The 72,089-nt window shown below is 41.7% G+C and overlaps 1 protein-coding gene and 2 pseudogenes across 7 annotated transcripts; 2 read left to right on the top strand and 1 right to left on the bottom strand.

Moving 5' to 3' along the window:
- Positions 1–29: 29 nt before the first annotated feature.
- Positions 30–5,116, bottom strand: LOC147637625 (uncharacterized; annotated as a pseudogene).
- Positions 5,117–33,225: 28,109 nt separating this feature from the next.
- Positions 33,226–71,072, top strand: LOC147637623 (uncharacterized). Of its 7 annotated transcripts, none has more exons than XM_086798930.1 (4): positions 33,226–33,753; positions 58,768–59,112; positions 59,226–59,351; positions 70,841–71,072. In XM_086798930.1, exons 3-4 carry the CDS (start codon positions 59,286–59,288, stop codon positions 70,964–70,966), a joined length of 192 nt encoding a protein of 63 aa, XP_086655056.1. In that variant the 5' UTR covers positions 33,226–33,753; positions 58,768–59,112; positions 59,226–59,285; the 3' UTR covers positions 70,967–71,072. The 7 variants fall into 7 exon arrangements, 6 of the variants coding, with proteins under 6 accessions (XP_086655056.1, XP_086655055.1, XP_086655054.1 ...); XR_015265992.1 differs by lacking the exon at positions 70,841–71,072 and adding an exon at positions 63,384–63,575 and having other exon boundaries at positions 33,232–33,417; positions 33,510–33,753; positions 58,768–59,351; XM_086798929.1 differs by having other exon boundaries at positions 33,242–33,753; positions 59,286–59,351.
- Positions 44,724–45,730, top strand: LOC147637624 (uncharacterized; annotated as a pseudogene).
- Positions 71,073–72,089: the final 1,017 nt, after the last annotated feature.

The following is a 72,089-nucleotide window of genomic DNA, read 5'->3' as shown; positions in this document are numbered from 1 at the left end:
CTCCAAACTCCGTGATGATAAATGCTAATTTAGCTTGGTCCTCGACTGCAATTGTGATCTGATTGTAACCCGAGTACCCATCTAAAAAGCTATATGCCTCCCTACCTGCCACTCTTTCAAGCACATGTTCAGAATATGGCAAGGGATAATGATCCCTTCTGGTGGCTGCATTAACCTTTTTGAGATCAACGCACACTCTGAGTTTCCCATTCTTCTTTGGTACGATGACTATCAGAGAAACCCATTCTGAGTGCTCAATAGGGTATATGAATCCACATTTTACAAGCTTTTCAATTTCCTCTTGTATAATCTTTGCGTACTTAGGATTCATTGGGTAGGGACGTTGCTGGACTGGTTTAGCAGTGCTAATCATTGGAATCGTGTGTTGCACCACCGAGGGTGGAACACCCTTCATATCATGATATGTCCAGGCAAATATGTCCTTGAATTCCTTAAGAAGCTTCGTAAGTGCAGCTTCTTCCGCCTTGGTGAGGTTTTGTGCAATAAAAACTGGTTTAGACTCCTCACCCGGATCTGCTAAGTCTATCTCCTTAACTACCGCAGGGCCATCGTAGACACCGCTACTCCCATTGGTAGGCGTTCGTTGGGCTTTTGTGTAGACCACTTTACGTTGCCCTGTGGTAAATGATTTGAAATTCTCGGGTGCGGGGTGTAAGTCTACTGGTTCTTGTTGTGCCAAGCTTTTTTCTTTCAATTCCGCTTCCTTTTGTTGCTGAGCCAACTCTTGGTTTTGCCGCCTTCTTGCAGTACGACTTAGTTTTGGCTTCTCATCAATTTCTAATTGGGCGATGTCATGAGGTTGCAGAATACACCACATGACACTTTGGAGGTATTGTCCCCAATTATCCGCTAACTTCCGATTAGCGTCAATAGCTCCTATATAACTAAGCCATTCTGCGGTGGATCTCTCCTTGTTTATTGCAGTTCGTACATTAGCTCGATAGCGTTGGCGCTTATGTCTCATTTTCTTCTTACCAAGTTTTTGATTTTTGTTTCTATCAGATTCGGACTCACTTGGTCGATCTTCACTTGTGTCCCCCTCACTTTCGGATGAACTGCAGGAGGTCACTGTCCTAGGCCTTGAGCACCTTGCTTCCACATTTGGGTGAATATTTGATTCATTTCCCCCATCAGGCTCAGGGTCAGTTTCTTCTTGAGATTCATACTCAGAGTTGCATTGGTCAGAGTCTTCGCTACTTTCAGTGTCGGTGGAGTTTGCCACTTTCTCGCCATCAGGAGTCAAGTGCATAACACCTATCATGTTTATTGGCACTAACGGTGGCATATCTTGCCCCTCAACTTGTGCCTCTATTTCCCCATGTGTCTATGGTTGCCGCTAGGTGTACCCAATCCACGTTATCCGACTCAGTCATACCCGGTAGGACATCCATATAAGGAGAATCTTTCCCATCATCAGTCTCTTTTTTGCATGTATAGCAATACCTTAATGGGGCAGAGTGAACAGTGGTATCCGATCGATTATCGATGATAACCTTACTTCTTAAAGGATGTGCACGACCATTCTCAAGATCAACTCGAATGACAGAGTCCTGGAATTGTAGGTAGACATGGTGTTTCGACCAATCATGCACCATTTGTGCTTCCCTCATGAAAGAACGTCCTAAGATCATTTGATATGACATAGGATGCTTGGAGAAATCCATTACAATGAAGGTATGTCGTACCTTGTATCCCAGAACCTTGATCTTAAGGTCCCTTAACATTCCAATAGGTTTAGCAATAGTTCCGTTTGCCATCTTAACCACTATATTTGTGACTTCGAGGTGAGGTCTCCCCATAGATTCCCAACAGTTTTTAGTCACAATGCTCACGCCAGCACCACCATCAAGGATTCCCTTTAGAGTTAATCCCTTGGTAGTAATGGGGAGGGTGGCATTAGATTCGTCCCCTTCAAAGTACTGTCCCAACTTGTTAACAGGTATTTCCACGACCGAGTTTTCATCTAGGTTGGGTTGTAGATCCCAATGCTCCCCTTCATCTTGAAGCGTGTCAGGTCTATCCATATTTGCAAATTGTGGTAGCCCCGCCTTTAGTTCTCCATTGAGAAATGCCCGAAGAGCTAAGAATAGCTCAGGATCTCCGTATAATTTAGATATGATCGTGGTTCTGATTTCAGAGGACATGAAATCCATTAGCTTAGACACATTCAACGGTACTTTTCGAGACATCGCCCCTTGACTAGGGACTGGTGAAGATGGAATCACTTCCTCTTCAATGGGGTCAGGCATTCCCTCACTAAACATTCTTTCAAGCAAAAAGGGTGTTTGCCCACTTCCTGATGTCCTATCCTCACTTTCTTCTCGAATGATACTAGGAATAGCTAACGGTTTATGGTTCCTGTGAGGCTGAACTTGCGTAGGAAACACTGTGTCTGGAATTTTGATTTTTCTCGGGTTTGGTTCCAATTCTCTTTGTGTTTCTTCCACCAAACCCCTTAAGTGTTGCACTTGTTCAATCTCCTCAACTGGGTTTGGGTAAGTTCCAATCTTTTTCTTGAGGGTTTTTGGCCCACGTGGCTTGTCTTGGGGAGTCTCAGTCAGTTTGGGTGGTCGAGAGGGCATTAACTGACTTGGTTGTGGGGCCGAGGAAGTTTCCTTCTGTTTCCCCTTATTTATGTACTCGCTTGATTCTCCTTCATTGAGCTCCCGAGTGGGTTCCTCCCTTAAGGTAGTGGCTTTGGTCCCCATGGTTTCTATTGAATCAGAATCATCTTCAGGATCATTCATATACACGGGGTCGTCTCCTATCCCTATGTTAGTCTTTGAACTAGGCTTGGAGCTCGTGGCATTAAGCGATCTCTTCCGCCGTGTTTTCGTTTTCTTTTCCTGAGCGATTGATGCAGTATCCCTCTCTTCGAGAATGTAGTTTTGATTTTGAAGCATTGACCGTGTAACTACATTCGCGGGTACAACAGGTATGGTTCCTCGTGCTGTTGGTGACCTCAACCAAATTCAATGGCGTAATCTTGGGTGCATTAGGATTATGTGGACATTGAGCAATCAAATGATCTATGCCACAACGATCACATGTAAGTACCGGCATTCCCGATGTGCTCCCTTGATTTGGTTGCATCTGAGTAGCGATCTTCTGTAGCCTATTAGGGCACTCCGCTACACGATGCGGTCCGCCACACTCGTAGCATTGAAGTGGTGGTCTCCTCACCAAAGTGTTAAGGTTTTGCCCTCTTGTGGCGAGAGCAGCCGCTTGATATACAGGCTTGACTTGCCCGAAATGATCCTCCATGTAGTACTGGGGAATCATTTCAAACGTATCAATCCCATATGGAGCAGTGGGGTCTATCTCCTCTTCATAATCCCCACATGCACTATGTGACTCACAACCCATCTGGTTTATTGGGGTAATCCTTGGATGTGGAGGTTGTGGTCCTAGCACTGGCGGTGGTAACGGCACAGACTGGACTACATTCGGATTCCTTGGAAGTATGTGCTGTGACGGTTGCTCGACAGGTTGTGCAGGCATCAGCGCGGGTACTTGAGGTGTGTTTGACCAGGCTAGTGGTGCCTGATTTGCCAACATTCGCTTAAGTACTAGGCAATCTTTAGATTGATGGCCATACTTACCACATGCATTGCAATTCCCATTGAATTTGACTCTGAATGTAGGACATTCACTCGTGCTATGTGGTCCTAAGCAAACCGAACACCATTGTTGCTCTCTTCTTGGGTACATATGGCTATACTGAGGAGCTCGATTACCCCTAAAGTATTCTTGGAGAGCCTTAGTAAGGTCGGTCACAAACATTTCAGATATCGGGCTCCTTGGCAATAGGTTTCACCGTCATTGGCTCAGATACTTGCGAACTAACGGATTTTGTCTCCGAAGACACCTTTTTACCTGCAATCATCAAGTTGTCTTCTAACTGGATTGCATTGGCAGTGACTACTTCCCACGTTGTAAGACCTCTAATGACTAGGCCATTGTAAATGTCCTCGTGGCGCAATCCTCGGATGAATCTATCGAGCAGTTGGTTATTATTGAAGCGCTCATCGGGAGTGCAGCGAGAATTTAGATGCTTCAATCGACTTATAAAGTCTCTCACTGACTCCCCTTCCTCGCGTTTAGCTTTTTGGAGTTGAGATGCTACTCCCCAAAGCACACCCTCACGTATGTATTCTTTCAAGAATAATCTCTTGAGAGTGGGGTAGTGAGTGTGCTCTTCAACCCTTAAGGTTCGATACCAATCTCCGGCCTTCCCACTCAAGGTTAAGCCTAAGGCTTTACACTTATGCAACTCATTGTGCTCTTCCAAGGAATCACACACATGTTCAAAGACTTCAATGTGCTTCCTAACATCCTCGTTACCACTGAAGTTTTGAGTGAGCTTAGCCACTTGTACTGCCTTGCTTCTAGGTTCTCTCTCAGGCATGCCCCACATGTTTTCCGTAATAGATCGTCCGATTGACTTAGCAAACACTGCGAGATCACCTAGGTGAGCAGGCATAGCTGGTGGAGGCACTTCTGGGATAGCCTGGCTGATAGGAGTTGGCGTTGGTCTGAGTATGTTGGCAAATGACGTAGGATATGATATGTGACTAGGCCTAGCTCCTATTGGATAAGGGTGGTGACTAGGTCTAGCTCCTATTGGATAAGGGTGGTGATAAGGCGGTCGTGGAGCATACGCCATTGGCATACTAAGAGGCGTAGGAGCTACATGAGCATGAGTAGAGATAGGTACATAGGGTCGATAGGCACTGGCACGCACTGTTGTAGGTACTGTTCCACTAGGTAGCGGCGTCGTACTAACTACAGTGGTAACAGGTGCGCTTTCTATCATGCTCATCATTGGGGTAGGCATTGTGGATTCCCTAATGGAAAGTTGAGCCAAGGTTGGAAAGCTAAAGTTACTGCTCGTGGGCTCAACCTGCATTGAGACTCCAGGCGAAACAACATATGAAGGGTCTATGGGACTCACCGAGGGAGTCTCCAATTGTGATAGGGTTGGTTGTTTGGCCTTGCCCGTATCCAAAAACCTCATAGGGCCAGTGGAAACTAGGTTCACTCCCCTATTTTGCCTCTCAATTTGGATAATTCTATGAATAACCTCACATATCATTTATTGTTGCTCCTCTAGATTAGTGGCGCTAGATGTAGATCGTAGGACTTCTAACCAACCTACATGGTATGTGTAGCCCGTGTATAGGTCAGTTAGAGTCTCTGTGTGTAGATCATATTCCCAATTTTCATTGAGAAATATCCCATCTAGACTTGGTGTGCCAAATGGTTCTCTTGAAGTGGACGCAATGTCACTTCTTATGGATTGGCTTCTAGGGACCTCTACTTTAGGAAGAGCATCGGAAGTTGGTAGCTCAGTAGGGCCCTCATTAAACGAAGTGGGTAGAATATCCGCATGGACACTCTTTGGGAGGGTAGGGTCTACATAAGATGTGAATGGTGAATCTACTATCCCTCCTTCTTCATTTACTTCGCTTGTCGCATGTTCAGAGCGTGTAGCTCTACTAAAGGTCTCTATTAGACGACTAAACATGCTAGATCCGGGTTGTGGGGCCCACACTGGCATGTTTTGGCTTGTCTCCTCAGGGTTCTTGGTAGGGTGTCCTTCCATGGCTTCTGAGTCAGAGGACGAGTCACTATCCACTATTCGTGGATCTTGGGTTGCACTCCCTTGGGTTCCAGCCGAAGGCCAAGATGCTAACGTGGAGGGATGGTGTGAGCCTGCGTAGACTGAAACGCTTTCTAGTGGCTCAGACTCTAGCACCCGACCAGAGCGTAGATGCATGTGAAGTGGGTACCCTACGTGCGTCGGTAACTACCCTTGAAACTCACACAAGTGGTTTCTTAGGTGTTTCGCATCCCGTTTTTACTTGTTTTTAGATTGTTTTTAACCCGTTTTTGACCCCCTTACTTATGGTCAAACCTGGACTAGGGCGTGTGATAGCTCGAAAAGAGCGTATCATTCAAAGGGTCCTAGTGTGCTTTACAGCACCGTGTTCGCCTATCCAGAGCTCTCGTGGTCCTCAAAACAGTCCGTTTCCCTATGGGGGAAGGGGCGAAAGCCTATTTGCTTGTGGAGGAAAGGGTGAGGGCTTTATCCCACATGCTCACTTTACTCCTTGGGGGGTGGGCTACATATAGGGCACAACTTCCCATAAGCTCTCACTTGAAAGAAAGCTATGGAGGCTCACTCTCCTATATATATATATCAAAAGACCGAGACCGAGGCCGGGGTTGGGATCAATTGGGGGTTTTTTCTTTTCAAAAATTTTTTCCAATTGAAAAATCTTTCCTCTTCACACGTTTGGTTTTTTTTTCATTAAAAAATAATTTTTTATTTTTTTTTTTTATTCTTTATTTTTTTAGAATTATTATTTTTTATTTTTTATTTTTTGAGATAAGTTTTCTAGGGTTTCTTTCTAGGTTTCAGCCTTGGCCGCGGCGTGGTCGCACACAGCACAGGTCTGCTGGGGATTCAGAAACCCCCCCTCGCACGCAGAAAACCAGATAACAGAACGCACGCCCACACGCGGGGCGAAAAAATAACAAAAGAAACAGAAATGCAGAAGACAACTTGCAGAAACAGATTGCAAAACACGGAAACACCTCAACAACAAACACACAGTCGCTTTCCTACAGTGTAAATTGAACTTCACGCAGCAGCCCGAGCTGCAAACTGGAGCTTGGTGCAGGGCAACTCCCCGGCAGCGGCGCCAAAAATGTGCGCTTTTGTCGCACAAGTCGTAGCTGGGGACTTGCCGAACACCGTATGCGAGCCACGAATGGCTACAAGCATACAACTAGGGAAGCAAGCTCAAACAGAATGCAAAAGGTGTGTCACTCACCGCTCAACCGCCGCCTTGAAGGATTCCCGCGTCGCAGCAGTGAAGAAGGAGCCGCCGTCGTCGCCGCTCTACCGCCTCTCCGCCGCCGTGCTGCTACACAGTGCTCGATCGCTCTCTCACTCTCTCTCTCTCTCTCTCTCTCACACACACAGGAGAAGGAAACCAAGGAGATAAGGCAAGAGCACTCTTGTATTCACAACACATGAGAATGAGGATTTTAGGGTTACATTTGACTCTTATAGGTGACTTGGCCGTTCACACTTGGGCGCCCATACATGGCCGGCCGACCCTAACACTTATCCTACTGATATTCAAGGTGCGCCTCTCATCGGCGATCACCCAATCCCTTCATCCTTAACATATGGTGCCAACAAGCCCGGCCCATGACTCAGAATATTTAAATTAATGACGTAAAACATAGTACGTCTCAATGTCCGTCATAGGTTAACAGATGTGTATGTGAAAGAATGGATGTGGATGTATGTGAAAGAATGGATGTGGATGTGTATGTGAAAGAATGGATGTGAATGTATGTGAAAGAATGGATGTGGATGTGTATGTGAAAGAATGTGATGTGATGTAAAGAGATGTGATGTGACATGAATATATGTGGATGTGAAGTGATAGATATGAATGTATGGATAGATGTGGGTAGTCGTACATATGAACGATTGGATGGATATGGATGAATGAGATGAGATGTGTATGAATAAGACATGATGTGGGTGTGATGTAATGTGGATGGGATGAATGAGATATGATGTGGATAGATGTGATATGATGTAATGTGGTTAGAATGTATGTAATGGGATGGTGATGAGAATGAATGTGATGGACATGAATGAATGTGATGTGATGGATGTGAATGGATGGAGGTGATGTGATGTGAAATGGATAGATGTGAGTGAATGAGATGTGATGTGAATCGGGATGTGAATGAATGAGATGTGATGTCATGTGAATCGGGATGTGAATGAATGATATGGGATGTGAATGGATGAGATGTGATGTGATGTGAATCGGGATGTGAATGAATGAGATGTGATGTAAATTTGGATAGCTGTGAATGGATGATATGTGATGTGAATGAATGTGATGTGAAACGAGATAGATGTGAATAAGTGAAATGTGATGTGAAATGGGATAGATGTGAATGAATGAGATGTGATGTGAATGGATGAGATGTGATGGGGTGTGAATCGGAATAGATGTGAATGAATGAGATGTGAGGTGAAATGGATGTGATGTGGATCGGGGTAGATGTGAATGGATGAGATGTTAGGTGAAATGGATGTGATGTGGATCGGGGTAGATATGAATGGATGAGATGTGAATGAATGTGATGAGATGAGATGTGGATATGGATGATATGTAATGTGAATGAATGTGATGTGAAACGAGATAGATGTGAATAAGTGAAATGTGATGTGAAATGAGATAGATGTGAATGAATGAGATGTGATGTGAATGGATGAGATGTGATGGGGTGTGAATCGGAATAGATGTGAATGAATGAGATGTGAGGTGAAATGGATGTGATGTGGATCGGGGTAGATATGAATGGATGAGATGTGAATGAATGTGATGTGATGAGATGTGGATATGGATATTGGTAGATGCAAGTGGATGAGATCTGATGAGGATAAATGAGGAAAGAAGTGATGAGATGGAAAATGTTGTGATTGGATGAGAATGGGAATATATATGAAATGGGTGTGGATTAAATAATGTGGATTGATGTGGAGGAAAAATGTGGAAAGACGAAAGTTCGTTATAGAAACTGTATTTATGACATGTTTTTAAATGACTGTTTTATGCCAAGAATGCTGGGGAAGCATTTTGACCGTCTTGTGAATGAGGTCATGGAGACCTAACTGATAAAGTTGCAAAAGCTGACGGAGCAAGGTCGGCCGAGGGCTTGACCAGTGGTAGCTTTCGGTACGGTGGATGAGGGACCAAGGAAGCAGCCTATGAGTGAAGCGCTAGGTGACTTGCAAAGGATCCTAGAGGGTGGTGACCATACCGTGCTCGGGCTCTGGGTCGCTGAAGATACCCACACGTGTGTCGGGGAAGATTTTGAAAAAAGGAGTAAGAGTTGTGATGTGATGTGAAACTAGATAGATGTGAAACTGGTCCAAATCTTCTCTAAATTCAGCCAAAGTGAACCTGGAAAATTCTAGAAACTACTTGGACTTGGTTAGAGGCCTCCCTCACCTATAAATAGACCCTTAGCCTTTTGTAAAAAAAATTGTGAACTATACCATGCCAGTATTATATTGAAATAATGATATTTTCTATTATTCTCTAAAAATCCTCTACAATTTAGAGAGAATGGAGTTTCTCTTTCTCCTCAACCTTCTTTGGAGTCTTCAACATACTAAACCAATTGATTGGTTGGGGGCCTCTCCTTAGACTAAAGAATCAAGCAAAATAAGAGGTAAAGTGTGATTTATAGTCTTTTTCTTAATCTCTAAATGTTTCTCACTTCTCAACCCCTCTCAAGCTTGAGAAGTATTCAATTGAATGGCTCTTTAATGCAATTAAAGCTCTCTAATGAATTTTAGTGATAAATCTTATAAAGTTTCCATTTATGCTTAAATTAAAATATTTTTTAAGCATATCTCTCTCTCCCCCAACGAATGGTCATTCCTATGACCTATTCTATATTCAATTAATGCTTCTAATGGAGAAATTCTCTATTCACAAATCAAACTCTAGGCTTGTGAAGCTAGAGGTTTAAGAAAATGGGTTTTATACTTATATTCTTGAAAAATATGGTAATATTATGAAATAAATCCATAAATTGGATTTAATGCTAAAAGATAGTTTTACTTTCATAATTATTTTACTATGTCTTATTCTTTTCATAATTATTAAAAATTGCCAGTCATAGTAGCGGAGCTATGGCAAAATGTTTAAGAAATTGATGCATAATTCATTCTTGAAAAATATGGTAATATTATGGGATAAATCCATAAATACTTATATTCTTGAAAAATATGGTAATATTATGGGATAAATCCATAAATTAGATTTAATGCTAAAAGATAATTATACTATCATAATTATTTTACTATGTCTTTTTCTTTTTATTAAAAACAAATGCCAGTAATAGCAGTGGAGCTATGGTAAAATTTTTAAGAAATTGATGCATAGTTCATTCTTATATGCATAACGTGAAAAGAGGACTTCCTATCATATTCTAGGATTGAATATCCTAGGTTAAAAGAATGGTTTTTGTCACATTCAATGGAAAACTAATTTTTAAGTTTGTGTAATTAAATAATTAAGAAATGAGAAAATTATGGTAATTATATTAAAATGGTAAAAGAGGAATTCCTATGACAATTGGAATTAATCATTTAGATGGGAAAAGAGAAATTCCTAGTATACTGAAATTATTGGATATTTTATTTAAATTCAAAGATGAATTTTAGATAAATTTATTTTATCTATGAGAAATAATTAAATGGTAAAAGTGGGATTCCTATGACATTTGGAATTCAATCATTTAGATGGTAAAAGAGAAATTCCTAGCATATTGGGATTATTGGATATTTTATTTAAATTCAAAGATAAATTTTAGATCAATTTATTTTATTTATGAGAAATATTTAAATGGTAAAAGAGGAATTCCTATGACAATTGGAATTCAATCATTTAGATGGGAAAAGAAAAATTCCTAGCATATTGAATTAATAGGTATTTTAATTTAGATGGATTTATTTTATGAGAAATATTTGATGATAAAAAAAAAATTCCCATGACATTGGAATGCAAATAATTAAATGCGAAAGAGGAATTCCCATGGTATTTGAGATCCATGAAATCAAATGGGAAGAAGATAAATTTTTAGTATAATTCAATTTATGATTATTCATTAAAAGTGGAAATATGGATAGAATTGATTTTTGTAAATTCCATGAATTCTTTTATTCAAAAGAGGAATATTGAATTATATATTGAATATAATTCAATATTCCTCAATTGAGGAATTGAGAAGGAATATAAAAATAGTCGTTGAGAAAACGAATCTTTATCTAAGCCAAGCAATTGGGAGAAATTTAGAAAAAGTCCCATTATCGGTATCAAAGTAGAAAAAGCTACTCAATGGGAATACGATGTGAGAAATTGAGAAGGAATATAAAAATAGTCGTTGAGAAAACGAATCTTTATCTAAGCCAAGCAATTGGCAGAAATTTAGAAAAAGTCTCATTATCGGTATCAAAGTAGAAAAAGCTACTCAATGGGAATACGATGTGAAATGGATATGATAAGATGTAAACGGGATGTGATAGGATGCGAATGCATGTGATAAGATATAAATGAGATGTGATAAGATGTAAATGGGATGTGATAAGATGTAAATGGGATATGATAGGATGTGGTGTAATGAAAATGAATAAGGATGAGATGTAAAGTAAATGATAAGAATGATGAGATGAGAATGAGAAGAGAGGATATATGAAAGGGTGAGATGGAAAGTAAATGGATGTGGATGTGTATGTGATGAAAATGGATGTGAATGTGTATGTGAAGAATGGTTGTAGATGTGTATGTGAAGAATGGATGTGGATGTGTATGTGAAAGAATGGATGTGGATGTATGTGAAAGAATGGATGTGGATGTGTATGTGATGAAAATGGATGTGAATGTTTATGCGAAGAATGGATAAGGATGTATATGTGAAAGAATGGATATGGATGTATGTGAAAGAATGGATGTGGATGTGTATGTGAAAGAATGGATGTGGATGTATGTGAAAGAATGGATGTGGATGTGGATGTGTATGTGAAAGAATGTGATGTGATGTGACATGAATATATGTGGATGTAAAGTGATAGATATGAATGCATGGATAGATGTGGATAGTCCTACATGTGAAGGATTGGATGGATGTGGATGAATAAGATGAGATGTGTATGAATGAGACATGATGTGGATGTGATGTAATGTGGATGGGATGAATGAGATATGATGTGGACAGATGTGATGTGATGTAATGTGGATAGAATGGATGTGATGTGGATAGAATGTATGTGATGGGATGGTGATGAGAATGAATGTGGATAGAATGTATGTGATGGGATGAATGAGATATGATGTGGACAGATGTGATGTGATGTAATGTGGATAGAATGGATGTGATGTGATGTGGATAGAATGTATGTGATGGGATGGTGATGAGAATGAATGTGATATAAATGAATGAATGTGATGTGATGGATGTGAATGGATGGAGGTGATGTGATGTGAAATGGATAGATGTGAGTGAATGAGATGTGATGTGAATAGGGATGTGAATGAATGAGATGTGATGTCATGTGAATCGGGATGTGAATAAATGATATGGGATGTTAATGGATGAGATATGATGTGATGTGAATCGGGATGTGAATGGATGAGATGTGATGTGAAATGGATGTGATGTAAATTGGCATAGATGTGAATGGATGATATGTGATGTGAAACGGGATAGATGTGAATGAGTGAGATATGATGTGAAAGGATGTGATGTGAAACAGGATAGATGTGAATGAATGAGATGTGACGTGAATGGATAAGATGTGATGAGATGTGAATCGGAATAGATGTGACTGAATGAGATGTGAGGTGAAATGGATGTGATGTGGATCGGGGAAGATATGAATGGATGAGATGTGAATGAATGTGATGTGATGAGATGTGGATATGGATAGGGTAGATGCGAGTGGATCAGATCTGATGAGGTGAGGAAAGAAGTGATTAGATGGAAAGAAATGATGAGATGGAAAGAAGTGATGAGATGGAAAATGATGTGATTAGATGAGAATGGGAATACATATGAAATGGATGTGGATTAAATAATGTGGAGGTCTGATGTGGATTGATGTGGACCAATGTGGAAAGACGAGAGTTCGTTATAGAAACTATATTTATGACCTGTTTTGAAATGACTGTTTTATGTCAAGAATGCTGGGGAAGCATTTTGACCGTCTTGTGAATGAGGTTGTGGAGACCTAACTGATAAAGTTGCAACAGCTGATGGAGAGTCAACGGAGGACCTCTCCCATAGCAAGATCAGCTGAGGTCTTGATCAGCCTCGGTTCAAATGGTAAGCTTCTGGTACGGTGGATGAGGGACCAAGGAAGCGACCTATGAGTGAAGCGCTAGGTGACCTGCGAAGGATCCTAGAGGGTGTTGTCCATACGGTGCTTGGGCTCTGGGTCCTTGAAGATACCCACACATGCATCGGGGAAGATATTGGAACAAGGAGTAAGAGATTTGATGTGATGTGATGTGAAACAGGATAGATGTGAAACTGGTCCAAATCTTGTCCAAATTCAGCCAAATTGAACCTGGAAAATTCTAGAAACTAGTTGGACTTGGTTAGAGGCCTACCTCACCTATAAATAGTCCCTTTGCCTTTTGTTAAAAAAAATGTGAACTATACCATGCTAGTATTATACTGAAATAATGATATTTTCTATTATCCTCTAAAAATCCTCTACAATTTGGAGAGAATGGAGTTTCTTTCTCTCCTCAACCTTCTTTGGAGTCTTCATCAACATACTAAACCAATTGATTGGTTGGGGGCCTCTCTTTAGACTAAAGAATCAAGCAAAATAAGAGGTAAATTGTGATTTACAGTCTTTTTCTTAATCTCTAAATGTTTCTCAATTCTCAACCCCTCTCAAGCTTGAGAAGTATTCAATTGAATGGCTCTTTAATGCAATTGAAGCTCTCTAATGAATTTTAGTGATAAATCTTATAAAGTTTCTATTTATGCTTAGATTAAAATGTTTTTTAAGCATATCTCTCTCTCCCCCAAAGAATGGCCATTCTTATGGCCTATTCTATATTCAATTAATGCTTCTCATGGAGAAGTTCTCTATTCACAAATTAAACTCTAGGCTTGTGAAGCTAGAGGTTTAAGAAAATGGATTTTATACTTATATGCTTGAAAAATATGGTAATATTATGGGATAAATCCATAAATTGGATTTAATGCTAAAAGATAGTTATACTATCATAATTATTTTACTATGTCTTATTCTTTTCATAAAAATTAAAAATTGCTAGTAATAGCAGAGGAGCTATGGCAAAATTTTTAAGAAATTGATGCATAATTCATTCTTATGCATAACGTGAAAAGAGGACTTCCTATCATATTCTAGGATTGAATATCCTAGGTTAAAAGAATGGTTTTTGTTACAATCATTGGAAAACTAATTTTTAAGTTTATGTGTAATCAAATAGTTAAGAAATGAGAAAATTATGGTAATTATATTTAAATGGTAAAAGAGGAATTCCTATGACAATTGGAATTCAATCATTTAGATGGGAAAAGAGAAATTCCTAGTATATTGGAATTATTGGATATTTTATTTAAATTCAAAGATGAATTTTAGATAAATTTATTTTATCTACGAGAAATAATTAAATGGTAAAAGTGAAATTCCTATGACATTTGGAATTCAATCATTTAGATGGAAAAAGAGAAATTCCTAGCAAATTGGGATTATTGGATATTTTATTTAAATTCAAAGGAATTTTAGATAAATTTATTTTATCCATGAGAAATATTTAAATGGTAAAAGAGGAATTCCTATGACAATTGGAATTCAATCATTTAAATTAGAAAAGAGAAATTCCTAGCAAATTGAAATAATGGGTGTTTTAGTTTAGATGGATTTATTTTATGAGAAATATTTGATGATAAAAAAGGAATTCCAATGACATTGGAATGCAAATAATTAAATGCAAAAAGAGGAATTCCCGTGGTATTTGAGATCCTTGAAATCAAATGGGAAGAAGAGGAATTTTTAGTATAATTCAATTTATGATTATTCATTAAAAGTGGAAAAATGGGTAGAATTGATTTTTGTAAATCCCATAAATTCTTTTATTCAAAAGAGGAATATTGAATATAATTCAATTGAGGAATTGAGAAGGAATATGAAAATAGTCATTGAGAAAAAGAATCTTTATCTAGGCCAAGCAATTGGCAACAATTTAGAAAAAGTCCCATTATCGGTATCAAAGTAGAAAAAGCTACTAAATGGGAATAGAATGTGGAATGGATGTGATAAGATGTAAACGGGATGCGATAGGATGTGAATGGATGTGATAAGATGTAAATGGGATACAATAGGATGTGATAAGATGTAAATGGGATACAATAGGATGTGATAAGATGTAAATGAGATGTGATAAGATGTAAATGGGATATGATAAGATGTGGTGTAATGAAAATGAATGTGGATGAGATGTGAAGTAATGTAGAGAGGAGATAAATTGAAGAATAAAAGAAAAACCCCCCAAAAGTGCCATTCCCAAGGAAGAATGGTAGTGGTACCATTCTCCCCTTCAATTAAGCTGATGGGAGGCCTTGAGAATGGCATTACTCCCATTCTTCCTTGAATGTAAGGGATAATGGCAGTGGTGTCATTCTGCCCTTCAAGGTGATGCAATGGGAGGCCTTGAGAATGGCAGTGGTGCCATTGTTCCTTGAATGTAAGGGAGAATGGCACCCCTACCATTCTCCCTTTCAAGGTGATGGGATGCCTTAAGATTGGAAGCACTTCCATTCTTCTTTGAACGTAAGGGAGAATGCTAAGGTTTTCATGCATGGTAGAGTGTGTGTTACCAGGCACGACTCAAGGTTATGATTGAAAGTCATGCTCCACCGTATGCAGGTCATAGAGGTATTGATGCCACGGTAAAGGCAGTTGAGGCTTTCTTTTATTGGCCGACCTTGAGAAGAGATTTTGATGCTTGTGTTAGGCAATGCATCGTATGTCAGAAGGTGAAGTTTGATTGTCAGAAGATACCAGGATTACTTCAGCCTTTACCTATTCAGATAGACCATTGGAGGGCATTGCCATGGATTTTATATTTGATCTTCCAAGGACACAAACGAGGAATGATGGCATTTGGACTATCATATGCAGGTTCAGTAAGCAGGCTCATTTCATTCCCGTGCGTAAGACAATCAAAGTTGATCACATGGTGAAGTTGTTCATGGTGGCGAACATCTTCAAGTATCATGGCATGCCTTCGTCTATCATTAGTGACCGTGATCCACGGATGACGAGTTTGTTTTGGAGAGGGTTGTTTGACAACATGGGTACAACTCTCAAGTTTTCATCATCGTTTCATCCATAGACAGATGGTCAGTCGGAAGAGGCTAATTCCACAGTGTTAGATCTTCTTAAGTGTTATGTGTCAGAGCACAAGCAACAATGGGAAAAGTATCTTCCTTTGGTGGAGTTTGCTTATAACAACACCGTCCATACCTTGACGAGCAAGGCGCCTGTTCGGAATATCCCCATCGACTCTACCTATAGCAATTTCAGATTCCTTTCCACGTGATTGGAGATGGTTACCATTATCTGTCTCTCAGCTCTTGTCCTATGAGTATCAAGCTCTTGTTTCCTTAAGCTCAATTCTCAGAGTTGTCATTCCACCTCACTTCGTTGGAGGTCCAATTCCATTTCCTCGATGGTGGGAAAGAATATTTGACCCGTCCTAACTGCACTTTTCATATCTTGTCTAATTTGAGGGGTGCCAGTATTTGACATCCTATAATTCAACGTCTAGAATGGCCCTTCTTGTCTTGGACCGAGTCCAACGCTAGTTGACGGACCCATGCCTGCAGATTGCGCTTCTTCATCATGACTGGTTTGGAGACCAAAAAATCCTCGGGCTATATCAATGATCCCTCTTGACTTGGTTGGAGAGTGTGTTTTGTCACCTTCCCCAAACCCAGTGTATCTCAGCCCTTCTTCCATAGATTCCTCACTACTGGTTTCTAGGCGGTGGTCAGGTTTCTCAAGACACTTAAATGTGTGTACTTGCGGACTGTCCCAATCCCACACTTCTTTGATAGGAAGTTCTTGGATGATTTGATGCACTATCGTGAGGCGTAAGATCGTCTCCGATGAGTTTTCCAGATCTTAAGTGCATGTATGTATGATTTGATAAGATAGTATCCAACCCAAATTGATTCAATTCCTAGTTCTATCGCTCTGTTCAGGAGGTGTGAATTAGCATAGAATATTTCACATCATGAAATAGCAAGACTTAGTTCACGTTATGAAAAAATGGTTCACGTCATGAAACTGTAGAAAAATTGGTTCACGTCGTGAAACACAAATTGTTTCACGCTGTGAACTACTTCAAAAATGGTTCACGTCGTGAAAGTCTACTGCACTTTCACGTGATCCAATTTTTCTTCTTAAGATTAAATTCCTTCTTTAGCCGACCTTCACAGCCTTAGTTTTGTCAATTCGTTGGTTTTGGTCTTCTTGTGAAACAGCAGGATTGAGTTCATGTCGTGAAACAAAAAGTGTTTCATGCCGTGAACCGCTTCAAAAGTGTTTCACATCGTGAACTACTTTGAAAATGGTTCACGTCGTGAAAGTCTACTGCACTTTCACGTGATCCAATTTTTGGTACGACTGAATCGTTGTCAGAGGTGTCAAAATAAGGGTTTCTATTTTTGGAATATAATCCCATGATTTTCAGCGCAGATCTCGGTGCTGATTTCATGAGCTACTCGCGGTGTGAAATTGCAAGAAAATGGTTCACGTCGTGAACAACTTCCTGCACTTTCATGACATGAAGTTTTCCGCGTCGGTAATTTGTAGTCTTGGGTGCATAATACTTATCCAATTGATGAAAATTAGATTGTGCCAATGCTAGGGAATGAAATGCAAGTTCCTGGCTCAATCAATGGTCCCTTATGTTTTTGAATTTTTTGAATTTTTGAAAAAGAAAAGAAAACAACACACAACCTGCTTCTTCACGTTGGTGTTTTTTGTGGTGCTAGCATCAAACTTATCAAGAGTAACCAATGAATCCTTTCCTAAACTACTTTCCACAACATTCACAGCATCAAAACTATAATTTTTTTCTCAACCACACACACCTTATCCTTCCATTTTCCATACAATGCATTACCAAAATGCAAAGGCAACAATGATACTATGCAATGGGAGCTGAAACTCAAAGAGTATGGAAGAAATAAAGGTCTTTCCCCGACAGCGGCGCCAAAAATGTTATGCTTGACCACACCTCTAAGAGGGAACTCTACACATTCACCTAATGGATGAGCAATGAAACACAACCGTCGTGGGGTACTTATACCAATGCTTCGAGCTCATGTCTCTTGAAGCCTCCAAGCTCGCATGTATGCTCCAAACTCCAAGCTCCACCTCCACACTGTCACCGTGGAGTTGCTCACACCATCACATAGGCTAATCACACTCTCTCATACAAGAATAAAAACACAAGCATGAAAAAGGCACAATGCTAGAATTCTCTCACTCCTCACTCTCTCTCACAAGTACAAGGGAAGAGCTCTCAATAGCACAAAGGGGATTGTGTCCTTTCATTATGAGAAAATACCTTATATACAATTGGCCCTTATTCACACTTGGACGCCCAAAACTTACTAACTAGGCCTTGGGTGGCCAATGTCTCATAATGTACAACCTTTATAGTGCCTTTACATGACACTTATTAATGTCCTCAACAATTGAGGATCATGGTGTTAATCCAAATGGAATTAACATCATGAGCTTTTGTGGACCTGTTTATGGATATGTTCACTCAAGACAGCTAAGTCAGTATATAATTAGCTTGTCTTCATATGGAATGTGGTCCAATGCTACTTCAGTACATCAAAATCATCTAAGACATGTCACATCACGTGCCGACTACACATACATAGATGGCCGCCCCTACAAAAATGGAAACATAGTAGGACTAATCAACAGTAGTGTGGGACAGCCTAGAATAAAAGTAAACTATATATTTGAGGGGAGGCATGGTGGAGAGCATGAGCATATGCTAGGTTCAAACCCTCGCTACTATGTTGTGGTTGTTGCTACATGGAGTTTGAGGGTAGGAGAGAAGTTGTTTGTTCAGTATTCTTTTAAGAGACCTAAACTAACTTGATAGAAGCGAGAGGAGAGAGGAAAGCCCATTGACATTCCCTTAGGATGACCCCGTATTCATCAAGAAAGCTAGATATATTGATGGATTCATAGACGTAAACTAAATTGCCAAGCGTAAATTCTTGTACTTGATCATGAAAATCCAAAATTTTTAATTCTCTCTTCAAGTGGCTCTTTTTTATGTCGAACCATGATTGTATACATTCTCTCTTTATATATGTACCGTAAAATGGATTCTTTTGAGGACTTGTAAATTGTTAAGTGATATTGGAAGACAATGGTCTTGTCTATTGTCAAGTTGTATGTGTGTGTGTGTGTGTGTGTGTGTGTGTGTGTGTGTGTGTGTGTGTGTGTGTGTGTGTGAGAGAGAGAGAGAGAGAGAGAGAGAGATTTGACATTAAGCATTGTTTTTAATGCATGCCTATATCGTATCAATAGTGTGTTCAAGGAGGAAAGGTTCCCAGCCCACAACATGGACCACATGTCTCTTAGTTGAATAGGGATTATGCCAATTTATTGAGAGATCAAGCTCCATCATTATATGAGAGTCTACTATGCGAGTCAAGTAGTGGATATTAGAGCCTTTGGAAAATCCAATTGAGCTTGCATCAGAAAGTTGGTGTGATGATGCAATGGTCGACATGATCGAGGACATATACATTACAAGGGAAAGACCCTTTACAAAGAGGGTTGCACGATGCCATGACACCCTAAAGAAGGAGGTAGAAACACCCATATACAACACCGCAAAGTTGTCACAGCTTTCGGCTACCCTACTTATACTCAATCTTCAAGAAAGGCATAATTGGACAAACGACCATGTTTTGATCTTTCATTAACTCTTGAATGTCTAGATGATATTTTTCAATCATATTTACATGTGTGTGAGTATATGTGCATCAATGATTGTGGGTTGCTTCCAACCCTATTATTGCTGGAGCCCAATGTGTTTCCAAAGACATGCACTAAGGCAAAGGCTATGATGGTGCTAGTCAGCATAGATTATAACCGCATTGATGTTCTTCATGAAGTGCTTCATAAGTCCCAACCGAGTCCTATCCATTGAGAAGGAAATAACTTGGTTAAATTTAGTGAGAAACTAAATAGATACAATAGATAAATATTTTTAGATAGCCAAGTATAGCAATATAATGTAGCAAGATGGCAATAGAATGACTCAAAATTATAGGAGTAGCTAGCCTTGTGCCCAGTTGGAGAAATCATGTCAAAGCTAACCACCTTGACCAAGATCAGCTAAGGTGAGATGACATGAAGAAGAGGTATATTTATATGAGTTTTTGTCTAGCCAGCTATGAAGAAGATAGGATGAATGAATTTTTGGAATTGCCCCAAAAATAAGAGGGCTAGACTATAGATAAATATCATCAGTCATATGCTAATTTGATTTTTTTTGCTCCAGCTATGGATGAGACCACTCTCCATAGGTTCATCCAAAAATTATATTCCTTAACCTACCGATATGCTTGTTGAGAATTTGAAACCAAATTCTATTGTTGAGGTAGCTCAGATGGCAGGGGAGTTTGTCGAAGCCTTTCCAAAGGAGACTACCCTAGCAAATAAGTTACCCCTGCTCCCAGAAGATCTTAGGTCCTACGAAATTCCAGCATGCCTAAGTCAAAGAGAGGTAATGGATAGGGAAGTAATCAAGGATTTGAGGCTACTTGACCAAGAAGTGTACACAATTGGTCAATGATTGATAAAGGATTCGAATAGCTTAAGAAGTAATGAAGATATTTTAGATGTGAGTAACTCGACCATGTGATGCCATAATTCCCCAATTTTTATTTATCCCACTTAGATCATTGTGAAGGGGCTAGATTATTGTAGGGCTCTATAGAGAAACCAAGGATCTCCACCCTAAAGAAGAAACTTCGCAAGCCACACAACTGTTTCTAAGGCTATTTACCATCTCTCATCATTGACATGGAAGAAGAAAACAGAGGAAGATCAAAGAAGGAACTTCCCAAGTAGGAAACTATTTCTAAGTCTATTTACCATCTCTCATCATTGACTTCAAAGAAGAAAACAGAAATTGAGCATCATGGTGAGAACATATAATTTTCTATTATTCAAGCACAAGCACGAACTATTAAGGCAAGCCATTAAAACTCTTAATTGATTCTGGTAGCACACATTCATTTATATTAACTGGATACTTGTAGAAGTTGAATCTAAATCAGAGATAAGATAAATTAAAAACAAGTTAAATTGGCCAATCATAAAAGACAGTTCTCACTTGCCCCATGAGATAAACAATGTTTCATTCTCTTTAGATAGCAACCGACTAAATGTAAATTCAGAGCCTTACCCTTAGGCTTGTATGATGGAATTATTGGAATGGATTAGCTTACTCACAACCAAATAGATATATCCATTGTTCCAAGGGAACCATAACTTTTATATAAAAAACAAGACAAACAATCAAAGCAACTAAACTCCCATCTTGCAACTTGTGAAGGCATCAAAATTATCAACTTAGAAAAAAACAAGTCATTTATGTCATTAAAATTAACCCCAACTGGAAAAGAATTAAGTTCTTAATGAGCATGCATGGCTGAGTGAATATGCTAATCAATTTCCTCCCAAAGAGATAACTAAAATTCCCTTAGCTTGTAAAGTACATCACGGAGCACATCCTCCCTACAAAAAGATCTTACAACATGGCTATTATTGGGGCCATTAAGCTCAATGAACAATTGAGATATTTCTTGAAATAGAATTTCATTCAGCCTAGTGCCCACCATGGGGTGGACTATTACTTTTCTAGAAAAAAAAAAGATGGAACTCTTAGATTGTTCATTGCTTATAGAGGCTTGAATTAGACTATTAAGAATACATAACCTATCCACAAGATTGACGAAATTTTGGGTAGACTACATGGATTCCTTTGTGTTGAGGTATTTAAAGGCACTAGCTCTTTACCCTTCCCCATGTTCCATTTTCCTTGTCAAAAGAAAGAAGAACTAGAAGTTTTGTAGTAAGGCACTTCTCTAATGAGCTCATGTGTGGAGAGCAGGACTCTTGGCAATGTGCACTTTCTTTGGTAGGTGTATTAGGGACCCCAACACTTATCCCCAATGGTACAACAAAAAGGACATGTCATGATTGCTATAAAATTATTGTTATTGGGTTTCTTATTAGTTCATGGTTACTTGGAAAAGACCTAGCTCATGATTGACACCAAATGTTTGAAACATTATGGCATCGTTGGACATAGTTTGATTGCTTCTTGAGAAATCAAACCTTGAGGTTCTTCACTGAAGTTTTGCCCAAAGATAGGGAGGTTTAATACTCTTTTCATGAAGTTTATGGTGATGTTTATAGAGCTAGCTATGAGATGAATCCAAAGCTTAGAGGACCATGGTGTACCCTATTTCCAAGTACTCCATTGCTCCTCCATTCATATATGCATTTAATTAGCTTATTTCTTCTCAAAAATCCTCGCTTGGACATGGATCTCGAAAGGAGTCCAGCCATTTTAACTGGGAATATTCTTATGAGTGTTTGTCTTATTTGTTGGGATTAAAAGCTTGGTGGGTTTACAGATGTGTTGTTTGATGCGCTACATTCGACTCCATAGTCGTTTCCAAAAACTAGTCTTGATTGTAGTACGCATCAAAGCTACTTGGTGATTTTGTATTAATTTTGGAAATGGTTTTAGCATACATGCTTTTTTCTCTTAGGCTCATGTATTCAAGTTCATGTCTAAAGAGTCACATATGTAAGCTCATATTTATAGGCTCACGTATCTAAGTTCATGTTTAGGGGGATTTTCTTGAAAGGTGGCATGTGGAAGAACAAAACAACGGCATCCACTTTATAAACCCAAACCCAAATCAACTCACCAATGGAAACTAATGCTCAAAATCATGTGGAGGTAGAACCAAGCTTTCTTATTAGTGGGTACATGGAGAGATTACCATATTGGGATAATTTGGAAAAATCCCAAGACTTTGATCATTTTCTTTTTAATCTACTTTTTGGTGTGTCTTAAGCATATAAACTTGAAAGTTGTCAGAGAATGTGCATTTCGAACCTACTCTTTATGCTCTTTCCAATGATATGCCAGATGAGGGGGTTTTAACAAAATCTTAAAAAGGTTCACCATGGTCCCTTTTTATAATCTTACAAAATGGGAATTTGGATTTTTCCAATTTTTTAATATGGTGTTAGAGGAAAATATGTGGGCTATACATGTAAGATTCCTCCCCAGTCTCTCAAAATGTGCAGCATCTTCCTCTGTAAATCAATCCCTCTTCAAAAATATAAAAGACTTGTTTCTAACTGTTTTAACCTAGAGAGAGAAAATATTCTAGAGAAAGAATATTCAACTTTTTAATATTTTTGGATAGAAAATTATCTCATCTTATTAAAATAAGTTCCCCTGAAACAGAAATTCAAAAAGAACTTTCCAATGTGCAATTGGAATTAATTGGAAATGGGTATAAAGGACCTTAGCCTAAGGGTCTAGATTTTCAGAAATTTTTGGATTATGGTCCAATTAAGGTTCCTATGGGCCAATAGCATCAATCCATGTGTAGGGAGGAGATAAATCCAATTTGTAAAAGAAGATACCCAAAAATGAGTAAATGCTCACATAAGATGAAGAGTTGAAAATGTACAAGGTTTATTAGTAAAAAAACTATGAGCAATATTAAAAATATGAGATATTTTGGGTATCCAAAAATGAGTAAATGCTCACATAAGATGAAGAGTTGAAAATGTACAAGGTTTATTAGTAAAAAACTATGAGCAATATTAAAATGATTCCATTATGCCACATATGTAAGGAAGGGGAGTTCTTTAAAGGAGGTGCATATTTCACATAAAATGAAGAGTTGAAAATGTACAAGGTTTATTAGTAAAAAAACTATGAGCAATATTAAAATGATTCCATTATGACACATATGTAAGGAAGGGGAGTTCTTTAAAGGAGGTGCATATTTCACATAAGATGAAGAGTTGAAAATGTACAAGGTTTATTAGTAAAAAAACTATGAGCAATATTAAAATGATTCCATTATGACACATATGTAAGGAAGGGGAGTTCTTTAAAGGAGGTGCATATTTCACATGCTTGAATGAGTTTTAAACTCATAAAAATTGAGATATTTTATCTCTCCTCTCTCCTCATTCAAGTCTAGTTCCAAAAAGTTAGCTTAACTGACCTAAAAATGGTCAAAAATTGACCAAACTGATTTGGAAAATTTTAGAATCAGTTTGTTTGGTTAGGAGCTCAATTTTTCCTATAAATAGAAGCCTCCCCCTTGTTGAAAAATATATAGTGTTTATGCATCGTTACTCTACTCCACCTAAGCCAAGAACTATAAATTCATTAATAATTCACTAGTTTTTGGAGCTTCCCTCTTTCTTCAATCCCCATTAGTGGCTCCATCAACATACTTAACCAATTGATTGGTTGGGGGCCTCTACCGTGAACAAAGAATCAAGCAATTTGTAAGGTAATTAGTGAATATTGATCTTTTCTATAATTTCTCAATGTTTCTCTCTTCTCAACCCCTCTCAAGCTTGAGAAGCTTAATTGGTATGGTTTTTTAAATGCTATTAAAGTTAATTGGTGAATAGTAGTGAAAAGTTACATAATTTAATAAATGCTATTGAAGTTAATTTCCATTTATGTTTAAATTCTAATGGTTTTTATGTAATTTCTCTCTCTCACTTAAGAAATGGTCATACTCATGACCCATTCTCAATCCAAATCAAGCTTTTCATAAAGCTTTTCCTTAACCCAAGATTAAGCTATGCTTGAGGCCAAATTAATGGCTTTTTTCTATGCTTTTAGTTTATGTATATTGATGATTCAATCCATTATGGATTAATGATCCAATTAGAGATCATTTTAATTATTTTCTTAATGATAAGCTTTATCCCTTAGAAAAATTGAGATTTATCAGTCATAGCAGCGGAGCTATGGCAAAATTTTTATAAAAATTATGCATAAAATAATTTCATTCAAAGCATAAAAAGAGGACTTCCTACCATATTCTAGGAATTATCATCCTAGATTAATTGAAAGAATTTCATTATAATCATGGAGAAATTGAATTTTAATATCATGCATAAAGGATAAGTTTTTATCAAAAGTGTTATTTTTACCATTTTTATTTCATGCATAGAAGTATGCATAATGGATAATTTTTTATATCAAAAGTGTTACTTTTATTATTTTTATTTTCATGCATAGAAGTATGCATAATGGATAAATTTTTATATCAAAAGTGTTACTTTTACCATTTTTATTTTCATGCATAGAAGTATGCATAAAGGATAAATTTTTATATCAAAAGTGTTACTTTTATCATTTTTATTTTCATGCATAGAAGTATGCATAATGGATAAATTTTTATATCAAAAGTGTTACTTTTACCATTTTTATTTTCATGCATAGAAGTATGCATAATGGATAAATTTTTATATCAAAAGTGTTACTTTTACCATTTTTATTTTCATGCATAGAAGTATGCATAATGGATAAATTTTTATATCAAAAGTGTTACTTTTACCATTTTTATTTTCATGCATAGAAGTATGCATAATGGATAAATTTTTATATCAAAAGTGTTACTTTTACCATTTTTATTTTCATGCATAGAAGTATGCATAATGGATAAATTTTTATATCAAAAGTGTTACTTTTACCATTTTTATTTTCATGCATAGAAGTATGCATAATGGATAAATTTTTATATCAAAAGTGTTACTTTTATTATTTTTATTTTCATGCATAGAAGTATGCATAATGGATAAATTTTTATATCAAAAGTGTTACTTTTACCATTTTTATTTTCATGCATAGAAGTATGCATAATGGATAAATTTTTATATCAAAAGTGTTACTTTTATCATTTTTATTTTCATGCATAGAAGTATGCATAAAGGATAAATTTTTATATCAAAAGTGTTACTTTTATCATTTTTATTTCATGCATAGAAGTATACATAATGGATAAATTTTTATATCAAAAGTGTTACTTTTATCATAATTGAATTTCATGCATAAAGGTATGCATAAAAGTTGATTATTTTATTATAAAAGTGTGTCTTTTATTATATTGAATTTCATGCATAGAGGTATGCATAAAGGTTGATTATTTTATTATAAAAGTGTGACTTTTATCATAATTGAATTTCATGCATAGAGGTATGCATAAAAGTTGATTATTTTATTGTAAGAGTGTTATTTTTATCACATTGGATTTCATGCATAGAGGTATGCATAAAAGATATTCTTTTTATACTAAGAGTGTGATTTTCCTCATAAATGGATTTTATGCATAACTTAGATGCATAAGAGAAATTCTTTTATTCTAAAAGTGTAATTCCCACCAAATTGAATTTATGCATAAGAAGATGCATAAAAGATTGATTTTAATTTCGAAAGCGTTAGTCTCCTTAAATGGAATTTATGCATAAATAAATGTGTAGAGAAATCTTATATCAAATATAAGAATTCTCTTTAAAAAAGATATGAAATGTGATAAGATGTAATAAGAGATGTATGAGATGTGATAAGATGTGATAAGATGCGTATGGGAAGTGATAGGATTTGATAAGAGGTGTATGAGATGTGAAAAGATGTGTATGAGATGTGATAGAATGTGTTAAGATGAGTTAGGATGTGTTAAGATGTGTATGGGACGAGGTAGAGAGTGTATCTGATGGGATAAGATGTATATGGGATGTGTTAAGGTGAGAATGGATGTATGGATGTAGATGTGTAGTATGGATGTATGGATGTATGTGGATGTATGGATGTAGATACGGATATATGTATGTATGTGGATGTGGATGTATGAATGAGGATGTGAAAATGGATGTATGTATGTAGATGTGGATGTATGGATGTGAATGTGAATGAAGATGTGGATGTGGATGTATGGATGTAGATTCGGATGTAGATGTATGTATGTGAATGTGGATGTATGAATGAGGATGTGAAAATAGATGTATGTAGATAGATGCGTATGTATGAATGTGAAATTGGATGTATGTACAATGTGGATGTATGAATAAGGATGTGAAAATAGATGTATGCATGTAGATGCGTATGTATGAATGTGAAATTGGATGTATGATGTGGACGTACGAACATGGATATGTATGTAGAATAATGAATGTGAATGTGTATGTGAAATAATGTGTAGTCTATATGAGTGAGTGGATGAGAATGAGTACACATTGAATGGAATAGGGAATAAGTAATGTGGTCCGAGAGTGGATAATGTGGAAAGACGAGAGTTCGTTATAGAAACTGTATTTTGTGAACTGTTTGTAAATGAATGTTTTATGTCAAGAATGCTGGGAAAGCATTTTGACCATCTTGTGGATTAAGGTCAAGGAGACCTAACTGATAAAGTTGCAACTGCTGACGGAGAGTCAATGGAGGACGTCTCGCGTAGCAAGGTCGGCCGAGGTCTTGACCAGCCTCGGTTCGATTTAAATGGTGAGCTTCCGGTACGGTGGATTAGGGACCAAGGAAGCGGCCTATGAGTGAAGCGCTAGGTCACCTGCGAAGGATCCTAGAGGGTGCTGACCATACGGTGCTCGGGCTCTGGGTCGCCGAAGATACCCACACGTGCGTCGTGGAAGATATTGGAACAAGGAGTAAGAGTTGTTTTCTGAAACCGGGCATGGATCTGGTTGATTGACCTTGCTGGTCCTCAACGGATGAGTCCATGGCTCTTTTATATGGATCTGTGGGTTGATCTTGCTGATCTTCCACGGAGATTCCATTCTATTATATGAATATATTGCCGGTTAATATGAGCTAGGAACTATGGAAAAGGCCCCTGAGTGAACAGGTGGTGAGCGTTCTGGTTGCCAATGATGCCATAAGTATACCGATGAATGAATGACTGAAAATAAGGATTCAACCATAGACTTTGAGGATTCAGTGACATAATGGTTTCATTAAAGGATTGTTTTAAAGTTAGCGGATGCTAAGAAAAAGGCAATTTCATATTGGGTGTGTAAGTGGTGTGACTAATTTTATGTTTGCATGAACTTCCGGCTAGGGGGCCTTGGAACTCTTTTCCTTGGTACCCGGGACAAAACCTAACCAAATTCTTAATTGGATCCCATCACTACAGTGGTTGGGCGGTTGGCTAATCCATGGGACTGGATGGGGTTAGGCTGGACTGATGGATCCGTAAATCGAGATTTAATTTCTATTATTACGATAGATGAAGTAAATCCCGGATAGAAATTGTTCTATGGATAGGAATCAACGGCTGTGCCTCTTGATGGGGAAAAAAGCGTTGATCCCAATGATCCAAGTGCAAGTTTCTTCCTTGATTTGACCAAGTACCGTTAAAGGTGCAGTCAGATCAGTTGATCCGTAATGATCTTGACTACGTTAGAGTAAAGAGTTATCCTGGTGGAATCGCCCATGCTTTCCGAGTAAAGGAAGTTTTTCCGGTTTCGGTTTTGGACAAACCGACGGATTAGTCTCTTGTCCGGATATCCGTGGCCGAGGCCCCGAGTGTGAGACCCCTACCCGCGCATGATGTGCTACTTCCGTTGCTAGAACCCCAAATCCGTTTTTGCGTGGTGGAGACCGGGATCTTACAATACACTAATCACACATGGCTAGGTTACACACACCTATAATGGCACTCGCAAGAACCACAAGGTGGAGACAACTCTGCCAACAACGGAACTAGCACATGGGTTGATAAAGTAGAGATTTGTAGAGAGCTCGGGTGTGGGAGTGAGCATGGAGAGAAAACTAAGGACTTTATGATGGAATGGGTGTTGGAAAGCTTGAGGGCTAAGGAGGAAACACGAAATATGTCCCACTTGATGGTGATAGATGGAATGGGTGTTGGAAAGCTTGAGGGCTAAGGAGGAAACACGAAATATGTCCCACTTGATGGTGATAGATGGCCCCTTTTTATAGGCGGAGGGGGACTCCCTTAGCAAAGATATAAGTAATGTGAAAGTGGTTTGATGAAGAGGTTGTAATTGGACTAGGTCTTAGTTGTTACTAGGTTCAAGGAGGAAGAAAGATTCTAAAAGATATTACAACTTTCCATTTCAGCCAAGGTTTTCAAAGGTCATATTAAATAGGTGTGGGGTGAAAACATTACAAAGTGGGGAGTGTGATTGTGGGTAAGAGAAGAAGTGAGGAAGATATCTAGAATTTTTGCAAGCTAGTATTTTGGATGAAAATTTTTTTGTGCGGATTGAGACGCTTCAAAAAGAAAAGTTGAAGTTCACGATCCATTCTATAGAAAAATTTTCCACGACCTACATAGTAGTTCGTGACCTTTATTTCCAAATTCTGAGCGGAAGATGCTCAAAATTTTGAATCGAATTTCCCTACCCAAAACAAAAGTCTTCCAAGCCCCTTCATTTTCGCATTCTTTATTTGGAATATGTTTCCTTAGTCACTCATCACAAAAGAATAAGGCATGTGAATACACATGGTGTATGAACTTAGAACTTTAATGCAAAGTTAAAGTAGTCCCCACTTGTAAGAGCATGTCAGCAGTCCCTTGTATGCATACAGGCATGTCTCCCACCCATTCTTGACTTCATTTTTTGAGTCCTTTTAGCGTGCACTTGGTTTGTGAGAAGAGATATTTATGAATAAAAATACTTCCCCTCCATAGGTTGAAATTATTACTCTATTTTAAAAAATACTTAATATACATATATATATACATAGATGTAGGGAGAACATAGTGATGTGTATTATAAATAACAAGAAAAAAATGGAAACAAATATGTGATTTGTACATAAGTTATAAGGTCTAAAAATATACCCATAGTAATGACAAGGTGTGAAATAATTACCAAAAAAAGGTTTCTATAAAACATCTCTCATATTTAGCCCTCCCTCTAACTTAGAGGTATTCATACCTCTAAGTGATAGATGAATTATAGAGATTAGGGAGGGATGTGGTAAAATCCCCCACATCAAAGATGTTTTTATTGGGTGTGTTCCTCTACTTCTTGAAGTTCCTCTTGATGGATTGTCATGGCCTCCATTGGTGTTGGTTCGACTCTTTGAAAGTATGGCTTTAACCTCCATCCATTGACCCTGGTTTTGTGTACTTTGCCATACGAGTCCTGCAATCTATAACTTCCATTTGAAAACTTTTTCTCTTGATAATTAAAGGGCCTTCCCACCTTAGAAAAAAGTGATGTCAAGTTTTTATCCAATCTTCTCTCATGTCTCAAGAAAAGCATACCTTCCTTCAAACCCTTTTCCTTGAGGGCCTCATTAAATGTTTCTCTCTTTTTGGTGGCATGCTCCGTGTAAAAGTCAATTACCTAATCTCTATCAAACTTAAGCCTTTGTAGGTGCTCCTTAAACTTCTCTTGTGGCTCAACTTGGCTCCTTAAGAAACCTCTGAGGCTTGGAATATCCAATTCTAGAGGCAATAAGGCCTCTTGGCCATACACTAGATGAAAAGGTATAAATTGCATTGATGCCTTGGAATACCTATGTTTGATCTTCAATCTATTTAGAAGTTCTTAAAGAACATTTGCCACCATGAATCCTAGTCCATGATCTGATACCTGCTCTAAGGGTGTTCTAAACCTGCAACAATAAATATTATTAAATACGAACTTACCAACATCTTTAGTTGTTATTCTCTTAATGCTAACATCCACAAAAATGTAAACCTTTCTTGACTAGGCTCCAATGGTATCAATTCCCCATTTCTCAAATGGACCATAAGAGAAAATGGTATTTTGTGGCTCATAAGTGAGCCTCTTATATCTTGCAAGCTGGCAAGCTTTGCAAGCTTTCCGAACAAACCTGTGTTTTGGCACCTTAGTGAGATTTACAGAAGCTTCTCCTAAAAGCAAGAAAAGGAGGACCTCTTGTAAGTGTTACTAGCCTTGAAACTTTGGTACTTGGAATTTTTTGGCTCCAATCATGACATCCAAGTTTTTATTTCCCAATGCATATGCACCCCAATTTTTTCTTCTAGACACATGCTCAATTGTAATCCTTTCCAATTTCTTCATTAGACTTTTGATTTGCCTCAGCCAATTAAAGAGGTTAGAATTCTTACATGCCCAAATATCCTAAATCTACTTTATAAGTAGCATGGCATCTCCTTTTATAACCAACCTTGTAATTTTTTATGCTAAACAAGATTCCAATCCCATCTTAAGAGTGGCATACTCTGCTTCATTGTTTGAATGGACATCAGTTAGAATTTTATCTTCTTGAAGGACCACCTCTTGCTTAGGGCTTATAATGATGAACCCCTTCTTTTGTGGAATCAATCTTCCTCCTGTAAGCTCCATAAAAAAACAATGTGAGTGCATTAGTGAAAGTTTCATCTACCTTTTGATATTCTGTCTCTTTCCTTGCTTTTGGGGCCACCTTCTTCTCATGATAGCGTTATGTTAACGCATCTGCTAAGCTTGCTTAGGTACTATCCTACACCAAAAAGGTTTACTCAAACTCTTGCAATTCCAAGATCCACTTTGGAATATTTGGTGAGATATTCATGTGTTAAACCACATAAGGAAATGCATTCTCAATTATTAAACCAATAAAGGGTTTAGGAAAAAGGTAAGACCTAAACTTTCAGAATGCAAACATGAGAGACAACATCATTTGCTCAACATTTGGAGAACTTATCTCTGCCTCTGTCATCACCTTTCCTGCAAAGTAAACTGGACACATAAAAGATGTCTTTGGATCCTTTTGTATTAATATTGCACCAACTACATGAGCGCTAACACTTGGACAAACATAGAAAACCAAATCCCACTTGGGTGGCATCATGATTGGTAAAGAACTAACATGATTTCTACCTCATTAAATACTTCGTCACTCTCATCATTCCATGTAAAAGTACTCTCTTGAGTGTGTCTTTGCGATGGTGAAACTATTTATCTCTTTACAATGGTGAAACTATTTATGCAAGCTAGTGAATAAATCTAGCAAGGTACTTGACCTTTTGAGAGATCTTGCACTTTTGATGGATCAAACCAAGTGGCCCAAGAGCCTTACCTTAGTCTGGACAATGTGGTATTTCTCTAGATTCAACTATTCACCGAGCTAGAACAATATTTTTAAGACTTCTTCCACCTTTTTGGTAATGTAAAGACTTGCTGCTATATATGAAAAAATCATATATGAAACCTCTAATGGATGACCCAAAAATTGGTTGGAAAACATAATTCATGAACCTTTGAAATGTGGTAGGTGCATTTGTGAGACCAAATAGCATAACTCTATAAGCAAAACAGCCCCAAGGGGTGATGAACGTGGTCTTCCTTTGGTCCTCCTCTGCTATTCTGATCTAGAAATATCTTGAGTATCCACCACAAATAGTATATCTTTTGTGGCCAGTCACCTCATTCAAAATTTCATCCTAAAATGGTAAAGGGAAATGATCTCTTTTTGTGGCTACAATGAGAGGCTTGTAGTCAACAAAAACCTACCACTTTCCATTCTTTTTGGAAGTAACCACCATAGGAGAGACCCATTCATAGTTCTACATTGGATAAATGAATCCATCCTTTAATAGCTTATTCACTTCTATTAACAAGGTATCTCTTTGCACCACCACACCTTACCTTCTTAACTTTTGGACCACAAGTTTTGCTTCTACCTATAACTCAATATGATGCTCAATATCCCTTACTCCTATGATTTCTAAATAACCAGTGAAAAGAGTGGGATACCTTTTAAGCATGTTTATGTACGCCTCTTTTTCTTCTAGTGTGATAGGTCTAATGCCAGCATTGTTTAAAATTTCTCTTCAGTTCCTACATTTGTTGATTGTAGTGTCTCTAGCTCCTATTTAGCTTCCTTATTTTGAAAATTAAGGTCCGTAACATCAAACGAGCTATCATTGTCAGTGCTATGTTTCTTCCTTAGTCTCTCAGTGGTGGTCAAGTATTCACTACTCTCAGTGGTGGTGGTCAAGTATTCACTATAATGCATGAAAAAATTAAATAATAAATGGATTCGAATGCTTCTAAGCTACCAATTAAATAAAGTATGGATTTGCATGCTTCTAGGCTACCAATTAAATAATGCATGGAATTTTATGACATTTTTTAAAACATTTATGAAGTACATGAACACAATTAATTGTCCCACTCTAATGGATCTCAATGCTCATATTTTTAAAGTGGATTTCACTCCTAATCACAATTTCTAAGATATTTCTTGTCTCAAAGATAATTAAATCTAAGCCTCTTCAACTCTAATTTCAATCAAATAACCAATGAAAATCGGGTTTTTCCTTCTAATAGATGAAATTAGAATGCTCTTATTCAAAAGAACTTCAAATCAAAATCAAACACAACAACTAAACACATTCAATGACTCCAAAGCTGTATATTTTTTTAGTGTGAACTCCTACACCAAGAAATAATGGGATCCTAATAGCTGGGAATAGATGGATAGATAGAGTCCTAGAGCCCTAGAGCCCTATGCCTCCGCTTCGTGCCCATCCGCATTCTGCAGCAGGAAAGCAAGCGCTCTCTCTGCACACGTCCCCCGCCCGCCGCCGCCCGCCGCGCCCCCCCCCCCCCCGCACACACACATTTTTATCTTTCCCTCATTGCCATTGACACACACAGCGTGCAAGGTGCACTCACAAATCCTACACATGGATCCATTTTGCACGCTCCTCCTTACATTGCTATGCCAGCTACTCACTTAATGATAGTGGCTTTGTAGGAGATTTGTTGGACGATGCCATTGCACCATTCCGTGATCAGCCTGCATCCATGATCCAGGATGCCATCGATAGGCTGAAGGCGAGACCGGTGGTGTGTCGCATCGAGCATCCAGTGCGCATTGGTGAGCAGTGCCCTAGTGCTCCAATTACCCAAGATCGTGAGGAGCAGATAGCACGGCACGAGGGCAGGGGGAAGCAACCAACCGAGGAGCTCAGGAGACCCCAAAAGATGAGAGCATGGAGGTATTTAAATTTCATTTCAACATATGTATTTGTGTTTGTTGTGGTGTGCGAGTTTGAATGCTTTGGAGATTACAAAGAGGATAGACATGAAGGACCAAGAGTGCGAGGGGTTGAAGCCTCGGGATTTACCATGATGATGGACCCATGCCACTCTCGTCTCCGCTGAGAGGTTTTTGATGGATTTGCACCTCCCAAGCCCAATGAAGCACAACCCTCACATCCACCTCCTCCCCAATCCACTGATACATGTACCACAAATAAGGAGAGCTAAAATCCCAATAGAACCATAACACAAGTGAAATCAATTCATCTTGCATGTTAGCAATTTGGAGGGATCCATTGGATGCCTACACTTTTGGCAAGGCCCTTGACAGCATAGCTCTATGAGTATCCCTTGGAATATCATAAGCTAGAGATCAAAGTCATCTGCATACCTCTCATCCATATCAACCATGAGAACTATCAAATTTCCCCTTGCGAGAAGTGGAGATGTAGGGAAAACCTCCACTTCATTTGACCGCTAGAAAGAAGGAAGAGATCATAATATTGGTGATCAAAACCATGAACTGCTTCTAAAGGAATACAACAAAGTTTAGAATCCTTAGCGATGATCAACTGCATCAAACTCGTCAATAAGGACCTCATCTACACCTTCCCTAAAGTGGACTCCCTAGGGTCCAATCTCAACCCTTCATTGCCAAGAAAAGGTCAAGTACTTTGTATTTGTTTTCAGATTTACATCATTCTAATAAAGCAAATACACCATCCGTGGTGGGGGCCCTACAGAGGGTAATTGGGACCCAATACTGTGTCCTCTCCATCTCCCCCTTCTCTCTCTATTTTCTGCACATCGTCTTTCAGTTTTGTGCGTTAATTCCGTCGCGAAAAGAGTGCTGATTTCTGAGTTTTGAAGTACCGATCCTTCTCCGAAGCTTCCGCACATTACAGTGGTATCAGAGCTCACTTCAAGGACAAAGATTCAGCAAAGAAAACCAGAAAATTTTTTCGCTCGTGTGGTTGGTTTTTAGACGCCGGTGGACTACCCTTTTCGGAGTGACTCCTGTCCCTCGAAGGACGGTTGGTTTTTAGCCTCCGGAAGCCTCCGGAAGTCTCCCACACAGATAGTGGATGGTCAGATTGCGTTCCGGAAAGGAACTGCATTTTCCCGCTATGGCGAGCTTTGGCGACGAGGGAGAACCAGAACCATGGGACCAGAGTGCACCAGGCAGCCCAGCTAGGGCACCCGGCTTGAGTGTAACAGACATGTTCCAGCAGATGATGCGAGCAATCGCAGACCAGACAACCAAGTTGGATGAGCAGAAGGCGCGGACTTTGGCTTTGGAGGAGCGTTCTCGCTCTCCAGCGTCGCGTTTTCCATCTCCTCCTCCCTCTCCTTCCGTATCCTAGATACCAGATCCTCGTCACAGGGACCCTCTCGCAGGGTCACAGCCGCAGCCAAGCTCCTTGCTTGAGATGCAGATGCGCGCATTGGAGATTCGACAACGCGAAGACGACGCCATGCGACGAGTGGAACACGAGCGTTACCTCAGAGCTTTGGACGCCAGATTGACACCGGCGGCGCCCTCGAATCATTTTCCCGAGAAAATGAATTTCAGTAAGTATAATGGTAAACTCGATCCCACTACTCTGTATTCATGGTTACATCAATTTGAAGCTTACTTTGTCGCAGTTAGGAAATCAGATATTGACAAAGTGATCTTAGCCAGTTGGTACTTGGAAGGTGAGGCCATTCCTTGGTGGACTCAGTGGGCTCATGCCCACACCAGATCAGGTATGGCAGCTTATGGGTGGGACGAGTTCGTCCGTGACCTTAAGCAGCGGTTTTTACCGCCCCACTACCTTGAGCGACTCGAAGACGAGTTCAGGGGTGCGCGTCAGAACGCGCAACCAGTCCTTCAGTTTGCCAATAAAATTTCGACCTTGTGTCTACAATTAGGCTTATCTGATTCGGACAAGAAAGGGCAGTTTTTGTATGGTCTAGACACGCAAATCCAATGGGAGGTGCGTATGTTTAGGCCAGCCACCTTTGAGGACGCACTCTCGCTTGCGCAGAGTGCAGAAATGAAACACAATGGTGGCAAGCCCAAGACTTCCCAGCCGGCTTCTCCCAAGGCTAACGCCTCGGGGGGCAAAAGCCAGAACCAGACGGGGTCTTCCCCAGGACAGAGCCCGGGAGCCTCTGGCTCCAAGAACTCGAACAATGCGTCTAAGCTTACTCCAGACCAGAAAGCGGAGGCAGGCAAGACAGGTGGCAAGTTGAGTGCTGAGGAGCTTTCTCAGTACAGGAAGGAGGGTAGATGTTACTTTTGTCACACAAAAGGACATACTTCTCGGGATTGTCCGAAGAAACCTCCAAAGGCCGCCGCCGCCTCCACAGCTTCCGTGGTGAGCACAGCTCCCACACAGACCCCAGTGGCTACCCCTAGTTCTTCAACCCCCGGTGCTTCAGTTGGAGCAATTATTAGCCGGGAGCTCGAAGATAAGCAGAAGGGCGTCCATGACCAGGAGTATGAGCGCAACGAATTGCTCAAGTCCTTTGGCTACATAGGTGGCCAGAGAGTCGTTGTCTTGTTTGACAGCGGCAGCACGGAGGATGTGATCACGGAAGAGGCCGCTAGGCGTGCCCGTTTCGAGCTGACTCCGGTGGACAAACAAGTTGAGGGTTTTAGCACAGGTATGACAACGAGCGTCAAGTATGAAGCTCTAGGTGCTAAGTTAGTAATTCAGGGCATAGAGTTTGTGCGTGACTTTATGGTTGTCCCTCTTGTAGGAGCAGACATAATTTTGGGTATCCAGTGGTTTCACAAGTTTCTTCCTGATGTCAAGTGGGACAAGCACACGTTCCAGATTGATCGGAATGTGTCAATCACCCCGGTGACCATTAAGTGTGAGCCAGGTATGTGTGGGAGAATTAGGGTTAGAGTAATTCATGTGGGAGACATACACAGAGAGAACAAGGGAGAGAGAGAGAGAGTTGTGGGGATAAGTCAACTCATCAATAGCATGAGTGTGTAACTCTCCCTCTTGATGCCTTTAGCATCACAAAAGTCCTGAAACTGTTTGGACATATACTCTCCACCATTGTCGGAATGCAAAGCCTTCAGTGTTTTGCCAGTTTGATTCTCAACTAGAGCAACAAACTTCTGAAACACTGAGAATGTATCACTCTTCAAACGAAGAGGATAAACCCACACCTTGCGTGTGGCATCATCTATAAAAGACACAAAATATTTTGCCCCTCCCAAAGAAAGCTGAGGCATCTCACATACATCTGTATGCACAAGCTCTAACTGAGCATCTTTCTGTCCAAGAGCTTTCTTGTGGGGGCACTGCAGTTGCCTGCCATATATACAATGCTCACAAAACTGAAAACTTGAAAACTTTAGAGAAGGCAAGTAACCCAAACGAGACAATTGCTCCATTCCCTTGACACTCATGTGTCCCAACCGGCTATGCCACAGAAATTTCCGGCAGCTCGGTTGCATTTACATTAGCATGGTGACAAACACCTGCATGCATGAAATAAAGAGTGTCCACCTTAGAGCCTCTGGCAACAACCAGTGAGCCCTTACTAATTTTCCACTTTCCACTACCAAATGTGGTAACATAATCAGCATCATCAAGCTGTCCAGTAGAAAGCAGATTCTTTTTGATCTCAGGCACATGCCTGACATCATGGAGCATAAGCTGTGAGCCATCTGAAAACACAAGCCTCACATCACCTCTGCCAAGAATCTTGCATGCATGGTTATCACCCAAATAAACCACTCCTTCATTGCCAGCAGTATACCTGACAAACAAGTCTCTGCAACCTGTGACATGAAAGGAGGCACCTGAATCAATGATCCATGAGTGCATACCATGACCACCTGTAAGAAGTGAATGGGCATCAAGTGAAGAAGTAAATAGGACCTCATCCTCACTGCCACCTGCATGTGACACATTGATTTCTTCAATCTTGACTCCACTTTTGCCCTTTGGCTTTACATCTTTGGCTTCATCTTTCTCTTTGTCTTTGCCTTTTCCCTTTTCTTTTTGATCATTTTTCCATTTGTAGCATTGCTTTTTAATGTGTCCCTTTTTGCCACAATAATGGCATTCCAAATCCTTTTTGGAGCGAGACTTGCTCCTTCCCCTTTCTTGGCTTTTCCCCCTTTGCTGGGATCTCCCACGTGCATTCATTGCATTGGACTTTCCAACAGAGTTGTTTTTCCTGTTCATCTCTTCTTGAAGAAGAGCACCCTCAACATCTGCATATGACAGCATAGCATGCGAATTGCTAGTGGCTGTCCTGAATGTGTCCCAACTCTCTGGCAAAGTGCATAACAAAAAAGTGGCTTTGAACTCATCGTCCATTGCCAACTTTTGATTAATGACCTGGCTGACAATACCATTAAACTCATTTAGATGGGCTGTCATAGACGCCCCTTCCTTCATCTGAAGACCTATGAGTTTCTTCAACCAATACACTTTGCTTGAGGCACTTTGTTGGGCATACAAGTCCTGCAATCTCTGCCACATTCCCCAAGCTGTCTTCTCTTCACGAATGCTGAAAAGTAAAGAGTCTGACACAGATAACATGATAGTAGATCTTGCCAGCTCATCCATATCTTCCCACTCTTCAGCAGTAAGAGAAGCGGGCATCACACCCCTTTCTTTGATAGGCTTGTGCTGCTTTTTCTGGAGCAACACATTGTAGCACTGGGTTTGCCAAATATCATAATTATGCGAGCCTTCAAGCTTCTTGATGTGAAGCAATGAAGAGCTCTCACCTGTGGTTGCCATAGCAATATGCAACCTGTCAATGCCTGACTCCCTGCAAAATGTGCAAACACTGCACCAAAAAGCACACAAAGTGCTCACTGTTGTTCTCCCAAGCTTTATCTCCCACTGCGGAAGCACAAATGCAACTTTTCTCCCACTTTATGTGATGAAATCACCAAAATCTGGTTGCTGCAGATTTTGGACAGCACCTTAAATGTGCTCTGTTGCCCTTCCAAAGTACTGTACAGCAGTACCAAGTGCTCACCAATGATGTACCAAACCTGTACCGGCAAGTACAGCAGCTGAAATTGAACCTTTTGGTCACTCAAAACAGTGTACAACCATGCCAAAACTTGCACAAAGCTGTGCCAAATTTGTACCAGCAAGTACAATAGCAATAAATGCTCTCCTGGCTGTCCAAATGAGTGAAAATCAGACTTTTACAGTCCCGTACACTGCATACAACAGTCCTGAACAGAAATTGGGCAAAAGCCCCTTGACTGCAAGGTGATTTCTGAGGATTCAAGGCATAAAAGTCTTGCGTGCTGCTTTGCCAAGCTCAACAAGAATTAAGATCAATTTCTGATCATACATGGTACATTGACGCACATGAAGGCATCCAGAGTGTTCACGATGCTTCCCCTTGGCCACATATACATCAAATACATGAAAGCCCCTTGATTTACAGGCACATTGAGTGCTTGTAAGGCATCAGCACATTATCCACAGCATCAAATGCAATTGCCTGCATGCAAATCAACCAAATCGGCATAAAAGCCCCTTGATTTGCACTGCAATTTGCTGCAATTTTGCCCAAATGTGCGATTTTTCACATCATACAGCATGTATGAGTGCTTAATTGCACAATTACATCAAAAGCCCCAAATTTCGACATCCAATTTCCTGCAAATTGATCCTGATTGTGACCAATTTCCTGCAAATTGATCCTGATTGTGACCAATGTCACCCAATTTTGCCAATTTTGCTCAAAAATTGAGCAATTCGACACCTGTATCTGCTCAATTGTTGATTGTACTTGCTCAATTGCAAATCCCAAAAAAAAATTGAGGAAAATACCTTGTAATTTTTTGATTTTTCTCTGATTTGCAAGAAAGGGGGGTTTGGTGATGCTGATGCTGCTGCAGAAAGCTATTGCTGCCTATTGCTTTTTATTAGTGCCGTCTGGTCCTTCGCCTGCCCAAACAGGGCCTCTCAGTCGGGATTATGTCGTACAAGCAGTGGTGGACGATTATGACAAAGGGTAGCATGTAGTCGGGCTTGGGCTGGCTTTCTTCGTTTCCAGACGAGGAGGTTCTGCTGCTGCTGCCACAGGAACTGCTGCTACTCTTGCTCTCTGACCTGTGTCAAAGCCGTCTCTGCATCACGCATACATCTCCGTTGCTGTCTCATACGTCTAAAACAGCGACGCCTAATGGTTGCCACCGCCTTCGCCACCTCCGCCTAGTAGCGAGTTGAACGCCCAACGCCACGTTGCAGCGTACGGTGACTTCCTTGCGCAGAAGCCTTCGCCGTGTAGTGCTACGTCGCCTACTGTTGACGCCTACTATTCGGCTGTTGTATTACGCATTGTAGCTTCACGCCGACTGGACATCCTGAAAGCACAGCTTCTTTGCAGCAGCGTGGCAAGCTGCCATGAACACGTTCACGTTCGCTCCACGCTAAGGCTCTCACCAAGGCTATTCGTACTGCAGGAAACTTGCTCCGCCTGCGTGTACACACCCAAGCCAGTCACTTGCTGCTAGCTCTGATACCAGTTGTGTGGGAGAATTAGGGTTAGAGTAATTCATGTGGGAGACATACACAGAGAGAACAAGGGAGAGAGAGAGAGAGTTGTGGGGATAAGTCAACTCATCAATAGCATGAGTGTGTGACTCCCCTATCACACATGTATATTGCACTAGTACACATAGTGCACTTAGTACATTAAAAGTACTAAGTGTACTATGTACTATAACTTATGGGCTTGTACACACTATAAGGGTGGGCATAACGCCTTTACCCCAACAAGGTATTCCAAACTTTCCGCTCATAAGCCACTTGCAGGCTAAGCGAGCAGTCAGGAAAGGCACACAGTGTGCGATGATTTACATCCAGACAGCCCAGACGGTGGCCAGTGCTTCCGAGAAGTACTCGGTTCTCCATGAAAAGTTCCAGAAGATTTTTCTTCGGGACAGTCTCCCTCCCCAGCTCCCCCCGTCCAGACCGGAGGATCACAAGATTGACCTCCTCCCAGGCTCGGAACCCCCGAGCAAGTTTCCGTATCGCCTTTCTAAGGCAATGGAATCGGAGTTGGACCGCCAACTCCAAGAATTGTTGCAAGCTGGCTTCATCCGCCCCAGCGTGTCGCCATTTGCAGCACCGATCTTATTTGTCAAGAAGAAAGATGGGTCTTCTCGGTTGTGTGTCGATTATCGTGCACTCAACAAGCTGACTATCAAGAGCAGATTCTCGATGCCTCGAATTGACTATATTCTCGAGAGGCTGAATGGAGCTAAGGTGTTCTCTAAATTGGATTTAAAGAGTGGGTACCACCAGGTTCGGATTGTTGAGGGGGACATCCCCAAGACAGCTTTCCGTACAGAACGGGTCATGCCATTTGGTTTGACGAACACCCCAGCTACATTTAGCTACAGTTGAGCAGCATGACATTGATGTGGAGAAAGTCCTTAAGTTGCTGGAAAGCAACGAGCTCTATGTCAATGAAAAGAAGTCAGAATTTTATCTGTTCCGGGTACATTATTTGGGATATATAATTAGTGCTGAAGGCATTCGACTTGATCCGGCTAAAGTGGCCGAGATTGTTAACTGGGAAGTACCTCAGACTGCTTATGACATTAGATCATTTGTGGGTATATGCCAGGCATATTCCACCCACATTGACAAGTTTTCTGATCTCTCGGCAGACCTCACCGATCTGCTAAAGGGAGTGAAAACAAGGAGGCAAAAGATTCGAATGACTCCACGAGCGTTGGAGGCATTCCAGAACCTCAAGGTGGCTTTGTCAGAAGCGCCTTGTTTAGTCCTTGCCTCGTGGGACGAACCATTTCAGGTGATCACCGATGCGAGTAACATCGCAATTGGAGGTGTATTGCAACAGAATGGTCATCCAGTAGCTTACATGTCTCGTAAGTTACTGCCCGCCGAAAAGAACTACTCAGTCTATGATCGTGAACTCCTAGCAGTTATACAGGCCTTGAAACATTGGAAACATTTCCTGTATGGCCGTGACTTTGAGGTTCGCACTGACCATCAGGCATTGCGCTGGATTTAGACGATGCCAAGTGCACAGTGGAGTTATCGACAACACCGCTGGAGTCAGATATTCCAGCAGTTCGGTGGCATGATTGAGTACCTTCCAGGAAAGGCCAATCCAGTGGCCGATGCTTTGAGCAGGAAGGGACAAGTATCTGCGATTCAGACCACTAGACTTGACCTTGTTGGTACAGGACTAGAAGACATGAAGCACACGTACGCGGATTCCGAGGAATTCGGTACTCAGTGGGAACAAGCATTGGATGCCACAGGACCATGCCATTTTCTGATACGCGATGGTTGGCTTTACTACAAAGGCCGACTGTGTGTCATGAAATCATTCCGGGCAGCTCTTCTCCATGATGCCCATGACGCCATTACAGGTGGTCATAGGGGCATGAATTCGACTCTGGAGAAATTAGAACGGCAATACTATTGGCCAAAGATGAGGCGTGATGTGTTTACATATGTACAACGCTGTGACATTTGTCAAAAGGTGAAAGCTCCTCGTGGAAAGAAGATAGGGTTGTTACAGCCTTTGCCAATTCCTGAGGGTCCTTTCCAAGACATTTCCATGGACTTTGTCACAAATCTGCCTCCCAGTCCGAGTAAGCGTAATACACAGTGTTTAACTATTGTTGACAGGTTCAGCAAATTTGTTATGCTTATTCCTTGCAGGGCCAATGTGACCGCCGAGGATGTTGCCCAGCTATTTATTCGGCATTGGTACTCGATTGGTGGGATTCCTAGGATCATAGTGTCAGACCGAGATGCCAAGTTTACCAGTCATTTTTGGAGGGCATTGTTTGATAATTTTGGTACTAAGTTGAATTTTTCCAGTGCATTCCACCCACAGACAGATGGCCAGACAGAGATATACAACCAGTTGGCCTTTGATGTGCTGAAGTGTTATATCCACGATCAGCAAGGTAAGTGGGAATCGTTTTTGCCTTTAGTTCAAGCTGTTTTGAATGACTCTTTTTCTTCAGCTATTGGCAGGACTCCATATGAGGCAGCGTTTGGAAGGCCTTTCCAGTCGTTGTTAACGGGTTGTTAACCAGGACTTCGTCTTCAGTACCGGAGGCGAACAGAGTGACGGAGTCTTACCAGGAGATCCTAGAGTCCGTTAAAGACAGATTGGCTAAAGCGCAAGAGGCCTACACTCGACAGGCCAATAAAGACCGAAGGGACATGAAGTTTTCGGAAGGAGATTGGGTGTATCTTCGGATTATGAAGCAAAGATTGAAGCAGGTGGACAAGGGATGCCCAAAGTTGTCTTTCAGGAGCTTCGGACCATTCCCCATCCGGAAAAAGATTAATGAGGTGTCTATGCAGTTAAAGCTACCTCCGAGTTGGACTATGCACGATGTATTTCATGTCAGTTGGTTAAAGCCATATGCAGGTCCACCCCCTTCAGAAGTCAAAGATGAAGCGGAACCAGACATTATTGATGAAGCAGAAGTAATGGTTCCAGAACAGATCCTTCTGCACCGTTTCGAGCATGGCTCAGGCCGAAGACTACGACAGTTCCTCACGAAGTTTCAGGACCGAGGAACTCATGAAGCGGTATGGCTCGACAAAGAATTTTTCGAAGACTATCCGGCATTATTGACGGATTATTTGGAGGCTATGCAGCTTCCGTCAAGTTAAGCAGAAGGGGATGTCACGTGCATCCCGCACTTGGATGCCACGTAGACATTTCTGTACAGAAGGTGCAGGACCTGGGATGGTGAACTGGTCCCATGTGAGCCCAGTCCGGGACGAGTCAGCCAGGGATCCATCTCAGTCGTCCGAGGTCAGGTGTGCACTGTCCTGCACGTGAAGCAGTGCCAGTCCGCGCTGTGAGTCTCCCTCTGGAATGATGTCAGATGTTGTGTGTATCTGGTTTGCAACTGGATGCCAGGCCTCTGTAGGCATGTAGGTTTGCATGTAGAGATGGGGCCAGCCCATAGGGCTACCCCAGTGAGCAGATTTTGCACTTGCACTTGTAGTGTGGGCATGGGGGAGGTGTAGAACCACCCCCAAGGGGCCAGGAGGGCCCAAGCTGTGCCCACCAGCCAAGGCATGGGCTGGAGGGGCTGTCGGCCAGCTGTACTGCTGCTGGACAGGCAGCCGACTGGGTCAGAAACCCTAACCAGCAGGTAGGCCAGGTGTAGGGGCAGTCCCACACCTCTGCGCAGCATGCCCAGCAGCCAGGATGCTGCCCCAGAAGCATGCGCAGGCTGGACAGCAAGGTATATAGTGTGAAAACACTTTATTAATAAAACTCAGTCGTGGAGCTCCCTGAAGCCAGCCGACTGGATGCTATGAAGAGTATAAATACCCCAGCCCATAATCCATGAATCCATCTCATAATTCACCAAGTGCTCCAAGCAAACAAGGGCCAGGACAGCCAAGAACCTTGCTAAAGCAAAGGGGTGAAGGACTGAAGGTCAAGGGCAGGTTTTCCAGCCAAGAAAAGGTCAAGTACTTTGTATTTGTTTTCAGATTTACATCATTCTAATAAAGCAAATACACCATCCGTGGTGGGGGCCCTACAGAGGGTAATTGGGACCCAATACTGTGTCCTCTCCATCTCCCCCTTCTCTCTCTATTTTCTGCACATCGTCTTTCAGTTTTGTGCGTTAATCCCGTCGCGAAAAGAGTGCTGATTTCTGAGTTTTGAAGTACCGATCCTTCTCCGAAGCTTCCGCATATTACATCTTCGCTATGCCCCATGGCTGCGCACCTCTTGGCCGCTTGTGCACTAAGCGCTATTACTGCAATTCAGCCAGCGCAGGTCTCTTTTACGCGCAGCCTTTCGTGGCTTTAATAAACGGCAGCCTACCCAGCCGGCCAGCCCATTAATTAACTTGGGCGGTCCTTTTTATTAACCCACGTGCCCTTTTGATAAGTCAAAAAAAAAAGCGAATATGGGGCCAGCGCAACGAAATAGTCAGCCGGTCAGCCCATTCGCTCCTCTCGCACGCTGTTCCAGGGAAGGTTCTGTCACGCCAGGGAATTCTCTCCACTCTGGCACACATTCACCTTCTCAACCAGGCGTCCAATGGAACCCAACAGCACTTAGCCAGAGCCTTACATCTCGTACATAGACGAGGTCCCGGAGGCCATATTGCCCGAAAATCCTCGCCCAGTCCCGGAAATAATTATTATACCTGATACACCCACACCGGAGCCCGCCCCATTACCCGAACCTGTTGTTGTAGAGCCTGTTCCGGCACCCGAACCCGCACACGTTCCGGCTCCCGAACCTGTTCCGGCTCCAGTTCATGTACCAGGTCCCCTGGAATATTTATTATACGTCAGTCACCGCCACGCCACTCAGTTACAGGCGTGGGTGATCTGGCATATTTACTTGACGTGTCCAACACACCATCTTGCTCACCCACATCTTGCATATTCCCTGGACGAGTGCCGTGTGGATGCAGTAAACCGGATCATCTCGCTTCAGCCCTTGGTTCGAGTATACAGCGAGCTCATTGTGCCAGATTACACTCCATTAACCCCTGCAGAGACACCTCCTGTCGACGAGGTGGAAGACTCGAGCCTTCGGAGTTAGGCTCCAATTTCTTAGCAGAATTGGGAGACGATTCACTGTCACTCTCTCCTCTAGCAGTACCACATATTTCACCAGCTTCTCCGCGCTACTCACTCTAGCAGGTCCAACATGCCATCTATCTCAGAGGAGGAGGGCCAGCAACAAGACGAGCAAATGCAGGCCATTACATCATTACGTGAGCAGATGGAGACACTTCAGCAGACTTTTTCGACAAGTCTCTCTACCATCAGCAGACGACTCGACCAGTTGCAGCGGCCCCATCCAGCGCGCACACCAGCCAGTGATCCACAACCATCTTCTTCAGAGACTTCGGTAGCAGAAAATGAAGATGAACCAGATCCAGCTGCCGAGGTAAACAATGCAGAACTTCAACTTCTTTGTAAAATATTTACTGCTGTACAAAAAAAGAAACTCGATGTCAAACTGCCTGCCCCTTATAATGGTCGCCGTGACAAGCGCGTGCTTGACCAATGGATATTCAAAATGGAGGTATATTTGACCAATACCGATTTGGTCGAAAGCAAGAAGGTGGCTTTAGCCAGTTCACTACTCAAGGATACAGCACTTCTATGGTGGCAACGACGTGTTGCAGATGGTAAGCACACTCCTACTTGGGATAAATTCCGGCGCGCCCTCCGCAAGGCCTTTGAACCTGCCAGTGCGGACTACCATGCCCGGTCTGCTCTCCGTTGCCTGAGGCAAACAGGATCCTCAGCCGCGTATATCACAGAGTTCCAACGGTTAACTCTGGAAATTGAGAGCCTCAGCCCCGCTGACAAGCTACACAGCTTCATCGATGGGCTTGAACCCAACTTACAGGAAGATGTGCAGAAGTTTAACCCTCTCACCATAGATGCTGCCATTGCCTATGTAGAGCGCCTTGGAGATCTACGACGACAACCCAGGACATCCTTCTTTGGCAATTGGTCCTCAAACAGTGCTCGTTTCTCCCAGCACAATCGCAGAGGAAATTTATCTCAACCTGAGTCTCCATATTCCCAATCCTCTGGTCAGCAATCTACTCGACAACAGCCCTTTCTGCCTAGATTTTCAGGTCAGGCAGCAGCCTCACAAACAGGATCCTCTTCCAACAACAACAATCGGAATCGAGGACGCAACTGGCAAGGTCGTCGACCCAACAATCGCCGCAATTTTCGCCGCGATACCTCAGCAGGTCAGCAAGCCTCTACATCGGCACCTTCAACCTCTCAAGACAACCCTTCAGGTCTTTGCACAATTTGCAATGGACCACACAGGTGGTATGTGTGCCCAAAGCGTAATTCTCGCCAGAATTCCAACATGGAATGTTTCCCAGAAGGTGAACATGGACATCATCATCCTTCTGCGCCAGAAAAAGGCAAGTAGGTGGTTCATGCAGTGCGAGTTTCTAAAGTTGTCAGTGCTTTAATGTTAAATGCTCACAACCATACTTCAGTGCCTGTTAACCTTTCCAATCAAGTTTTGAGCTTATTGGGATTTATTGGCCAGCATCCTATCAATGTCCTTGTTGATAGTGGATGCTCAACTAATTTTGTGGGAACTACTCTCGTCAGCAAGTTACGATTACCTACTCAGCAGAGTGCGGAAGTTTTCCAAGTGGAACTTGCAGATGGTTCTTTCCTGCATTGCAGTAAACGGATTCAGCAGTTGCATTTTCAGATTCAGGATTATCAGGATCAACTGAATTTCTCTATTATGCCTTTGTCACACTATGACATGATCCTTGGACAGTCTTGGTTAAATCCCTGGACCACCATCGCCAGTTTGAGCTCCTTATCGAGTTTCTTATTCAGAATCTCAAGAAATTCAGAGACAATTGGCAGAGTTGTTGGATAAAGGTCATATACGTCCAAGCAAAAGTCCTTTTGGTGCTCCAGTTTTATTGGTCAAGAAGAAGGATGGATCTATGCGCCTCTGCATTGATTATCGTGCCCTTAATAAGCAGACAATCAAGAATAAGTTTCCCTTGCCTCGCATCGATGAGCTCTTTGATCAGTTGCTTGGTGCGAAGGTATTTTCGAAGATTGATCTGAAGTCAGGCTATCATCAAATTAGGATTCGAATTGGAGATGAGTATAAGACAGCTTTCAAAACAAAGTATGGACATTATGAATTTTTGGTCATTCCTTTTGGGTTAACCAATGCCCCAGCTACTTTCATGACTTTGATGAATGACATCTTTGGTCCTTACTTGGATAAGTTTGTCATCGTTTATCTGGATGACATTTTGGTCTTCAGTAAGACTTTAGCAGATCACAAGCAGCATTTGCAGATTGTCTTCGAAGTACTTCGTACGAATGTCTTGTACATCAACAAGAAGAAGAGTCAGTTTTTCAAAGATCATGTGGAATATCTTGGACACATCATCTCTGGACGTGGTATTGCAGTTGATCCTAAGAAGATAAAGGTCATTGTTGATTGGCCTTTGCCACTTACAATTTCAGATGTGCGATCTTTCTTGGGATTAGCAAATTTTTACCACACCAAGGTTCACAAGTTCTCAGATATTGCTGCTCCTTTGACGGCCCTTACAAAGTTACATAAATTGCACTGGTCACTTGAAGCTGAAAAGTCCTTTAATGATCTTAAGCATGCGTTGACTACGCCTGTTTTGGCTATTGCGGATCCAACTCAGCCGTTTGACGTCATGACAGATGCTTCGGATAGAGCATATGGAGGCGTTCTTATGCAGAATGAAAGTGTTATTGCTTTTGATAGTCATAAATTTTCGGCTATTCAAATGCGATATCCCGTTTATGACAAGGAATTTTTGGCAATTGTTCATGCTTATAGAACGTGGAAGCATTATCTTCTTGGTGCAGATTCAGTGGTTAAGACAGATCATCAGTCTTTGACTTACATCTTTACTCAGCCAGTGATGAATCCTCGTCAAGGACGATGGGTTGAATTTTTGGCGAATTTTCACATGGTGATAGTCTATGTTCCTGGATTACAGAATGTGGTAGCAGATGCTTTGAGCCGCATGCCTCTAGCTACGGACTTTGCTAACTCAAATGTGCAGATGGAGATTCCTGCATGTTTTAAGCATGAGTATTTGACAGATAGAGACTTTGGAGATGTCTTTCGAGCTCTCAAATCTCTTCATCCTACTGTTGCAGAAATGAATATGTTTTCCGCATATACAATTGCAGATGATTTACTTTATTACTTAGATCGCATTTGTGTTCCTCACAATGCATCTTTGCGGAAACTCCTTATTCAAGAGCATCATGAAGTACCCTTTACAGCTCATCCTGGAATTAACAAGACATATCGTCTATTATCAGTAACATACTTTTGGCCTCAGATGCAACAGGATGTTATTAAGTTTGTTAAAGCTTGTCACTCTTGTCAAATTATGAAAGCTTCACGACAACTTCCTCAAGGATTGCTTCAGCCTTTGCCAGTTCCTCAGGAAAGATGGGAAAGCATAAGCATGGATTTCATCACTACTTTGCGGCGTTCGCAAAAAGGCCATGCTCAAATTTTAGTAGTGGTTGATCGGTTTTCCAAAATGGCACATTTTATTCCTTGCAAGAAGACAGTTTCTGCTCCAGATCTTGCAGCGTTGTTCGTACAACATATTTTCAGAATTCATGGATTGCCAAGATCTATTGTTTCAGACAGAGATCCGAAGTTTACTGGACATTTTTGGACTTCCTTATTCAAATCTCTTGGTACGAATCTCTTGTTCAGTTCTGCTTATCATCCTCAGACAGACGGACAGACAGAACGGGTAAATCAAATTTTGGAAGAAATGCTTAGACATTATATTCAGACAAGATTAGCTTCTTGGGAAGAATATTTGCCTCTTGTGGAGTTTGCTTATAATAATTCTCCGCATTCAGTCACTGGAATGACTCCTTTTCAAGCAGCATATGGTCACACTCCGCTTGTGCCTACAAACTTTGTTCTTCAACACAAGGTGGCATTAGCAGATCAGTTGATTCAAGAAATGCAAGATATTCTTGTACAAGTTCGAGACAGACTGGTTCATGTTCAGCAGAAGTATCAAAAGTATGCGAATAAGCACAGAAGGCATACTGAGTTTCAAGAAGGTGACTTGGTTTTGCTTTATGTTGCACCGCATCGATATAAGACAGTAAAGTGAGTCTTTCCGAAGTTGCGACCGCGTTTCTATGGTCCATTTAAAGTCATAAAGAAGATTTCAGTTGTCAGTTATAAGTTGGATCTCCCACCATCTTGGGGAAAAATTCATCCGACATTTCACATCTCTTGGCTCAAGGAATACATACAAGGAGATTCATCTATTCCGGAGTTATCTTCTTATGTTCCTGAGATTGAAGATGATCACATTATTCTTGTTCCTGAGAAGATTCTTGATGTTCGTCAGAAAGAAACAAGACGGAAGATTACTACAGAATTTCTTGTTAAGTGGATGGACTTGGATGAGTCATATTCTACTTGGCAGACAGATGAAGAAATGCAACAATATCCTCAACTCCTCCAAGAATTCTTTGGCAGACGACCGACTCTCATTTAATCACATGGGTTTTATTTTAAATGGGAGGGAATGTCACGATTGTGACTTAGTTCATTATACACAGTCTCCTCATGGTTACAGATACTGAAGTGACATGATTACAGAGGACCCCTACACTCGGATGGTCACGACTATTCGCTCTAGAGACATGCCTCTTCATCAAGAGCCACACTCCTTCGACGACTGGTCACACCCCTTCACTCTAAGGTTGCAACTCTTCACCCAATGGTTGCAGCTATTCGTCCAAAGGATGTGTCTCTTCGCCTAGAGTCATGACTATTGGTCATGGGATGTGTCTTTTCATTCGTGTCTCTTGGACTCCTATATAAGGAGCCTGTTGTATCACAGTTTCAATCAATCAATCAAACATCTGTGTTCAAGTCTCTCGAGTCTACTTTCAGTTTCAGTCTTAAATACACAGATAAGTGGATGAAATACTAAGTAATAACAGTAATCCTCACATCATCCATTGCTCTCGCTGGATATAGAGTTACTTTTGATACCATTGTCATTTCTGGGACATTGATGAGTGGTTTATATACCCTTGATCTCTTTGATAGACAGGTTGTCACATAGGCTCATGCAGTAGATGCTTCAGCTCTTGATGACACCCACTTGTGGCATGAGAGGTTAGGACACCTCAATTATGGTAGTCTTGTCAAACTTCATTCACAGGAGATGGTAATTGATCTTCCTAAGATGCATATGCCAAAGAAGCATGTTTGTGAGGGATGACTTCTTGGAAAGATGCACAGGTCTTCTTTTCCAAAAGATGGGACACTCGGTGCTGCCAGGAAATTGCATTTACTTCACAGTGATATATGTGGGCCAATGAACAATGAGTCTCTTGGAGGATTTTACTAATTTGTCACCTTTGTGGATGACTTCACCTGCTTTACATGGGTATGTGCATTGAATACCAAGTCACAAGTCTTGGCAAACTTCAAGCGGGTGCTTGCACTTATTGAAAATGAAAGTGGGAACAAGCTGGTCACCCTATGAACAGACAGGAGGGGTGAGTATATGTCTCATGAATTTGTTGCTTTTTGGCATCCTAAGGCATTATGCATCAGTGTGCTATTCCTTACACCCCCCAATAGAATGGGGTTGTAGAACGAAAGAACCAGACATTAATGGAGATGTCTAGGTGCATGTTGAAGGGGAAATCTTTGCCCAATTATTTCTGGATGGATACCCTTATGTGTGCAAACTATGTGTTGAACCGGGCACCTACATGGGCATTGAAAACAATTACTCCTCATGAGGACTAGATAGGTTAGAAGCCTACTATCTCTCACATGCGGGTCTTTGGTTCTCTTGCATATGCACATGTACCACTTCAGCTTCGACACAAGCTTGCAGATAATGCAGAGAAGTGCATCTTTCTTGGGTACAATTCTGAAAGTAAAGGTTACAAATTATACCAGCCAAGCACTCGAAAGATTCTTGTCAATTGTGATGTTATCTTTGATGAGAATAAAGTAATGCCTTTGCTGGACTATGGCAAATAGCCCACTGTTGGAGTGGCAGATGTCTTTGATTCATTGTTTCCCTTGTTTGGAAATGCTCCTGAATCTCTTGAGTCTATTGTGACTCACCCTCAGCCTTCAATTCAGCCACATCCACCTGCTGTACATCCCATAATACCTACTGATTTGCAGCTTGATATGTCCCCTGATGGTCAGGTTGACACAGATAATGCAATGGACAGTGAAAGGGCCGTTACACACAGAGAAAGGGCAGTCTCGAGATGGCTGATTGACACTTCAAGGGATAGCAAACAGGCTGAACCCTTACATGCTTGCACAAGGTTAGCTCACCGTCACATGTAGGGACACTTTGTGGATACTAATGTTGCTTTGGTTGCTACTTCCTACAATGAGGAGCCACTATGTCATAAGGATGCCTTTGATAGCCTAGATTGGATGGAGGCTCTACAATTCGAGTTGGACTCTATTCACAACACTGGTCAAGACTGGTGAAGGGACCAAATGGCGACATCTCCTTTGTCGTATAAAAGCAGTTGTCCGCAACTGTATAAACCTGGTACCATTGAGATATCCTTCAAGTATAGTAGATGTATCGCCAATCCATGATATTTTATAATTCAGGCATTAAAGCCATAAATCTAGATCCACGATCTGACACTAGATATGGGCACAAGATCCAACCGTATATCAAGGAAGAAACTTTATCCATATCCTTAGTCAAAAAATCTGATAATAACCAAACACAGGCAAAAGAGCCAACTATGTCATTCCATAAGCCGGATAATAACTAGACATAGGCACAAGAGGCAAATGTGTCCCAAATATCCATAAATCCATAAGCCAGATACTGAGCTTGTGTCCACCACATTGGATGGACTGTCTGAACCTTATGAGGCGTTTGCTACTACTCTTCGATTGGTGGCTAATGGAAACCCTAATCATTACACTTTTGATGAGCTGGTCACATTTCTTTTGCAGGAGGAGCAGAGCCGGTATAACTGGAAGGCTTCATTGAATGCATATCAGGCATTTGCAGCACCTCATAGAGGCAAAGGCAAGGCTGGAAAGGGTAAAAATCACTCAAAGGGTAATGCAGGCACTTCATATGAGTCTAGCCAAGGTGATGGTGAGAAGAAAAAGAGGTGTAATTATTGCGGAAAGCCAAGCCATAATATTGCTCACAATGATTGGGCCTTTATTGTTACATGTCACTATAATCCTCTCTATCCATTGCTCTTGCTGGATATAGAGTTACTTTTGATGGCTATTGTTGTGTAGTTTATGATTGCAGGCATGGTAGTACCATTGTCATTTCTGGGACATTGATGAGTGGTTTATATACCCTTGATCTCTTTGATAGACAATTTGTCACATAGGCTCATGGAATAGATGCTTCAGCTCTTAATGATACCCACTTGTGGCATGAGAGATTAGGACACCTCAATTATGGCAGTCTTGTGAAACTTCATTCACAGGAGATGCTAATTGATCTTCCTAAGATGCATATGCCAAAGAAGCATGTTTGTGAGGGATGCCTTATTGGAAAGGTGCACAGGTCTTCTTTTCCAAAAGATGAGACAATTGGTGCTGCTAGGAAATTGCATTTACTTCACAATGATGTATGTGGGCCAATGAACACTGAGTCTCTTGGAGGATTTTACTATTTTGTCACCTTGTGGATGACTTCACCTGCTTTACATGGGTATGTGCATTGAAGACCAAGTCACAGGTCTTGGCAAACTTCAAGCAGGTGCTTGCACTTATTGAAAATGAAAGTGGGCACAAGCTGGTCACCTTATGGACAGACAGGGTGGGTGAGTATATGCCTCATGAATTTGCTGATTTTTTGGCATCCCAAGGCATTAAGCATCAGTGTACTATTCCTTACACTCCACAACAGAATGGGATTGCAGAACGGAAGGACCAAACATGAATGGAGATGTCTAGGTGCATGTTGAAGGGGAAATCTTTACCCAATCGTTTCTGGACAAATGCCCTTATGTGTGAAAACTATGTGTTGAACCATGCACCTACAAGGGCATTGAAAACAATTACTCCTTATGAGGCCTGAAACAGGTCGGAAGCCTACTATCTCTCACGTGTGGGTCTTTGGTTCTCTTGCATATGCACATGTACCACCTCAGCTTCGACACAAGCTTGGAGGCAGTGACGTGCATCTTTCTTGGGTACAGTTCTGAAAGTGCAGGTTACAGATTATACCAGCCAAGCACTCGAAAGATTCTTGTCAATTGAGATGTTATCTTTGATGAGAATAAAGTAATGCCTTTGCTGGACTGTTGCAAACAGCCCACTGTTAGAGTGGCAGATGTCTTTGATTCATTGTTGCACTTGTTTGGAAATGCTCCTGAATCTCTTGAGTCTATTGTGAGTCACCCTCAGCCTTCAATTCAGTCACATCCACCTGCTATACAGCCCAGATTACCTGTTGATTTGCACCTTGATATTTCCCTTGATGCTCAGGATGACACAGATAATGCAGTGGAAAATGAAAGGACTGTCATACAGAGAGAAAGAGAAGTCCCAAGATGGCCGATTGACACTTTAAGGGACAACAAACCAGCTGAACCCTTACCTGCCCGCACAAGGTTAGCTCACCGTCATATGCAGGGACACTTGGTGGATACTAGTGTTGCTTTGGTTGCTATTTCTTGCAATGAGGAGCCACTGTGTCATAAGGATGCCTTTGATAGCCCAAATTGGATGGATGCTATGGAATCCGAGTTGGACTCTATTCAAAATACTCGTCAAGACTAATGAAGGGACCAAATGGTGGCATCTCCTCCGTCTTATAAAGCAGTTGTCCGCAACTGTATAAACCCAGTACCACTGAGATATCCTGCAAGTATAATGAATGCACCGCCAATCCATGATATTTTATAATTCCGGCATTAAAGCCATAAATTCAGATCCATGATTTGACACTAGATACGGGCACAAGAGCCAATTGTATCAAGAAAGAATCTTTATCCATATCCTGAGTTAACAACTCTGATAATAACCAGCCACAGGCACATGAGGCAACTGTCATTCCATAAGCCGGATAATAACTAGACACAGGTAGAAGAGGCAACTGTGTCACAAATATCCTTAAATCCATAAACCAGATAATCACTAGACCCATCAAGTGGCATGATATAAAACTCCTCACTGTCATAAAACTTGTAAGAAAGTGGCTTTATAAGATTGCTACCCCTTGCATTCATGTCCATACTAGGGTCAACACTTCTAGTTCCCACACCTTGCATACCATGCAGTCCTGCAGACCCTCTCATGTTACCAAACGTGCCACTATGCATTCCGGGCTGCATGCCTCCATACATGTTTCCTTGCATTCTAGGTTGCATACCACCGTACATGTTTCCTTGCATTCCGGGCTGCATACCACCATACATACTCACACCCTTCATACCATGCAGGACACACCCTTCATACCATGCAGTCCTGCAGACCCTCCCATGTTACCAAACGTGCCACTATGCATTCCGGGCTGCATGCCCCCATACATGTTTCCTTGCATTCCAGGTTGCATACCACCATACATGTTTCCTTGCATTCCGGGCTGCATACCACCATACATACTGCCTTGCATTCCCATGCCCCCTTGAGGATAACCCCCAGTCATAGACTGGAACACAGAACCTCTGCAAAAATAGCCTGGATGTAAAGATTGATGCGGAATAGGTGGCTGCTGTAAACGGAAGGGCAACTGTAACACGAAAATCTTATCAATCTTGAAAATTGAAAATACACATAAGCATGCCAAATAAAAGAAGAAGACAAATCCGCATAGTACACCACACTAGGGGCGAGAAGATGGGTTGATCCAGCAGCCCCCCCCTCCCCCTTATGGTTAGATTACCAAAAAGGAGTATGCTTCCAAATACAAATTCACAGGTGCCCAGGGATTCTCCACTAGCACCTATTCTTCCAGTACAATAAACATCTGTAGAATTTTGCTGATAATTCTCACCACAAGAAGGCACTTATGTCATCAAGCACATGTAGGACAACTATGGACAGCCCATAGCACTCCCACATGAGGCCCGCCCCCCCCTCCCCCCCCTCGGAACAACCCTATGTCTTCACCTTCTTCCTGTATGGCTCACAGATCAAGTCAACCAGCTCTGAAGAGGTGTTTGCAACAGTTGACCAGCCTTCAGCTGCCCCAAAAAGTAATGACTACCAGCCGTACATAAAGCTGACAGTCTCTGTTCAATAGAAAACCTATGCAGCCGCTTCAACTAGCTTTTCTCGTCTATTTTTATGACCTATCCAGCCTCTATTTAGGGTTGTAAACCAGTCAACCAATAGTAGGGAGCATCCAGAAGGAGTCGACCCACATCTCGCATACACTCGTGAGGTTTTTGTCGTGGTAGATGGCAGCCTGTAGAAGCAGTCGACCAGCTCCCATGCACCAGAAAAGCAGGCGCCTCACATAAAACTGGAGTCTTCTCTCAAGATTAGAGCTCCTCCACCAGTATTATCTCCCATGTGTGCTTTTTAGGTCTAGAAGGGGGGCGCCTACTTGAAGATGGCCTAAATATTGTCAAGAGTCCACGCTTTGACCGCCACGTGGATTAAATAAGTCATGTCTAGTGTGTACAACCTATAAGTTGTCCTCATCATATCTATGATGGCGATGGTGCCCAGTTCTAGGGCTAATTTCCCATGCAACACCCTCCTCTCTGGATGTAACTCTAGGAGAAGGAACATACCTAGAAGGTGGAGATACCACTGACAATGCATGAAGATCTTCTGCATCTCTCAAATGGGCTGAAAACCCCTCACCCCCTCAAGCTGCATGTCGATCTATATCATCTCCTTAGGCTCCATGTCCCCTCATATCTGTTGCATGGACTGCTCCCTCATAGCATTTGTTCGGCCTGCATGCCCACTTACATCACTTGCTCGGGCTGCATGCCCTCTTACATCGCTGGTGCGAGCTGCATGCCCTCTCACATCACTAGTGCAGGTGCATGCCCTCTCACAACATCATCTGAATTCCTTTCATGGGTTAGCCTACGAGGTTGCTATGTGAAGAAACACTTTTCCTCATCATCGAAAATAACATCACCACAGCTTTTCAAATAAGCAACAGCCAACTCTTGAGGTTTGTCAATTTCCATCTGTTGGACAATTGCATCAAAAGTGACCACATCAGCCTTTGACATGAGACTTTGATTCAATGACCCTCTGTACATCTGGGTCCCTTTACAAAGCATGGAGCTCTTCAAGCGCATTCATCAAAGCATCAATGTCCTGTTCATTCTCAGTCCTAGCAGACAGCGGTGGATCGTTATTTGCCAAAGCCCCAACATGAACCCTGTCTCTATCCTCTTCCCACATATGGCGAATACGGGTGATAGAGTCTTCCATAGAATGATTTGACTGGCTGGACATAATGTGTTTACTAGATTTTTAGAAAGAAAAGAATTTCCGTGCCCCGGAATCACTCTCTACCAGTTTTCCAAGAATGATACTGAATAGACTACAAGGGTGCAACAGGGCTCCTACAGAGACAGGAGGGCCACGAAGCCTTTCCACATGCTCACTGCCGCTTAAACCAAGAGTAACCTCTTTCAAGGTACGACAATAAGACGAGGGCTACCTAAGAATCCCAACCTTCTCTCACGGATAATGACTCCTTATAGCTATATCCAGCATCATATAAGGTAAAAACTGTGTAGAAAGCCAAGCTCTGATACCAATGTAAACGGAAGGGAAACTGTAACACGGAAATCTTATCAATCTTGAAAACTAAAATTGCACATAAGCATGCCAGATAAAAAAAAGAAGACATGTACACAGCACACCACACTAGGGGCCAAAAGATGGGCTAACATCACTGGTGGTCCTCTCACATCACTGGTACTTGATATGATGTCGATGGTGCGGGCTGCATGCCCTCTCACATCACTATTGCATGGGTGGCATCCCCCCTCATAACATCTGTTCAGGCTGCATGCCCACTTACATCACTTTCTTGGGTTGCATGCCCTCTTAAATCACTGGTGTGGGCTGCATGCCCTCTCACAACATCATGCGAATTCTTGGTTTTTCAATTCCCATCTATTGGTGTAGGCTGCATGTCCTCTCACATCACTGGTGTAGGCTGCATGCCCTGTCACATCAGTGGTACCTAATACGATGTCAATGGTGAAGCTAAGCAGAGAGTGGGCTGTCATCCTGAGGTTTCCGAGTGGGCTGATGTCCCAATGGTGAGAGGTGAGGTAAAAACGCTGATATGATCTCTGTATAGCAGAGGGGGCTGCCGTCCCATGGGATGTGGTAAAACGTAGATGATATGCTAATGTAAGCAATGATGTGATCCCTGATATAAGCGTTGATTTAAGCCTGATGTAAGGCTAAAGTAAGGCTGAAAAACACTGACATCAGCCCAGATGTAAGCGCTGAAGACAGGCTGATGCAAGGCTGATGTCAGCCCAGATGTAAATGCTGATGTTAGCCTGATGACAGGTTAAGTTGATGTGTAACATAGATGACAGTAGATGAGGTGCTGATGTAAGCGTTGATGTCTACTGATGATGAAGCACTGATGTAAGCTCAGATGGTGTGCTGAAGTAAACACTAATGTATACCTGATGTAAACGTAGATGTAAGCCTAAGGTAAACGCAGATGACAGGCTGATATGTAAATGATGTAAGGCCCAGATGACAAATGCTCATGTCAGTGCTGATGCAAGGAGGGCTGCTGTCCCACGGTGGCCTGCAGCAGAGGGTGGGCTACTTTCCCATGATGTGTCCATATGGTACTGGATATAACAATGAAGTGGTATATGAATGATGAATGATAGGCAAGGCTATATATATTGAGGGGGGCAGGGGGGGGGTGTTGGTCGGTCAGTCTAAAAGGTGTAGGCTAGCAGCCAAGACAAAAACCCTAAATAAATCAGAAAATACCCAGAAAAATCCCATTCTAGGGCTAGGAAAAATACTATTTTAATGCTGATTTAGTCAGAGATTTAGATAGTTCATGCCGAAGATTAGTTCATGCCGAAGATTAGTTCATGTTCTAGCTGTTGATCCCCCCAAACCTGCCAACAATCAGCTCTTTTTTTGCAAGACCATGAGACGAAGAGAGTGGGAAGTTGAACCCCTTACTTCCATCTGTGATGAATTTAGATGGAAGCACCCAAGCCAGATCTCTCTTTCCTTCAGCAAAAAATGTTAGTATCTCCTTGGATTTAATGAAATACGTGAATAGATAAGCACCTGAAGGACTATAAAACTCATTAATCTTTGTAATTTCCTGCACATGAGAGACTGTATTTTTTCCTGCACATGAGAGACTGTATTTTTTATACACAAATTATCATGCATAAAAAATACTTAAAATACTTACAATTGCCTATTTGTTTCAGGGGTCTTATTCCAGGCTCATGTAGTTCACGCCCTCTTGAGGGTACCGAGCCACCCAGCACTGCCACCGCTCCTTCCACTATTGTTGCTCCTTCTGCTCACCGCTCCTTCCACTATTGATCTTCTATCCTCTACTGCTGCTCCTTCCACTACCGCTCCTCCGTCCACCACTGCTCCTCCTTCCACTATTGCTGCTCCTCCCACTACTACCCCGATTATCTTGATTCGCGGTAGTGTGGTGCACCTGACCATCATGCACATTACACGGACATCGTTGGCGGCTCCTTCAGGGGCAGACTGAAAGAGTTGGTGTTGCTTTACATGCCAGACATCCATATTTATTGGGAGTAAGTATTTCAAAACTACATTATTTTAAAGAAGCTTTCTCTAAAAGTGAATTGTAATGAGTCATATATTGTAGCTTTCGTATATTTCGTACTTTGTTTTTTTGGCATGGAAGTCATCAAAAAGGGTGACTATAAATAAAATAAAGAAACAATTAAGAGGAGTATGGAGCCAGATGGAACGAAAAGCTGATCGAGCAAGACATGAAGCTCATCTTGAAGCATCGACGTGGCAAGGCAAGGTAAGCAATCATGTTTTTAAAAGATATTTATTAAGTTATGAAGTTACGTGGATTTGTAGAGTTTGTGCACGCTCTATGTTGTTGTGTGTAAGTCCCCCTCCACTTCAAAGTTTTCTCGCTCATTTGCCAAGGCCTCCTCCCCTTCAATCTCTAGATGGATCTCAATGCCACCCCAATCCTCCATGTCATTGTCTTGCATGTCATCGTCTTGGAAGTATTGCCCATCATTTAGGATTGAATCCTCCCCATTACTATCCATGTTTGCATGTGAGTCACCTGCATCACTTGCATCCTCGCTCAATGTGTTGTCTACTACCTGTATGGGAGCATCATTCACCTCATTAGGCTCATGGTGGATAGTGCATAACGAACGAGGATTTGGAAAACAGAAAGCCTCTCGCAATGGACTGGAAACAAGCTTTCTTTTTTCCAGTGGAGCTCACGTAGTTCGTAGAGTCGATGGCATAAAATCCACGGTCATCTAGTCTAAACGTAGTTCCTAAACCTCGATACTACGTCTGATACCATTTCACCTTGAGCAAAACTTAGTCCTGTACAACCTCCAAGATTATCTCTAGAATACCTACATAGCCTATCTTTGTGAGCATCGGATTTGCATATCAGCTGCGCTTGATTGACCTTCTTGCTCAAAGTCTGCTACTATACAAGAGTCCATGGTGACACGATGCAAGTCGATACTTGAAATACGCAAATGCCGCCCATAAGCCCACATGGAGCTGTGGAAAGTGGCCTGCATGAAAAACATTAAGAATGTAGGTATAAGAAACAGATAGTCAAGAGGATGAGACAAAGAAGAAGAGTTGCAATAATCTCACATCCATGAGCTTGCTCCAACTCATCGTGGTTAACTTGCCTACCATTGTTAGCTTCTTCTTCCAACCTCACATATATCCACTCTCGAAAGGTGAAGTTTCTCCGCTTCCTTTTTCTTCTTGAAGCTAGTCCTACATGTTATTTTCTAGCCTCATCATTGTTGATGATAAATTCATTTATTTGAGTACGCATTGTGGAAGACATCTTTACCATCTTGCCTTTGCCACATAGGACCTCACCTGAAACCTTTTTAGACTCGTCACCTGTCCATAGCCTTGGTGCACCCGGATCTATTTGAACTATGTACTTGGTTGCGTAGAACATTGTTTGTTGTACAAGCCATCCTTGGGCTATTGAGTCCTCTGGTCGGTCTTTTTGATGGACGAAGGCCTTCACCACCTTCATAAATCTCCCGAAGACGAACATCCATCGACTTGCTACTCTTGCAAAGGACATCCCATCTATTAGGTGAATTAGACAATTTACATGTATATCAAAGAAGCCCCTTTTTTTGCAGCTCCTTCTCCATGAGACACAAAAGATGAATGGAATGGGCTTGCATTTGAGGAAAGTCTACAGGGTCAATCTCTTTTAAGGCAACGAACCTATGAGATATGCTCCAATCCATTAGTATATGTTATGCCAAGTTACGAGAATGTCAAAGGCATGGCATCAAAATTCCTATTACATACCTGGCTAATTCGCCCAATCGATATATGATGTCTCGAATGGTTGGAGTCAAAAAACTTTGAATCACAAGGGGAAGCATGTGCTTCAAGAAGTTATGCCAGTCGTGCGTCTTCAAGTTAGACAATTTATCCTCCTTCGAGTCAAACAATAACCTCCATGACCCGCCACATCCAATGGGTGTTCGAAAGGCCTTGATACGATCGAGCACTATTTTAAGCTCGTTTTTGTTCAATGTCCATGGAGCTTCTTCATAAGAGCCGTCACTCTTCTTCCATAAATGGCTCTTAGTTTGGGATGCTTCAAGGTCTGCACGCATTGTTTCTGTGTCCCTCTCACCTGTAAGACGCTTCCAAAGAGACTTAACCAAATTCTTAAAAATATGCATGGGATCTAACAAATGAACAATTTTTAACTTAGACCAATACTCAAGATTATAAAATATAGAAATGTTAGAAGCTGATGCTTTTAAGCCATCAGCTTCAAGCTTGCCTTTTTCACCCCACGTAGCTGTTTGATGCATTTGTCGTTTATGTATTGCTTGCCGCCATGCAACTTCCCAATCCTTGGGATGCACAATCCGAGGTGGCCCTCGTGTTTCTTGCTTACCATTGAACTCGTCTGCCTTTGGCCTCCTTAATTCCTGGTCCATGGGTAAAAATCGTCTATATGATCGATACACACACTTGTGCAAACTTTTATTGTGCTCGCAATCGAATTCAGGGCCACAAGTATGACATGCCCTCTTCCCTTTTGTAGATAAACCTACAACTCTATTAGTCATACAAAACATTTCAAAGATAAGCGTCGGGTGCTCTCAAATTTAGACGTCAGTTGGGATGTCAAATTATCTAGTTCTCATACCTGAAACCCATGAAAGTCCAGGGTGGTTGTGGATGGTCCATGTGAGAATGGCCCTGAGATTAAAATTATGACTTTCATCCGCTCGAGAAATGTCAAACATTTCAATACCTTCACATAGTTGTTGCATCTCTTCAATAAGAGGATCCAAGTACACATCCATGTTCTGTACTTGGTGCTTTCCTACATTACAATGATAAAACATATGATTATAAATGAAGCACATAACCATCTTAACGGTAAATGTTCATCTGCAGTACTCACCAGGAATCAAGAGGCTGAGAAGTAAGTATTCCTTCTTAATAGACAAGTAAGGGGGAATATTGTAGTTGATGAGGACAATTGGTCACGTTGTCGACTTGGAAGACATTAAGCCAAAAGGGTTGATCCCGTCAGCTGCTAGGCCAAGCCGTAAGTGTTGTGGCTCGCTCTTAAAGGTTGGCTATTCTCTCTCTATATGTTGAAAATTTTTGCAATCAACAAGAATTCTTAGTGTAGTGTCCCGGCTCCTGTTATGTGCATGCCATGTTTGCAACTTTGCAATCTTGGGGCATCCAAACATCTCTAAACGAGGTGCAAGGGGAAAACGACGCAAGACCTTTTTAGGCACTTTTCCAGTCATAGAATCCTCTTTGTAGAGTGGTTCTTTGCACTTTGGACACTCCATTACATTGCATAACTCCTTTTTGAACAACACATAATTATTGACGTTATCTAGTTCCTCCACCATTTGAGTGGTGTGATGTCAAAATTCTCGGTGGTTCTGAAAGATAAATTTCTTTCTTTTTAATAATTTTGAAGCTACGAGATGATAGTAAACGATAACACCTTTGTTTCTCAAAATTTCTATTATAATATTTAGCATTGCTCACTTCTAAATAAACAAAAAATCATATTGAGAGAAATAATTACAAACTTCTCTTACAAAATATATAAACTCAAGTGATTCAACAAGTATAAATATTGATCTAAGGTATAGAAGTTTGTCCCATGGATTCTATGTCTTTAACAAGATCTAACTTTCCCATTGTTATGCTCAGGCATTGGTTGGTAATATAGAAAGGCATAAAATCAACTTCTATCCGGTTGATAGGTTGTTTTCCAATGGATGAAAGTCTATGTGATAGCCACATTTGGATTACTAGAGTATGGCATTCAGGAGTACGGCATCACCTATGTTGTGGGTAGGACCCTCAATGGCTTTAGTGACTCGGATTAGGCGAGTGATTCCAACACCAGGCGCTCATTTCTAACTTGGCTAGGTAACTCAAAGCTTCTTTTGTCTTAGTTACTCTCTAGCTTAGATGTTATTTTTAGAGGTGGTCGGGTTGAGTTTTACTCCCCCAAGGTGCTACTTTGGCTACTCTCTAGTGGTAAAGTATGCTCAAAACATATTAATTTTCCTTCTCATTTGGTGGCGTTTAACTTATGATATGATTAGGTTAGGAAAGTGGTTGCTAGTTCCTTTATTTTTCTTCTTTGCATTGTTGGATGCTTCTTGGCTCTTGGTCTCTACACTTTGGCTTGACTTGCGGCTTTTTCTCGTTGAATTGTCTCCTTCTTTTCCATTTCGGTGTTGTCATCTTATTATGCCTTTGGTTCCTCTCTTTTTTTGTTAACACACTAATGCGACATTATGTAATGAAGCAGGTGGTCTTACCATGAGGTTCTTGAGTCTCCATGGTAGTGTCTAGGACCCATTAGATGAGAGCAAAAAATGTAATATTTTATGCAAGAGACACCCATGGTAGTTCCATACACTGTGTGGCAGCTCGTGTAAAAAACTCTTGAATCTAAGTCGTGTGTACTTGGGTTCAACCATGTGAACTAGTCTCGAACTAGTTAAGCCTTTGTAGAGCTTTTAGAGTTTTTTTTTAAAAAATTACTTATCTCCAAATTTTTATGTGGTCAAAATCAAGCTGCTAGTTTCTTTTGTTGCACCTTGCACCTTGCACCTTTCTGTGTACCCATACAGAAGAAGAAGACAGAAGATGCTGTTTGAGTGCTGGTACTAATACTGATGGAGTGAAGCAGATTGGTAAAAGATATCATTACTTTGATGCACATTATAAGCTTTTCTGCGCAATGTCTTTTCCACCTTCAGTTTTGCAATACAATTTTTCTATGGTTTGTCCAACCTGCAACGAAGCTAAATCTGTAGAGAAGAGTTACTATGTAGAGCTAGCATGTGACGATGGTGGTCGGATCTAACTCTGGCACTTCCCATTGTGAAAAGGCCATAGCCAGACACCGAATCGATCATCTGGGCAGTAGCCTTGAATTTGAAGACATGAACCCTCATTTCCTAGAAATGCAACACTTGCGCTAGCTCGGAGGACCCAGTAGGCAAAAGACCCAAACCTCCGCACGATTGAGGCCACCAAGTCAGCACCACTCTGTGTGTTTGTTTTCCATGTTTGATTCTCTCTCTTGCAATCACTGCTGCTCACGTGGCCCGATTCGCTTTGCAACCACTTATCTCTCATTATCTTTTGCTTACTTCCACGTGATGAAAAGAGGCTGTCATGATGCTCTCAAGCTAATCGCTGATGTCGTTAGACCATTGTTTGGTTTGTTATATGAGACTTTCTTGGTGTGTTAGTAGCTATTGCGGAATCAACACTAATCTTCTATGTCTTCCTTTCCTTTCTTCTGAGCTGTTGACGTGATGAGAGTAGCAAGATCCTCTACTTGTCTCTCTCTATCTCTTCCCTTGATTACCCTAATTCTTTAAATGCAAGTGCAAAACCTCTCATGGTTTTATGACCATCCATCTCCTTCCTTGTGTAGCAGTCCTTCTTTTTAAACCACTTAGCAAGTGTAGGAGAGAGATCTATTGCAACCTATCAACCTAGACTAATGTAAGTCTAACCTATTCACCTAGCCAAGTCTAGCCGGCTGAGCTCTGATACCATGTTGAGAAACATGCTTCAAGGCTAGGCTAGCCTAAGGAGGATTATAGAAAATGCTAAACATGATTAAAGAGCATGAACGCTCGCATAAAAATTAACTAAAAGAGACTAACAAGATATGCAACCAAATGTACTTACTTGATATTTCCTACGATGAGTTGATTGTGTTTACATTTCTTGGAAGTCACCCTTCTATATAAGGTGGCTACTAAGTTCCTTGAGAGCTTATGTGGGATAAGTTAGCCTTGATGATATGGAAACTTGCTAGATGGCCTTGTACCTTACCCACTCCCAACTTTCGAGTGTGTTCTAATGGCACCATATTTCTCAACACAAGTGAGGGGGAAGATCAATCTAGTGACGTCAAATTTGAGCATGCTTATGAGCTATGGTTATATGATGATTAGCTTGCTAGATGAGTTTGATTCACAAGTTATTGAGGTGCAGTCGTGTAGACCATATCCAAATTTATAATTTGTAGTGGATGTGCAACCTCAATATGGATTGGATTTTTCCACTTGCTCAGGTGTATCCTAGCTCACTCTCAACTTTGAAAGTGTTCTTACACATTATTACATTCATTCATACAACTAAAAAGACCTTATGATTGGGTAAAATTTTTCTTTCTAATTACCACTCAGAGAACCTTAAGGCCATATTATTTCTTAGACTTAGTAATATCCCTACCGATCCACCATGACTGTCGTGCCTTTGGGAACTCAAGTACTATGTTGAGCAGGCCTAGGTGACGGTACACATATGTGAGTGCTTGAGAAGTTCTTACATCCAATTGAAGAGGTGGAAATGTGCTTACATAAGAGTGAATTTGGCTTAGGTACTCTTCATGATGTATTGGCATGTCTATTTCCTCTTGAGGGGGTGTTGTACTAAAAAGGTGGAGTTCACCTATCCGAACAAAGATTGTGACAACTCCACCACCAGTAGCGATTGCTTCACTAAGAGTAGACAAGGGCAAGGCACTTAAGGATGTGTCTACAACATCCCCACCTCTCCAAACTTGGCTGCCTAAAAAGAATTTTAGGATACGACATAGCTTATGAAGGGGGGAATCAAACCATGCTTCAACATAAATAATCCATAGACTCACTTTCCACGAGGCTTCTTCACCCAGCATTCACTAAAGATACTGACCTCTTCCAAGTGTGATTTGGACAGTGGGAGACACATTGGTTATGGTCATTGATGAAGCAACCTTGATGTACTTGGGCTGGGATAAGATGGTAGTTTTCTTTTGCTTAAAGGGACCCAAATCTAAGAATTTCCTTTATAAAATCCTTGTGCTTGCAAAAGATCCTTTTGGATCCATCCAGGAGTAGTTTATAGCCTTGACCTCCATTTGTTGCTGTTGTTTCTCCTACTTCTTGTAAGTTTTGATTGTGGTGGATGGGAGTCAATGGTTGGACAAACTATTGGAACGTCATTGGAAGTCTTCTCCCTAGTAGATTCATATGTGGACTCGATAGCATATTTTGGTTTTCGTTTATGAGCTCTTTGATTCTTCTTTTTTGGAGTAGTCGATGGAGAAGTTTAGGTTGAAGAATATTCGATTGACAATGGTGTAGAGGGGTTTGAGCAACTAGCTTCAAATCCATTTGATGGCAAAGCTCCCTCCTTGTGATCATCCTTGAGAGCTAGCAACTGTTAGAAGTCATCTCCTGTCTAGTTTTATACACTAGGGCCTTTGTTGTGGGTGTGCCCGCCCTTATGAGGTGTTTTATCATTTTTCCCCACTCTCCGTATTTTTCTCCTATTTTTTCCATTTTTCTATGGCTTGGGTGGCCTCAGTATAGGTGACAAGGGGGCATTTATGCTGGCCGACTGAATCTGTTTTGGCCGACTCACTGTAGCTGGCCGACTGGCTGTTTTACTGGTCGTGGAGATTCAGGACCAGTCGGCTGCCTGTAGCACAGGCCGACTGGTCTATGGGGCCATATAAATAGGCCCCCAGCCCCCCATTCCATTGTGTATCATATTCGGGATCTTCTTGTGTATATCAGAGCAGAGTTACACACCTACATCTCTCTCTCTCTTGTGCTGTTTTTCTGCATGCGTTTTTGCTCTTGTGTTCCCAGATCTGGTCATCATCTCCGCTGCGTATTCTGACATGGTATCAGAGCCCTAGGCTCTAGATAGGTCTTGGGATTTGTGTGAGCAAGAGGGGGACTGTTTTGTGGCTGATTGGTGGACTGTTTTGGACTGTTCGGGAAGAGGAGAAGCAAGAGGAAGGTGGGCTGATTTGCTGGACAGCCACTTGCAGGTTTTAGTTCTTCTTTGTTCCCACCCACCCACCCTTTTCAGAGTACATCCCCGCAATGGCAGATCTGTATGAGATGGCCGAGAGACATGTGAAGATCCCGACACTCCCCACGTTCCCAGTGGACCGTTAGTTGGATGGGAGCAACTACGGCATATGGAAGGTTATGATGGAATCTGTTCTGGAGTCTTACGACCTCGCTGATTTCGTCATTGTTGGGATTCCACGGCCGGAAGTTGAGGAAGGGGAGTTACCGTCAACCCGAAAGGACCGGGAGGCTCAGACACAGATGTGGGATCGTGTCAACGCCAGGGTCCGTTCGTTTATCTTTCTCAATTGCACACCACAGGTAATCAACCATGTAAAGCATATGACGCTGGCCCGAGGTATATGGCAGCATTTGGCCTCACTTTACAACAGGGTATCGCCCATGAAGAGGATTTCCTTGGAAGTACAGATGCGGTTATGAACCCTGCAAAGTCGTCGACGATGCGGGAGCATATTAACAAGCTGCAAGCTCTTCAGCAGGAAGTTCTTCAGGCTGGGAAGGAGATATCTTCAGAGGACATGGCCATAACGTTGCTGTCACACTTGCCCTCTTCGTACTCAGCATTTTACTCGTCATTGATTACCAGTGGCAGGCTCAGCACCATCACGTGGGAGGAGCTTGTGCCCATGGTCCTGGACCAGGAGGAACGATTCACGAACCCTCCTCAGGCTGGAGGTTCGGAGGCCTTAACTGGCCAACGGTCGAAAGGCCGTAACACGGGCAAAGGGAAGGCTTCGTCGGAGAAGTCTTCTGAGAAGAAGTCCGTTACTGACCGCGAGAAACTAAAGGCAGAGAGGACCTGTAATGATTGTGGCGAGAAAGGCCACTACTGGAGGCAGTGTCCCAAGCGGAAGACCGAGAAGGATGAAGATTCCTCAGCAGCAATCATGAAGACTCCGGCTTTTGTGCACCTGGAGGTGATGGACATCGATGTTTCATTTTCTTCAGGCAGGGAGGAGATTGGAGGACTCTCCGCAACGGATACTCGGGAGTGGTTTCTCGATAGTGGTGCTTCCAGGCACATGACTCCTTCCCGTTCCGGTTTACAGGATCTCTGCAGGCTTTCTGGTCATATTCTTACTGGTGATACATCCACTATCCCAGTTCACAGTGAGGGCAGGATGGAGATAGTTCCCGATGGCAGAGGGGGGAAGCATTCCTCCCAGGTGTTGTATGTTCCGGCACTTGGTTTTCATCTGTTGTCAGTGCATCAGGTTTGCAAGACTGGCGTACGGGTGGAGTTTGATGAGCATTTTGTTGCTCTCCGGGACAAAGCAACAGGCCAGGTAGTTTGGGAAGGTGGAGTGGAGAATGGAGTTTACAGGCTTTTAGCACTCTCTCTCCCAGGTCCTCAGGTTTGTGATGAGTGGCAGTCTGGTAATGGCCACTCAAGTGTGGATACGCTGCAGGTGCGGGCTTTCCGGGACCAGATGGTGGATAGCTTGCCAGTAGATGGCAACAGTTGGCAGGAACTTTCCAGTACTGATGTTGGTAGTTCTTGTGTTCGTCAGTCAAAGGAAGCTGAACAGGTCACTTATGCTCTGATGTCTCGTAGTGTTCGGGACATAGAACCTCCAGTAGATGAGGATGTTCTTTCCACGGGGACCTTTCGGAAAGCCAGGCAGGTGGCAGGTGCTTACTTGCAGAAGGAGGTGGTTTCTCCCGGCTTTGTGGTTCCGGATTCAGAGGGGGTGGGTGACAGGTTTCATCAGGTTTCCAGGACTTGTTTGTGCACCGTAACAGGTGTTGATCCTTGTGAGTAGTGTGATGTCTCTTTGACTCAGGAGCTGTATGGTTCATGGATCTGGTTGATGGACACCAGATTGGACGGGAGCTTCCTGATGAGGCAGTTGAGCTCATGGTTGGAGATGACTCTTTGGGAGGCAGGATAGCGTTTCCTGTGGTTTCTGTGGCATGCGAAGGATCATGGACTCTTGTACACAGGAGGGGGATTGTTGGATGGAGTTCGACTCCACGGCTGGAGTGACTCGGTTTGGGGAGGAGATCCGGACACGAGGAGATCTACTTCAGGCCCAGGAGCAGGTTTTTGGAGCAGTAGGAGACAGTCATCTTTTGCCTTGTCGAGCACAAAGGCAGAGTACCGGGCTGTTTGTGATGCTGCTTGTGAGGTGGTGAGGATGCAGAGGTTGCATTGCAGGTTTGGGCTTCCACTGGAGGAACCCATGGTCATCCAGAGGCACTTTGTTCGTGAACAGATCGTTGCTGATGATATCTTGCTAGAGTTCTGTTCGACGGAGGACAGTACGGTGGACCTCTTCACGAAGTCGCTCTCTCAGGATTTGCTCAGGCGGCACCCCAGCTCCCTGTTGTTGGTTTCACAGCCAGGAGCTGAGAGGGGGTGTTAGAAGACATCTCCTGTCTAGTTTTATACACCAGGGCCTTTGTTGTGGGTGTGCCCGCCCTTATGAGGTGTTTTATCATTTTTCCCCACTCTCCGTATTTTTCCCCTATTTTTTCCATTTTTCTATGGCTTGGGTGGCCTCCGTATAGGTGACAGGGGGGCATTTATGCTGGCCGACTGAATCTGTTCTGGCCGACTCACTGTAGCTGGCCGACTGGCTGTTTTACTGGTCGTGGAGATACAGGACCAGTCGGCTGCCTGTAGCACAGGCCGACTGGTCTATGGGGCCATATAAATAGGCCCCCAGCCCCCCATTCCATTGTGTATCATATTCGGGATCTTCTTGTGTATATCAGAGCAGAGTTACACGCCTACATCTCTCTCTCTCTTGTGCTGTTTTTCTGCATGCGTTTTTTGTTCGTGTTCCCAGATCTGGTCATCATCTCCGCTGTGTATTTTGACAGCAACTTCACTGAAGGTTGCATAAAGACTAGAGTTTTGCAGTTAGGATATTCTACCATGTGTTCAATCTCTTTTGTAAGATCACTTTTACTTTTTGCACTTGTCAACCAATTCTAACCAAGGGTTATTGGCCCTTTGAAGTTACCTTTAGGAAATACTAGGAAGTCACCAACAAGGTGCTCATTATCACAATTGACGTCAATTTTTTACAAACCAAGAACTTTTGTATTTTGTTTCTTTCTACCCCTCACTCTAGCAAGCTACAGGAATGCATCCACAAATCCAAGAGGCTCTTGAGTGCATTGATTAAGAACTTGTGCGTATACAAAAGGTACCAAACATTGTGACCTCTAGTCAAGAAACCTTGATGCCAATTAAGTCTTCTACCACAAAAGAACATCACACCTTAGTGCAAGAAGAAGAACAGTGACAAACCCATCATGTGCGACTTCTATCATGCCACCACCAGGCATTGCTTTGCAGATGCTTCTCTCATGTCTTTCATAGAATAATCTAGAATAGTACGCGTTGTTTGAATGGTTATCTCTTCACCATTAAGATATTGTGCAAGTAAATTTACAAGTTCTTGCAAATGAATAAAGTTGGATTTCTCCACAACAAGTCCTTAACCAGGAAAGACTCAATGTCATATTCCCTGTCTTGCCCTTTGATAATGCCAGTAGTCCATGTGCTTAAAGATCCCTATGTCGGCTCAGTTGAATGTGTATCTCTAGTTATTATGCTAGTAATTTGTGCATCTTGTGAGACTAAGCAAGTGGACTTTACTCTCTCTTCAGTGGTGGCCATAGATGCTTGTCTTGAAAGGTCCTGAGGGGACCTGATGGATGGGGCACTTAAGCAGCTCATGGATGGCATGCCCAAGCGGCTAGAGTCATGGGGATAATTTCTTATTTGATAATTGGTGGCAGCACAAGTTCATAAGGAGACCTAAAACTACCCAGCCTTAAGCATTGAATCCTTATTATACTCTTATTAATGGCACCAACAACTTTTCTTATGTGACCTTTACCCTTGTTGGCCCCAAAGATTGCTTGCAAAATGGAGGGATGGCCAATTGCCCTGAATGATGGAAAAGGTGTAGAAAGTTGGCATTACAGAGAGGGAGGCGTGGAGATGACGGGGCCCAGGTTGGAGCAGGAAGCTAGAGTCTAGCGTACGCGTGTGGAGCAGATGGGGCGTAGCCTTGTTGCCGTGCAACATGTGCCAGCTAAGATTTGACGATGGTGGCAGGCGTGGAGCAAACTCGGATCTCGTGTGGTGAGGTTAGCTATCTCTAACCCACAACCATCTACAAACTGAATTTTTTGGAGCGTACGAGTCAGCACCTCAACATCCCGATCGTGGAGGAGCGGACAGGTTGTACCTAGATGCAATTCAAAGGCTATATATATATATATATATATGTATATATATATATACATACAGGTAGGCCTGTGGTTGTGCATACACATATTAAAGGCGTTGCCTAATAGTGATTAACATTTTTTTTTCCCGGAGAAACAGGAATATATTAAGAGAGGAGGAATTTACAACGTCCCATGAGGATAGTCCATGGGGGACCCATAAAACAGTTAAGCCAATAGGTGGCTTTAGCTACAATCCAAAAGCTCTCTAAGTTGAATATACATATCTGAACAGGAAAGGGATTGCTAGGAATAATATAGAACCAGTGGACTGGGGATGAACCACTTATATACAAAGCAAAGGACATGTATGAAAAGGTGTGCTCCACCGCGTGTACCCCCTCTGGTTTATTCAGTGAACTAAGCCAGATGATAACCATAATGAAGCCTGTTGAAGCATTCCCCCGTGTGTCCCCCCTCTGGTTTCTGCTGTAGCAGGATCAACCGTGGAGAAAGTGGAGGAAAGTGTTGAATTCTTCTAACTCCAACACTAGGGCATTAAGCATGTGTCAAGGCCTGGAATAGTGATTAACATTAATACTTTGGTAAGCCCAAAAAAAAAGGATTTTGCAAAGCTCAAAGACCTCTTTGATGCATCCTCTAAATCATGGCCAAAACTCATACTATACATCTAAATTGGACAATTTGAACATTGCAAACTTGATGACGATGTCGTTTTCAACAAATCTCCCCTATTTGAGGCTCAAATTAGCAAGTTTCTTTTATTGCAAAAACCATAAATTTTCAAGCATAATCTCCTCTTCAATCCATGCACCAAAATTCAAGTACAAATGGTGCCAATTCATGTGCTCATAAGTAATTGATATGATCCAAATGAGATGGCAATGTTTGTTTCACCAAAATCTCATGAT

Source organism: Cibotium barometz, chromosome 6 (genome assembly GCF_041138505.1).
Source record: "Cibotium barometz isolate CiBa-2024 chromosome 6, ASM4113850v1, whole genome shotgun sequence".
In the NCBI taxonomy this organism is placed as follows: domain Eukaryota; kingdom Viridiplantae; phylum Streptophyta; class Polypodiopsida; order Cyatheales; family Cibotiaceae; genus Cibotium; species Cibotium barometz.
This window is presented reverse-complemented; position numbering and strand designations above follow the sequence as displayed.

Bases quoted from the DNA above. Each gene is read 5' to 3' on its own strand.
- LOC147637623 (XM_086798929.1), top strand. From the start codon at position 33,560: ATGATCCAGGATGCCATCGATAGGCTGAAGGCGAGACCGGTGGTGTGT. The intron at 33,754-58,767 runs GTATTTAAATTT...TATTTGTTTCAG, and splicing joins CAAAAGATGAGAGCATGGAG to GGGTCTTATTCCAGGCTCAT.